The 72,089-nt window shown below is 42.2% G+C and overlaps 1 protein-coding gene across 3 annotated transcripts; it reads left to right on the plus strand.

Moving 5' to 3' along the window:
* The first annotated feature begins 2,493 nt into the window (after positions 1–2,493).
* Positions 2,494–44,491, plus strand: tmem260 (transmembrane protein 260). Of its 3 annotated transcripts, XM_047345959.1 has the most exons (16): positions 2,494–2,873; positions 7,253–7,284; positions 9,383–9,534; positions 24,593–24,770; positions 24,869–24,982; positions 25,094–25,273; positions 25,402–25,442; positions 34,549–34,635; positions 36,377–36,485; positions 36,639–36,811; positions 38,355–38,526; positions 39,593–39,732; positions 40,291–40,467; positions 42,845–42,898; positions 43,151–43,235; positions 43,328–44,491. In XM_047345959.1, the coding sequence occupies exons 1-16, from the start codon at positions 2,765–2,767 to the stop codon at positions 43,586–43,588; spliced, it is 2,064 nt and encodes a 687-aa protein (XP_047201915.1). In that variant the 5' UTR covers positions 2,494–2,764; the 3' UTR covers positions 43,589–44,491. The 3 variants fall into 3 exon arrangements, with proteins under 3 accessions (XP_047201915.1, XP_047201917.1, XP_047201916.1); XM_047345960.1 differs by lacking the exon at positions 7,253–7,284 and having other exon boundaries at positions 2,694–2,873; XM_047345961.1 differs by lacking the exons at positions 7,253–7,284; positions 9,383–9,534.
* The last annotated feature ends 27,598 nt before the right edge of the window (positions 44,492–72,089 follow it).

The following is a 72,089-nucleotide window of genomic DNA, read 5'->3' on the forward strand; positions in this document are numbered from 1 at the left end:
TCAGAAAGCTAGTAATCAGAAAGTCAAAGGTTTGGGATTTACATAATTTTTTTGCACCCACCAAAACATCCAAAAGTCCAGCTTCATCGTATATAAATCTATACTATAGGTGATGACTGTTGTGCTTTTTTACTGTGACCTTCTAATGAGACAAACTGTCCCAAATCTCAGCTGCGTTATTTAGTGTCTGGCTTTTTGCACTCACAAAGAGTGCAGCGTTTTAATCTTTTGGTGTTTAGAGTATGAACATTTTGGCTCGTGGACCAGTGAATGTGTTTAGCAGAGAATGTTTGCGGGGTGATGAATGGGTGTAAAATGGCTCTGAAGCAGATTCAAAAGGGCTTAACTGGATTACACCTCATTTCAAGGATGCTTAAGGTAAGATTAAAACAGATATGGGGTAAGTAGGGGAAAATACAGAACCAAATAGATGGAATTTCACTCGGTTGCCTCGTAAGCACTTGCTCATGCATCCCTCTGCTGTTTCTGTTTGTTATGAAATGTTAGCAGCAAAAAAAGCAAGACGACATGTTGGTTGTTTGTGCAGAAAGGTCTCGACAAAGGAGGCATTTCCACCCTAACAGTTTTGCTCCACTGGACCATCACGATTTACCATTAATGCCCTTTCTTATCTTATGCAATAAATCCCCAGAGCTGGAACATTACAACTCTCTAATCACACACACTGCCATGCAAATACACGCATACGTTATCGCACACCTCGCACACAATCTGAAAAGATAATGAATTTAATACAGCTGCTATTAATGTTAATAGTGTGATGCCATTTGAAACGATAGTTTCAACCGTTTGGGTAATTCCTCTCTTTGGACAAGCTGTCAATAAAAAAGGCCTTGCATTTTGTGGAAGCATATGGGAGGGGTGCTTAATCCAGCAGACTAATGATTCCTGTGTGCCTTGAATTGGAATTAGAGGCCTCAGTAAATGTTTTTTCTCTCCTATCAGAGCTCCACGTTTGTGTCTATATAAGCACTCTATTGAGCTTTAATGCATACAGTGTAGGAAATGAAAATAGAAGCCTTTATGACGTGCTTTATTAACCCCCATCTCTGCCCGACATGCCTCTGCCAGCGCCGTAGCCCAGCAGATAACTGAGCTTGGATTAGCAGTGACATCACACTGAAGAGATGGCTGAGCCACCCCCGAGCCCCCCTGTCTGAGGAAGGGTGAGTGCTTTGGTTTTCGCGTGTCAGAGTGGTGTGAGCGTTGTGTGTGCGTGTGTGTGTTGGAGGCTGATTAGATGGCGAGGGTGGCGGCAAGAGGAAGAGGAGGATTATAGAGCCATCCGAGAGTTGGTTAGGTGCTGACACCACTCCACCTCACCAAGGGCTCAATTTACTGAGGGATCAGACTCATTTATGACGGGCTGGGATTATTATCAGTTCAATAGGCCAATTTCCTACGTACAGTCACCCTTTGACCTGTGAAATATGGGCGTATGTGAGACATTTATGAGATTCAGTATCTCATGTTAATTATAAAAATCTTTAACTGTAATAAAGTGTAGCTTTAATTAAGTAAGAAAGTAAGATTTTTAGAAAAGACTTTACATAAGCTGCAATGCATGTAAATCTTTTGTATTCTATTTCGTTTTATTTATTTGTTCACTGTGTAGGTCAAGAAATACTGTTAAATATTTTAAGCAACCCAAAATGTTTCAGTGATTCTGTGTCAGTTAGATTTTTGCATTATTTATGGTATGTATGCACGTTGTTTTCACTTAGGTCTCATAGTGATACATCTGAATTGTTGGTTTTCAGAGAAGACTGATGATATGACATACAACTTCAATGAATTTTAACTTCCCTAATTCACACAGCATCTAAATTATACATGCAGACTCAAATATATATACAGACCTCCTCTAAAATATGGGCAAATGATGAGAATTTGATTCAGGGGCCAAACTGTTAATTGGCTGAGCTTAAAAGCAATCCTGGATATATGGTTATTATTTGCTGATATCTATTTGTAGTCAACCACAAAGAAAAGATTAAGCTCAGCATCAGATTGTAACCATGTTAACACAACAATCAAAAATACAAATATTATTGTTTTACAAGGTCAGCTTGCCTTTAGGGGTGAAACAATTAATCTGAATAATTGATTACTGAGCTGCAGGGTTGCACAGTTTTAAAAATACCAGATGTGTTTTTTAAAAACAATTAAAATGATGAATACAATTTTATTGCTACAGATGAGCATCCTTCAATAAACTATGCACTGCAATAAACACATGGAGAATTAATTTGCTTCTGGAGTCCCACCTCATACAAAAAAACAAGAAACAAAAATAAACACAGACATGGATTGACCATTTTTCTCGATATGGGTGGAAATAAAAACAATGGGAACTGCTGTATTTGTGGCAAACACCGAGTGGTTTATATCTGCACATTTATTGTGAAATAAAACCACTTTGCCCCTTCATTACTTCCAGATAATTACATCCCGTTCGGTAATATCGCGAGGTTTGCTCGTCGGCGTGGCTCCTGATGCTATTTCCAGGGGAACAAAAACGCCTCAACGTATCCAACTATCATGCTTTTAAAGATAAAACCACAGGTTTAGACTCAATGCAAACTTAGATTTACTTTGTGTGTCTAACAGCGCTGTTAACAACAGGAAATATGTCAGAGTTCAGTCTAGAATCTGTAGCTGTAAATGTGGAGGTATGCTAACTTTAGCTTGCTAGCTAAGCAACACACCGCTGGCAGCTTCCTGGATTTTACGGCACAGCAACATGTTTGTGGAACAGAGGGGGGACTGGATACTGACCGGAACTACGGTCGCCTTCGTAACAGCTGTGTATGTACCCTGTGTGCAGAGGACTGTACCCGGGGGAGACTCAGGTTGGTGCTACCAGGCTAACTCATGCTTCCGAGGTCACATGGCTTTGTTATTGTTTTCTGGCGGCGGCCAATAGAGCGGCACCTCGTTAGATGGTGCTGTCCATGGTTCTGCAGATAAACGTACTTTTATTTAAATACTACAGAAAATTAACAGCTCTAAATTAATCTGGTTAATCTATATTAATAAAGAATAAGGCAAGCAACTTTAAAAAAAATACAGATTATTGAAAGGCTTTTCAATTTCCCAGTCTGCCACTATAAATAAAAACCAGCATAATTGAAGTGTTAAAATCCCTTTATTTCTGTCTGATACATTTTGAACAATTAAAATGCTGTTTTAAAATACAAAATAAATAAAAAATACTTTTAGATCTAGGGTTTTCAATTATTATCTTATAATATTATGGGTATTAGCGAAATTTCAAGAGTTGGTATGTCAAAACTAACCACTTAATCTCAGAAAAGCGTTGGTATAACATAAAGATCATATATGTAAGTTAAAATATAAGGCACCTGCAGCTTTTAAAAAGTTCAACTCTTGGGGTAATTTATGCTCTTCTGTTTACACTGAATGGGAGGTAAGTTTTGCTTTTCTACTGTTGTTCATTTTTGTTTCATACATAAGAGTGTGGGCTGCACGGTGGTGCAGTTGGTAGCACTGTTGCCTTGCAGCAAGAAGGTCCTGGGTTCGATTCCTGGCCTGGGGTCTTTCTGCATGAAGTTTGCATGTTCTCCCCGTGCATGCGTGGGTTCTCACCGGGTACTCCGGCTTCCTCCCACAGTCCAAAGACATGCCTGTTAGGTTAATTGGTAACTCTAAATTGCCCTTATGTGTATGAATGAGTGTGTGCGTGGTTGTTTGTGTGTTGCTCTGCGATGGACTGGAAACCTGTCCAGAGTGTACCCTGCCTCTCGCCCATAGACTGCTGGAGATAGACACCAGCTTCCCCGCGACCCACTATGGAATAAGCGGTAGAAAATGACTGACTGATATAAGAGTGTAGAATCTGCTGAATATTTTAGACACTTGAGGTCGGGTCACTTTTACTATTTCCTGATGTATAAACCCTAACCCTAACATTGAATGCCTCATGCAATTATTTTTTTCAGGAGTGATAGCAAGGCTGCACTTATAAATGTAGACTTGAGGGCATGAAGACTCTACTTGTTAGGTGTGAACTTCTCAGACATGCGAGTTGCAGAAAGGAAAGCGCTTCTTGAGAATGAAAGGATAAGAAAAGCTCGACCAGATGGAAAAGAGTGGAGGAGAGGAGCAAGCAATCAGAGCGCTGAGTAGCCCTGCTGGTTGTGCTGCTGTCTAGCAGGGTCTTTGAAAAAATGGCCAGCCCCTTCTCCACAGCGTTTAGGGACGGTGCAGGATGCCCGCTCTGATAGTGCCAGCTGAACACCCTTCCGAATCCTCCAGGTCTCCGTCTCTGTGTCCTAATCTCTTTAGGTGTGATGTGCCCTGGAGAGGCTTGAGCGCAGCCCTGTGGGTACGCTGTTGTCTAGGAATGTGAAGTGTGGAAATGATGGGGATTATGGGAAGACTGATGTGGGTGCCCATGCTCCACAATCACAAAGACTTTTGGCACCAGTGCTGCATCCCTGTAGAGTCAATATTTTCCCGTTTTAGTACTGGGGCTGCAGAACCACATCTCTGTGGCACTGAAATGAATGTTTGGCTTAGTGCTAGTTTCTGTGCTGAATGGGGCAGAAGTGTGCCACTACCGAGGGAAAATGAGTGAAATTGAGAAACCGATGAAGGATGAGAAAGTGCGATGCGGAATGATGGCTGGTAGCTGGCGGCTGATGCCAGGTGAAACGGAGCCATAAAAACATTTAAGCCGTGCAGGTGGAGGAGTTCTGACTTCATGGTCCATTAGACTGATAAGTGTTTGGGCTCCTCGTGTGGCAGAATTTTAGGCATCATAATTCGCTGTATTGACAAGGTTGCAAAACATGTGAGGCATCCAGTGCCATCTGAAATTCAGCCATTCTGCTCTAAAATGGAAGGTTGTTGTGGACGGTGTTCTTGCTCTGCACATGTTTATTTCTGATGTGTAAACACACCTACAGCTGCTTTCATTTGAAATAACGATTTATGTTTTTTCAGGGCCTTGCCAAAGTATTCCTACCCCTTGAACTTTTTAAACGTTTGTCATTTTACAACCACAAGCTTCAATGTGGTTTAACATAATTGCAAAGTAGAAGGAAAATTCTGTGTTTTTTTAAGACAAATCAGAAAAAGTGGTTTTGTATCCGGAGTCAATAATCAGTAAAATCTACTTACACTGCAGTTACAGGTTAGGTGCCAGCTTTCAACATATAGAGACTAAGATTTTTGCTCATTCTTTGCAAACTAGCTGAAGCTCAGTGCAACAGGATGAACAGCATTTGCCATTTAGAGTTTATATACAACATAACACACTGTTGCACAACTCAGTGTAACTGCTTTAGGGACGCCTTTTTTGATACATTTTTAGAGCATTTTTATTTTATGAGGTTCTAACTGTTTGCAGTGACACAGTTATAACCAAAAAAAAAAAAATCACTTTTATACATTTTATCATATCATCAAAAAAATATTGTGATGAATATTCAAGCCCCAATCCTACCGTGATTTGTGGCTCAGTTGGATTTCCGGTCAGGCCTTTGACTGGGCCATTTTAACACATGAATATGCTTTGCTTGAAACCACTCCACTGTAGATCTGGCTGAATGTATAGGGTCTCACCCAAGTCTCAAGTCTTTTGTAGCCTCTAACAGGTTTTTATTCAGGATTTGGCTTTATTTAGTTCCATCCTTCTTCCCTTTGATTCTTACCAACTTCCCTGTTCCTGCTGGAGAAAAGCCTCCTTACAGCATGACACTACCACCACCATGTTTTACTAAAGGCCCGTTGATTCAGGAAGTGTTGTTTGTTGCACCCCTTTTAAACATTTCATACTAGGTTTTACAACGGATGATTTTAAAGTTATTAACTTTCTATTTGTCCTTCAATGTAAGGAAATGTGTTTATATAAGCTCAGTAAGGAGAGACTGTGGTCCTCTTGGCTTCTTCTGTAATTAATGCTCTCCTTTTTTGCCTTCAGTGTAGATCAACAGTTCTGTCCTGGTAGATTTGCAGCTGTGCCATACTCTTCATGTTCTGTTGATGGATTGATCAGTGCTCAATGAGATACCCTAAAACTGTTTTAAATTTCTTAAACCTGTCTGGGGTTAGCTTTGGTTTTGAATAGGCTGTTTGTTCTCTAATGTTCTTTTAACACATCTCAGGCTCTAACAGTTGTATTTATAAATTACCCACAGGGGAACTTTATTTACTTATTAGGTGATCTCTGAAGGCATCAGGTTGCATTGGATCCATTCACTTCAAAGTGATGCACAACTTTGTCTTGGTCTGTCACATAAAATCCGAATAAAATACATTAAAGTTTGTAGTTTTATTGGACTCTATATTGACGCTGATTTAAAGGTTTGACACGTAAATTTCACCTAAATGCTCTTCAAATGTGATTTATTTTTTTCTTTTAGTATAAAATATTCGACCCATTATTCTGCCAGCACTGATGCTGGTAAAACAAAACAGCGTTCTCACTGGAGAGGACTACCCCTGGAGCACCAGTAGAGGGAGCCGTCCTGATCCCCAAGCATTTATCAATGTCATTTATTCTGAACCAAATTTCAATTTCCATGAGTGGGAGATGCAGACATTGGGTGAGAAATCAGTATAATTTGAAACGCTCTGGGTGTATTCTGGCACAAATGGGTTTGCGCCCAGATACATTAAAGCTGCCTCAAATAGCTTTTAGGGGTTTTCTTTTCACTTTGCGCTGTGCCTCACACAGAGCTTGTCAGAGAACTGTGCAGCCGGCTCTTATTTTTTAAAGCTTACCTCATTCTGTGACTGTCAGCAACGTAGCCTTTTCTGTTTGTGCCCAACGGACTAAAGGAGACATTAAGACACTGGGAGTGTGGGAGCCTCAGAGAGGCACATTGAACGTGAAAGAAAGGAGGAAGGGAAGGGACCCTGATGCACAGGGAGGATGGGAGTCGAAGCATTATTCTCAGATCAGCATATGTGGGTCTTTGTGTGACAGGGCATTGGAGAGGGAGTCTCATGGTTTGTGCGCTTGTTTATATCTATGTGTGTGTGCAGAGGAAGGGAGGGCGGCATCAGGGGAGACGCGGAAGATGAAGAGAATGAGCGTGCCGCTTAGGAAATGTCACACTGGGAAGATTTGCAGGTTTTGATCCTGGCAAATTAATGCAAAACCCCAGTGCAAGTATTTGATTTGGGAAAACTTTGGGAGCAGACTCGTCTCTTAATAATAATTATTGGGTTTACATTAATTTCCTTCCCTACTCTTCCACAGGAGAGCTGATCACCACTGCATGTGAGCTGGGGGTAAGTATTAACCGTATTGTTTAATCAATTCACTCATTAACTCTTATAAGCATTAGGGAAGTTTAATTAAGCATGGGCAGAAAGCAGATTAATTTACTTTCAGTCCACAGGTTTTTTCGCTTCTTTTCTGTACACTTATTTTACTAAGTTGCAAGTAGAGAATGCTATAATTTGCAACCCGTTTTTCAAATCCAATTAAAGTCAATGGTAAGGCGATGGCTTTTGTAGGCTTTGCCTTATGTACGGTATAAGGCTTATTATATCCACCCCTCTTTTTTGTGTGTGTGTGTAAGCCGCAAAGAATGAACTAAATCGGGTTAACAGTTATAATAAGTTTTATTATTTAATAAAGTTTATTAGGCTGCTGTGATCCTTTTAGGGAGGCTGTGTCGGTGTCACTATGCCAGTAATCCTGTGGTTAGTGCTGCAGTCCGTGTGGCCTGCCTGTCTGCCGTTCAGGCCTCCCCAGGGCCACACAGGCCATCTCTTTGCCCCAAGCTGCTGGGCCCCCTCTTCTAGTCTCCAGAGCTGTAGAGTCCTGCTTCCAGTTGCTTCATGTGGCCTTCAGCAGCATGTCTGAATACTTGTATCGGTTGTTTAGTTCTCCCTGAATCCTTCAAACAATCCCTCGTTTGACCTTCTTTTAGTCGTTTAGATACATCTCCAACTCTGTGCCGTCTTTTCATATTCACCCAGATTTATTCTTTTTTGTTGCTGAAACTAACCACCGAGACTTTTCCGTGTTTGAGGTGACTGTGGAATCAGTCACTTTTTCACCTTTCAGTTCTGTTCTCATTTGTGAGGAGCTGTCCCTTCTCCCTGCCTGCACGGCTTGTGTTATCAGTGCCAGGGAATGAGCCTGTGTTTAATGACGGAGCCTTTATCTGGGTGGAGGAGACTTAGCAGCTAATTGCTGTGATTGCCGAGATCCCCCAGGCGAGAGCAACTGCGGCTCTTAGGTGGCTCGGGGGCTGAGGCTGTTGAGCACCACGTGCTTCATCATGGGCCCGGGGGAACAGTGTTGTCCTTGGGAAGAGGCCAAAGAAAGCAGGAGGAAATGAGGGCTGTAGTATCATAGCAAAGTCAACAGCAGTCATATGGAGCTGTGTGACTTTTCTCATTTCTGTAGTATATGATTACCAGCATAACAGTGCCTTTCAAAAGAATTCATACCCTTTAAATTTCTTGACATTTTGTCACGTTACAACCACAATAGATGTGATGGACCAAAACAAATTGGAGCAAAACAGAAGAAAAAATTAGTAGGGAAACTGTTAGATGGTATTCATTTTTTTGCAGATTAAAATCTAATTTTAATTTGCATTTATATTCAGACATTCTTTACTTTGATGCCTCAAAATAAACTCAAATTCAACAAACTGCCTTCAAAAATCACCTAATTAAACTGCAAATCTACCAATACTTGGTGGTCCCTCTAAATTGACAGGCTGGTCAAGCTGAGTATTAATCTGAGAAGCAGGCAAAGAGCTCATAGTAGCTCAGGAGGAGTTGCAGAGATCCAACGCTCAAGTGGATGAATCTGTTGAAAGGACAGCAATTAGTGCACCACACAAATCTGGCATTTTTTGAAAGATTTGCCAGATATTTAACACTAGTAAAGAAACCTTAAGAGGTCCAGTTTAAGGTTTGCCACAAGCCTTGAAGGTCACACAGCAAACATGTGGAAAGTGGTACCCTGGTCAGAAAGACGGAAATTTGAATTTTTTGGCCTACAGTGACATATGGTGGTGGAAGCATCAGGTTCTCAGGATGCTTTTCTTCTGCAAAGATAAGGAAGCTGGTCAGAACTGATGCTAAGGCAGATTGAGCTAAATGAGTTTTTCTTCAATCCCCAAAAAACAAACCTGTGAAGAGTCACCTTCCAGTGGGACGAAGACCTTAAACATGCTGCCAGAGCTGCATTGGTAAATAAAACTGAGAATCTGCTCTCCATCCAGTCTGACTTAGCTTGAGCTTATTTGTAAAATGATCATATTTCACATACTTATTCAGTACTTTGTGTTAATCTGTTTAAGTGTATAAATATTTTGCTCTGTTTCTCCTGGAAGTAGGTCTAATTTTGTCATTTTGTTCTTAGGTGGCTCATCCTCCAGGATATCCAGTCTTCACCCTCTTGGCCCGCTTGTCTATGTATCTGCTGCCCTCCTTGTCTCCAGCTCACAGTGTCAACCTTATGTGCAGCCTTCTGGGAGCTGCAGCTTGTGGTTGCTTAAGTCTAACAGTCTGCAGGTAGGAAGATCCAATCAGCATAGAGAACTTAACAAACATTATTGCTCAAACAGAACCTTGCAAAAGTATTCACACCCCTGTAACTTTTCCATGTTTTGTCACATTTTAACCCAATCAAACAAGCTGTATGTACAGTACAGACCAAAAGTTTGGACACACCTTCTCATTCAAAGAGTTTTCTTTATTTTCTTGACTATGAATATTGTAGCTTCACACTGAAGGCATCAAAACTATGAATTAACACACGTGGAATTATATACTGAACAAAAAAGTGTGAAACAACTGAATATATGTCTTATTTTCTAGGTTCTTCAAAGTAGCCACCTTTTGCTTTGATTACTGCTCCACACACTCTTGGCATTCTGTTGATGAGCTTCAAGAGGTAGTCACCTGAAATGGTTTTCCAACAGTCTTGAAGGAGTTCCCAGAGATGCTTAGCACTTGTTGGCCCTTTTGCCTTCACTCTGCGGTCCAGCTCACCCCAAACCATCTCGATTGGGTTCAGGTCCGGTGACTGTGGAGGCCAGGTCATCTGGCGCAGCACCCCATCACTCTCCTTCTTGGTCAAATAGCCCTTACACAGCCTGGAGGTGTGTTTGGGGTCATTGTCCTGTTGAAAAATAAATGATGGTCCAACTAAACACAAACCGGATGGAATAGCATGCCGCTGCAAGATGCTGTGGTAGCCATGCTGGTTCAGTATGCCTTCAATTTTGAATAAATCCCCAACAGTGTCGCCAGCAAAGCACCATCACACCTCCTCCTCCATGCTTCACGGTGGGAACCAGGCATGTAGAGTCCATCCATCCACCTCTTCTGCGCTGCACAAAGACACGGTGGTTGGAACCAAAGATCTCAAACTTGGACTCATCAGACCAAAGCACAGATTTCCACTGGTCTAATGTCCATTCCTTGTGTTCTTTAGCCCAAACAAGTCTCTTCTGCTTGTTGCCTGTCCTCAGCAGTGGTTTCCTAGCAGCTATTTTACCATGAAGGCCTGATTCACACAGTCTCCTCTTAACAGTTGTTCTAGAGATGTGTCTGCTACTAGAACTCTGTGTGGCATTGACCTGTTCTCTAATCTGAGCTGCTGTTAACCTGCGATTTCTGAGGCTGGTGACTCGGATGAACTTATCGTCCGCAGCAGAGGTGACTCTTGGTCTTCCTTTCCTGGGACGGTCCTCATGTGAGCCAGTTTCTTTGTAGCACTTGATGGTTTTTGCGACTGCACCTGGGGACACTTTCAAAGTTTTCCCAATTGTTCGGACTGACTGACCTTCATTTCTTAAAGTAATGATGGCCACTCGTTTTTCTTTACTTAGCTGCTTTTTTCTTGCCATAATACAAATTCTAACAGTCTATTCAGTAGGACTATCAGCTGTGTACTGTATCCACCTCCTGCACAACACAACTGATGGTCCCAACCCCATTTATAAGGCTTGAAATCCCACTTATTAAACCTGACAGGGCACACCTGTGAAGTGAAAACCATTTCAGGTGACTACCTCTTGAAGCTCATCAACAGAATGCCAAGAGTGTGCGGATCAGTAATCAAAGCAAAAGGTGGCTACTTTGAAGAACCTGGAATATAAGACATATTTTCAGTTGCTTCACACTTTTTTGTTCAGTATATAATTCCACGTGTTAATTCATAGTTTTGATGCCTTCAGTGTGAAGCTACAATATTCATAGTCATGAAAATAAAGAAAACTCTTTGAATGAGAAGGTGTGTCCAAACTTTTGGTCTGTACTGTATTTTATAAGGATTTTATGTGATAGATTAACACAAAGTGGAGCGTAATTCTGCATTGGAAGGAAAAAGAACCAGTTTACTGCAATTACAGCTGCGATGTTAAGTTTTTACCAGCTTTATTATGTAGAAACAAAAAATTGTATTCTATGTCAAATCTAAGTTTAGTAAAATTGTACTCGTACTCGTCGTCTTCCGCTTATCTGGGACCGGGTCGCGGGGGCAGCAGACTCAGCAGAGACGCCCAGACGTCCCTCTCCCCAGACACCTCCTCCAGCTCCTCCGGGGGGAGCCCAAGGCGATCCCAGGCCAGCCGAGAGACACAGTTCCTCCAGCGTGTTCTGGGCCGTCCCCTGGGCCTCCTCCCGGTGGGACGTGCCTGGAACACCTCCCGAGGAAGGCGTCCAGGAGGCATCCGGTATAGATGTCCGAGCCACCTCAACTGGCTCCTCTCGATGTGGAGGAGCAGCGGCTCTACTCCGAGCCCCTCCCGGATGGCCGAGCTCCTCACCCTATCTCTAAGGGAGTGCCCGGCCACCCTACGGAGGAAGCTCATTTCAGCTGCTTGTATCCGGGATCTCGTTCTTTCGGTCATGACCCAAAGTTCATGGCCATAGATGAGGGTAGGAACGTAGGAACGTAGATTGAGAGCTTTTCTTTTCAGCTCAGCTCTCTCTTCACCACAACGGACCGGCACAGTGCCCCCATTACTGCGGCAGCCGCACCGATCCATCTGTTGATCTCCCGCTCCATTCTTCCCTCACTTGTGAACAAGACCCCGAGATACTTAAACTCCTCCACTTGAGCGAGGAACTCCCCTCCAACCTGAAGAGGACAAACCACCCTTTTCCGGTCGAGAACCATGGCCTCGGACTTGGAGGAGCTGATCTTCATCCCAGCCACTTCACACTTGGCTGCAAACCGCCACAGTGCATGTTGTAGGTCTTGACTAGAGGGGGCCAGCAGGACCACGTCATCTGCAAAAAGAAGAGACGAAATCCACTGGTCCCCAAACCAGACCCCCTCCGGCCCTTGGCTGGGTCTAGAAATCCTGTCCATAAAAGTTATGAACAGACCGGTGAAAAAGGGCAGCCCTGCTGGAGTCCAACATGCACCGGGAACAGGTCCGACTTAGTGCCGGCAATGCGGACCAAACTCCTGCTCCACTCGTACAGGGACCGGATGGCCCCTAATAAAGGGCCCCCGATTCCATACTCCTGGAGCACCCCCCACAGGGCATCATTAGGGACACAGTCAAATGCCTTCTCCGTTGAAGAGGCATGTCAACCATGACAGCCCAACAACATCCAGAGACTTGAGGTACTCAGGGCGGATCTCATCCACCCCCGAAGCCTTGCCACCGCAGAGCTTTTTAACCACCTCGGTGACTTCAGCCTGGGTGATGAAAGAGTCCAACCCCGAGTCCCCAGCCTCTGTTTCCACCACGGAATGCGTGATGGCAGGATTGAGGAGATCCTCAAAGTACTCTTTCCACCGCCCAGGAGGGGGAAGCAGTGGAAGAGAGTAGTAAAATTGTGAACAGCCAATTTATGTATTACCACTAGATGTAGGTCTGGAATGTGACCTTTCCAACACATTAATAGGCTTTGATGCAAGCCTTTTCATTGTTGCTCCGACTGTATATTTAGGGTTGTTGTCCTGCTGGAAGGTAGACCTCTGTCCCAGCCGCAAGGCTTTTGCAGCTTCTAACAGGTTTTCCTCCAGGATTGCCCTGCACTTAGCTCCATACCTTTCTGCATCAAATGTGACCAGCCTCCCTGTCCCTGATGCAAAAAAGCATGTTCAAAGCATGATAATGCCACCGCCATGTTTCCTGTTGGGGATGGTGTGTTCAAGGTGATGAGCATTGTTGTTTTTGTGACACATATAGCCTTTTGCATGTAGACCATAAATGTAGCTTAGATCTAATCTGACCAGAGCCCCCTTTCCACATGTTTGGTTTAAATAGGACTTCTCGTGGTTTTATTTGAGCATTGGCATTTGCTCATTATTGTTTTTTGTTCCAATCATTATTTATTTTTACTGTGCGGTTGATTGCGTTCTGGTTTATGATCATTATTTGTTTAATTGTGTTATTGGTCTTGAGAAATAAATGTAATTTGGACTCTTGTTTACTAATTTGTTGACTTTTGAGTGCGACTGGTTGGACTGGGTTTTATTTGGGGGTATCATATTAAGGGGAGATCAAATGTTGGCCATATGTTTAAACATTTTTTGACAAAATATAAAAAAAGGCTCTAGCGGTATGAATACTTTAACAGGGCTCTGTAAATTGCGCTATAACAAAAGGAAGAAGACATTTCTGCTTACTTTTTTGCATCTCGATGCCGTCTGTTACATTGAGCAATATTTTTAGGTCCTGACTGACATGCAGTGGCGTCCCTGATCCTCTGTTCAGTATTCAGCAGCAGAACCCAGCCACCCTCCTTCCTCCCACCGCCTTTCCTTGCCTATTTACCCATCAGCCTCCCATTGTGATGGTGCGTGTGTGTGTATGTATATCACAATTATCGTGCCCTGCAGCTCCTCCTACTCTGACGTCCCATGTTCTCCTGCCCCAGCGCTGCCCAGCATGCTCCCAATCCTGACATGGCACGATTTCTAATCTTCCCCCCCTTGCCTACAGTGTCTGAGGTGAACAGGATCACTAACTGTGCTCCTGCCTCTCGCCTCTGCTCAGCCACCTTTCCCCTCACTCAGCCGTGAACATAGGTTACAGTCTCTGCATTGTCATCTACCCACCATGCAGTTTCACCTGCATGCTGACTCCATCATGTAAGAAATATTTGATGCAGTCCTTCTTTGTGCGTCTTTTTATCTCAGGTGGTTAGCAGGAGTCTTGCATCACCCATATGCTGATCACAGTAATTTTCCACATTGCATTGTTGGTGATGGCTTAGTGGGACCATTTCACTTTTTTTCCCTGTTCATGCATACCAAAACATTTTCAGTCTTGCACATCTAATTTGCTTCTTTCATAATGAGATTTGTTAAGCATGATGTAATTTCTGTGAGCGAACAGCAGGAGAGCAAATGAAGATTGTTGCCAGATGTGCGGTGCTTGGCCCGTATGTGTGTTTGTCAGCAAAAATGTTATGACATGAATTAGGGACCACAGGCAAAAAGCCTTTAGTTCAGACTGCACTAGCAGTCTCCTACACACTTTTAAGGAACTGAGGCTGCAGTTTCGACTACTGTCACTGAAGTTTTATTGCATATACTCATCATCTAGCCAGTTGGAGAATTAGTTTCTTTTTTTGTTCCATTGCCAGAAAAAATGGCAGGGTGATTTTTAGCTTTAAGTGTGCTTGTTAACCGTAGCCTCATTGTAATCTCTGAGGATTTAGATTCACTTGTGGATTATACTCCAATAAATGGTCATTATGAGCAGCTAAAACCATACCCTCCACCCAACAGGGTTCAATGGGATAGAGCAGACTTGAGCCAGAGCAGTGTCTCATTGCATAAGCTGCAGTGTGAATGTATAATCTGTGCTTTCAGTTCGGAAAAATAAGCATAAAAAGCTTTAGTTTTTATCTGTTCTGGGCCTACTTTAGAGTGAGCTCTGAGTCTGTGGGACATTTTGTGTAGAGAGAGGTTTCTGATGAGGGCCTGTTGATGGGCAAATGTATACTTCTGGGAGAAAACCGGAGTTCCTATGCTGTCTTGAAAACTATGGACTTTGCTTTAAGTTTTTACCAGAGTTTGATAGGTAGGGAAGGAAAGTAGTCTGTCCATCCATCCCTCCGTCTGTCCGCCGGTCCCTCTGTCCATCCGTCCGTCTGTCCGCCGGTCACTCCGTCTGTCCATCCCTCCGTCTGTCCGCCGGTCACTCCGTCCATCCCTCTGTCTGTCCACCCGTCCGTCCCTCCGTCTGTCCGCCCGTCCATCCGCCCGCCTGCCTGTACATCCGTCTGTTCACTAAGGTTTGATTCAAGACCTTGAGACCTATTCTGCATGCCTTCCCCCCTTCTCTTTCTTGCCGTTTCCTCTTTGATTCCTGTCAATAAAGGCCACAAGTACCACCGAATCTAAAAAAAGAAAGTACCCCTGGGCTTGAATGTTTTATCTGTCCTTTTAAAACCTAGTTGGTCATGGCTAATGGCTGCTTATACTGAGTCTGGTTTTGCTGGAAGTATCCTTAGGTTAAAAGAGAGTTGTTTTTCACGTTTGCTTAGGATGACCAGCCATCTGTCCGTCCATCTATTCCTTTGGTGATCCTTCCATTTGTGTGTCCATATATCCATCTGTACATCCCTTACCTTACTTTCTGTGTGGAGTCCCTGGCACAGCTGGAGTCATATCTGCTGTAAATTGCTGTATTTATATTTAAAAAATGGGCCAATGAGACTGGAAATCTGAGTATGGAAAACTATGTCATTTTGACCTGATCACTCTGTAGCCCTGTACTCTGGATGAGTCCAGAATATCAACACCGATTTATTCCCTGTGGGTAAATTCTGCTCTGACCTTTTCTTCATTAGAAAAACGACCAGCTGATTCTTCTTCATATCTGCTCCCTCCTCTGAAGTGACACAACTTTGCTGAGTATTTTCCCTCAGTAATTAGGTTCAGAAACACTATTTTTGTCTCTTTGTACTACTTTTGTGTGCAGAATGCTTCAGCTCAGAAATATACCCAACCCCAATCAAACGTTTGCGTCATGTGATTATGTTCAGATGGGAAAAAATATTGAAATTAATGCGGGTACTTGTTGGCAGTTTCCCCCAAATGATAAATTTGTAAGACCTTGAAATTTGTCTGGAATACACCCAACATGGCAAGCCTTTGATGTATCAGTTTAAATTAGTCGGCCAGATTGCCGTGGTTAATGTGGAGGGAATGTAAGTTGATAGGCTCAGAAGCCAATTCTCTCTCTTGCATAAGTTTAAATGCAGCATTTTAGCCTTCCTTTGATTTGTCAATTACAGCCCTCTTGGCTCGATCATGCGGTTTGATGGCCAAATTGCATGTCTTTTTATGTTTCCACACCGTGGCCTGACAAACCTTTGAGGATGCTGGACGCAATGATAATCACCAGTGATTGTGCTCCGAGGTTTCACGGAGGAAACGTTTGGTGAAGTGCCACAGGTCTCAGCCATGAGTTTGTGGAGGAATGCACCATTCGTAGCGGGATAATCCAGACAGCTCGATATTCTGTGCTCTCTCTCGTTTCACAGTTTATCTGCTAAAGCTGTTCTGAATCTCTGCTACCTGAGAGGAATCTCTCCCCGTTTCTGAGCTTATCCTGAGAAACCAGGAGCGGGCGCGTTAAGAGCGCTGACAGCCATCACATCGGGAATAAAAACACTCAGCCGTCAGCAGTTTTGGTTTGATCACATGATTACATAACAGACCTGCGGAAGCAAACACGTCTGGCCTCCCTTTCCCTCGGGAGAAAACGCACACCTGTGAGAAGCTCCTCTGCCAAGAGTCAGCCCATGTGGCACAGCTGATGCCTCAGTGGACAAGAGGATGGGCTTGCTGCCATCTCCTGCTCCTTATAAGGACCTTCACCATATGGTCAGGATGGCACTGTGTCTCCTCGCTCAGGTGGGCTGTTTTTCCACAGGAGTAAGGTGTATTATGTTGGTGCGAACAGCTGAATAGGTTTGTTTTGTTAGGTGGCTTTCTCACTTCTCCCTGCAGGTGACCAGGCTGCCCTCCTTCTCACATCTGCTGCGCTCAGATGAAATCTTTATCCCCAGTACACACAAGAAAAAGTGTTTCTCCAGAGATGCACCGGCGATTTCCCATCACCGATTTTGTAAAGATCTGAACTTCCGGTACCGATTTTAGCAAATTCAAGTTTTAAAAACTCTTAATACCATGAAAATACTTTATTTCCATTTGGTTGACCCATTTTAAGTTTATTACAATCTTTAAAGCTGATCTTTGTATTTTTTCCTGATCTTTACATTAATTCATCACACTATGTTTCCTACATACTGTAACCTCAATAACATTTATTTTGATCCACTTTTTTAATTTTATGGATAAATTGAATTGTCAGAAATATAATTTTTGGTTTATAGTAAAATAAAACGATTTCTCAGAAAAAGCCAAAAGTTACTAAAAATCTAAAATACAGAAAAATCCTCCAGGTTTTATAGTTTCCTGTTCTGAAGCTGACACTCATAACAGCTAAATGGGATTTCTTCCCCTAATAACAACTTCCACACAGAAGACTGTTGAGGTTATCAAAACCTATTTGTATAATACATTCACTGACTGAAAAAAGGTGGTATTTTTAGCTTTCAGCCAGGCTCAAGCATAAACCCAGCTGATTCAGGTCACCGTCCGATTTCCCGGTGCTTCTCCAGAACACCACAATCCACAGAGTGTTTTGTTCCCTTTCTGCTGTATCTCTTGTCATATTGTAGTCCACTAGACCTCCTCTGCTCTTCCCATCCTCAGCATGACCAATGGTTCCCCCAGGACCTATCCACTAATACAGTTAAACAGATGTCTAATGAAGATGTTATTTCCTCATTACTGGCTACGGGATGTGGATAGAGCTGAGGGGTGGCAAAGAGGCGGATAGACAGCAGAATACAGTAGCAGTTTAATATTCCTTTTGCCCGTGGGCCTGAGATTGTGTCTGTCTCGGACGTCAATATTACATTCCTCGCCCACCACAGGCAGCCTTAATAAGGCACCAGGCACAGAGACAGATCAGACTCGGCAATTACAATTCACCCAGAATTAGTTAATGGAATCTATACAGCAACATTTATGTATCGCTGGTGTGTGCCTAATGACTTCGTTGGAAAAAGCCGCAATAGAAATGGTATTCAGGGAATTGCGTACACAGAAGGTTTTTGTAAATTGTTTTTTTTTTTTTCTTGTAATTTTTGTGTGTGGGGTGGAGATTAAGATGGCATTCTGGGAGAAATTGTCATGTCAGTGGCTGTATTGTTTGTGGAGAATTGTGGTGATTAATTTTACACGCACTTGTAGCTCAGGAGCGTTCTCCTGGAAGGAGGGACGTCTGATCGGCAGGACCCGGGACCTTCATTTATCCTTCTCCAGCAGCCTCACGTCTGAACACAGGATGGGACAAGGAACGCAATGAAGGTTCCTAGATTTGTGATTGGCTGAAAAATTGTACAAATATGTAGGTTTCAGAAGAAAAGGTCTGAGTGGACGAAATAATTTCTCATATTTTTCCCTCTTTGATGTTTGTAACAGTTTGTAGTGATATTTAAATTTTTAAACGTATTCATATTAAATACTGTAATATTTTTCCCTTCAGCAGAATCATAAAAAGAAAAAAAATTTGTTTTGTCGGTTTAGTAATTTATCTATGATTTGTGAGTTAATCAATATTTTAAATCAAGATCAAAGGTCAGGAGTTATGTTTTTTTAACAACACATTTACAAGCAACTCCTTGCTGCCGCAAAGGAACACACAGGAAGTTTAGATGAAAGCAACACACAAACTTAAGTGAAATAAGACAAAGAAAATAAGGAAATAAGGATAAAGGGTCAAATGAAAATAAGTGCATATGCCTACAATACATAAATATGTAAGTAAAATGTCAAGAACAACTACTATCAAAAGCTAAGGCAAAGATTGAAAGTTTTCTAAGACTTAGCAACCCTAATATGGAGATGGAGAGCATTCTCCAATACATATATATAATAAGAGCAGTGATCCAAAAAGCTTTGTTATCTCCATGATGCAACAAATTAGTTAAAGATTTGGATGCTTTTTCTTTCAGGTGTTTTTCTTCTAATTAAAATTTTAAACTTTATTTAGAAATAAACATGAAGCCATTGTAGAGAAGCCAGTACTGGACTGAAATGTGCACGTTATCTCTGTTGAAAAGTTAAGTGGCAGTATTTTTGCTGGCAATGAGTGAACTCCATCATGCAGTGGGACTGCTGTAGAAGAGACAGTCGTCTAGATATGATCGGAACCATTTAAGTGCAGTACCTTTAATAAATTCACTAAGTTCAGGTGCTGGAGCGGGATCTGATGGTCGACTGTCAAAATCTTCTCAGCGCTAAGACAGCGATTACCCAGAATCAGCAATTAAAAGCAAGTTTATAAAAAACTCAGCTGCTGCTTCCTGATAAATGTTTTGCTCACGTAAAGGTATGTCATGAGTTTTTGGCGTTCTTTCAGGTTAAATAGGAAAAAATATTATAAACATTTGAGTTTTACATTGAAATAACTATAAAGAAAACGTTACTAAATGAAACATTTCTTTAATGTCCAGACATGATCCCAGTTAATAATTTAACTAAATGATGCAGTTAAGAAATGTTCAATAAAATCTAAAAGAAATAAAAGATTTCTTCTATTTCTTATGCATTCTGTAGCTTTTAAGAGACACAGCTGTTACTACTCATCGTTAATAAGACTGCGCACAATACAAAGTTCAGTATAATGGCATAATATTCATGTAGCAGTTTATCATTTAATAATGAAAAACTCACACTTTGCAGTATTCGATTTAGCTCAGCCTTTGATTTCCTGACATACATTATCATTTAAATGTTTGCCTATCTTGCTTGGCTTTGAAACTTCAAAGCAATACATCAGACAGTTGCCCTTCATATAATAGCTGCTAAGTACCCTGGCTGGGGTCCTGTCCAGGGGGGAGCCCCCGGGGTGTGTGAGCCAGGGCCAGCTGGAAACCTCGGCCTCAGCCTGAGCTGGCCACCTCCTCTCCGGGGGCTTTCTACCCTCTTCAGGAATGTGTGATTCCTTTCCAGCGCTGCCACCACTCAGTTAGTGAGCAGCGCAGCTCTGATCCACAGTAGCACAGCTGTGGTATTGTCTGCTCCCCTGGGTGGTGTGACAGCGGCTTCCTTGGCCAACTCTATTGTAAATCCTCATTCAGTACAGAGTGCTGGTGTAGGCTTTTGTGTGTTGTTATTTAGCAGACGACTGATGCTGGCGTTGGTCCGGCCGACGTTGTAGAACAGAGTGGGTGAACATGAAGGTTTCATTTGGTTCTTCAAGTTGATTATTCTGAGATATTCTTGTATTCTTCAAGGGTACAAAGAGTAATTTATTTTGCAGTTCTGAATTTTAAGTTTAATTTATAACTATTTAAAACATTTTTGTTTCATAAATTAAATGCCATCATTCAGGCTTTTTAAATTGCAACAAATTGAATTTAATACATTAATTTTGTTATTTATTATTACAGTGTATCATTGAAAAGTTTACTTATTTCAATAATTTAGTTCAGTAAGTCAAAGTATTATATTGATTTATTACACACAGTGATACGAGTTGTTTATTTATGGAAATGTAGATGATTGTGACTTACAGCTTATAAAAAACCAGAATTCAGTATCTCAGAAAATTAGAATATCACATAAGACCAATATGTTAATCCAGAAATATTATGTGCTGCCCTCGACAATCAAGGAATATACTGCTGCAAGCTGCAAAACGTCATTGCTGTTCATAGAGTTCTGGATCCAAGCATGTTCATGGGAAGTTAGGTGGAAGAGAAAGTTGCACCAGCAACAGGGATAACTGCAGCCTTGAGAAGATTGTGAAGCAAAGAGTTTGGGACAGATTCACAGAACTTCATGCCTTCCTCTGCTGACGAGGTTTATGGAGCTGATGGAGTTTTCCAGCAGGACTTGGCACCTGCCCACACTGCCACAGGTACCCACCCCTGGTTTATTAACCATAGTATCATGGAGCTTGGTTGACTTGACCTAAATCCCATGAAGAATCTGTTGAGTTTTGTCAGGGGGAAGATGAGAGAAACCAGATCCAACAATGCAGATGAGATGAAGGCTTTTTATCAAAGCAACCTGGGCTTCCATGACACCTCAGCAGAGCCAGAAGCTGATTGCCTCCATGCCACGCTGCAATGATCAGGCAAAAGGAGCCCTGACTATGTTGAATGCATATACTCATAAAATTCTGAATTGGGCTTTTATTTGCGAAAAGGGCATAATTATCAAAATAACAGAACTAAGCACTTGAAATATATCTTTTAGTTTGCTATTAATTTATGTAATATGAGTTTGTCTTTTTAATTGAATTACTGACATAAAATAATGTTTTAATGACATTTTATGTATCTACCATTCAGTTAATTACCCAAATGATGATGAAGACATTTTTTGGCAGGGTGTTGCAGTTGGGGGTAGAATGTTGACATTATTCTGCTAAGTCTCAACTAGCCAATTGTCACAGAGCAGCATCCTGCTCTGTGCTGAGTGGACATACCAGGGAACACGGCCATCCCTGTGCCAGGATGTGTCTTGTTTATATCCAGACGCACTAAGAACATCCAGCCTGCAGGAGTGAGTTGTGGAAATGCCTAGGAGGCAGACTGGGACGCAGGTGGTCCCGCTCAGGCAGACAGGTCATTTACAAGCTGCACTGTACTCACATCATTGCACTCCTAATGACTGACAAGCTCTACCAGAGAGATTTGGCAGGCACTTGGAGAGTATAAAGAAGCCGGAAAACAGGAGTGTGTGCGATGTAAAATGTGGCCATCAGACGAACTTCAGTAGCAGGGGTGGACTTTGTGCAATAACCACATTGGTGGACCCCCCATGACTACCCTTCACCCTGTGCAACCCCCAAACCAGCCCCCCTGCTAAGTGCATGAGCTGTGGGTTAATTGTCATGCAGTGAGGTAAAATTATGGGTGCGGGAGGTCTCTGCACCTCAACAAAAGTCCCCATCTGCTCCCCTCCCTCACACTACCACCCTTCTTCATCCTTCCTGCAAGTTACAACTAATTCCTGGAGCGGTGCAATGGGAAAGACGCTGCTATCTCTTATTAAGACCCACGACTCGATGCCCCACCCCCCATTTTAAGTGCACACACTCTCACATATACTGTACAGTCTCATTCAGGGAACACAGGGAAAATGGAGGGTGAGAGAGAAAATGGGGAGTAGTCAGCAAGCTGGAGTTTTTTTTTTCTACCCTTCTCTCGCTCTCCCTTTCCTTTTTTCCCTGATTTGCCGTGCTTTCCTCAGAAAGCTCCATTGTTCCCCTAGCCTAAGTCTCATCAGGCCTTTTGTGGCTGACTATCACAGCGGCAGGCAGAGAGCTGGAAATGTATAAATGGTATCATGCCTTGTGATTAATGGCGGTGCTTATGAGTCAGGTCTGATAACAGGCCTGCTCTCTACTCAATTTCAGATACCGTTAATGGAATCTGTCTTCTGCGATTGTAATGTGAGAGCGCCTAATTTGCTATGGAGCTTGAAGCTGTCACCGGCAAGGGATTGTGGGGTCATAAGGGACCTGGCAGCCGTTTGGCCTGCAGCTTGTATCTGCGGTGCTGAATAGAGCAGCTCTCTGCCTGTCAGTTAGCTGATAGGCTGATGAGGACTCTAAGCCACTCCACACAATAGTGGAAAGGGCCATACTGCCTGACTTCCCTAATTGTCGAGCCTGCTCATATTTCAGAGCCAGCATGCTGGGGACTGGGTTGCTTTTTTTCTTTCTTTTCTTTCCCTTCTCTCTTCATGAACTTTTTCTTTCCTTTTCGTGTATTTCATCCTACGCTGTCTCACCCCTTTAATGCACACTTTTCTGCACTATTTTCCCTTTTCTCCCCCTAATTTCCCCCTCTCTGTCTCTCATATTAGTAAGTGGTGGGTCTTAGCGTATGACAGATTATCCCAAGTTTGCTTCAATTACCGCAGAGGAGATGGGAACGGCACAGGAGAGGAGGAAAGGGAAAACTTTTGTGCGCACGTTATATTTAAGAAGCTGAGGATAAAGTGCTATCTCCACCACGGTGGTTTCTGTGACCGTCTGCTCGAGATCAACCGGCTGCTGGGAACACAGTTCTCATGAATTACCTCAAATCACAGAGTGGGTTTGAGGTCTGGTCCGAGAAGTGAAATTGGGCAGAAGAAAGATTATTGCTGGTCCCTAAATTAGTCTGAAAGAAGTAGAAGCTTATTTGACTGAAAAATGTGCATGCTGTGTGAAGTTGCTGACTTTGTTGATTTTCTATGCCTTTTTTCGCAGTGTCTCAGTAAAACTTTCATCTTTTAAAAAATACTTCAAAATTAAACTAAAGTAGAGCTACACCGGTCAGTTGGCCAGAGATCAAAATCAGCCAGTTTTCCCTTGATTGACTCTAATCGGTCAAATACTCTTAAATCTGATTTAATAAATGCATCAAAACTAAGAACTCCCACCTTTTCAGCCTATGAACGCATCAGCCAACAGCATGTTCTTCAATGCACTTATTTTGACTTCATTAAAAATCAGATTTAAGATTAGAGACAAATGCTTTAATGCATAAATCTAGATTATCTGGTAATTAGCTAATTTTCTGTTGTATTTAAAACAAATTTAACAAATCTGCAGCACATTCATTTCTTCTATTATTAATAGATATTTAAATTTGTATTAAGAGAAAATACTTTTTTCTGTGAAAGAATGAAACTTAAATATTTCCTTGAAAATGTCGCAAAAACACATTTATTTATTTAATTATTTTGTCTTTAGTTTTTTCTATCTTTTTTTTTGAGTTTTGTCATAAACAATATCTCAGATTCTTACTACTCGGTACCTACAAATAATCTGTTACTTTTTTGCTGCGGTATCAGTAGCAAGAGTGTCCTAAGTGTTCACAGAGATCTGACAACACACAAAAAGTGTTTTCATACATTGAGGATAAAATATATGACTTTAAATTGTTTATCAGAGCAGGATGGTGATGAGCCTCATCATTGGTTTGGGCTTGGAGAACAAAGCTGCAGTGGAAAAATATTTTTTTCTTTGTAATTTTCCACTTAAATGTTTGATTTAGAAGATCCAGTCTGTTTTCCTAGAGTCAATATAATATATTATTATACTAGTGTTCTAACAACCCTTAAAAGTACATAATGTTTTAAAGTTAAAAATGCACTGAGAAATCAGTTGGTGACCAGATTTGGTCAATTATTAGCATGATTGACCCTCACTGGTGACCAGTGAGTCAGAAACTTCACAAATCAGACCTTTTTCCGCTCCGTCAACGCACCATACCTACGTTTGAGCTTATGGCGACTTTCTTCAACGTAGTAATTGTTACAGAGGGAAAAAAACTCAAACTGAGTTGTTCTCATTTTAAGGTGTTTATAATAAAGTCAGGGAACACAGTAAGTTGTGAGAACCTCTTTATAGATGTAGATGATTAATGACTGTTTACTGCATAAAGGTATGAAAAAAATATTTTGAATCTGGCTAAAAATTGTTATTGGTCTTAAAAAACAGAGATTGGAAATCAGTCAAGAAACAATCATCTGTGCGTCTCTGAAACATTAATACATCTTCTTAATTGTCAGGCTGACAGGTCCTGGACCTGGTGCGGTCCTGGCTGGAGGCCTGTTTGCTGTGTCCAGGCTCAGCTGGCAGTGGTCGATGGTGGCAGAAGTCTTCACCCTCAACAACCTTTTCGTTGGCCTTCTGTTCTTCTTGACGGCCAGCTTCCACTGTGCTGAAAACTCCAGACAGAGAAGGAAGGTGGTTCCCTCAAACGCATCCTTACTAACCCTTCATCTTCCCTTTCATTATGTCTCAGTAAACCAACAGTGTTGTAATGTTGTGATTGTTTCTTTAAGATTATGCATTGGGGTGCATTTTGCTGCGGCCTGGGGCTGTGCAACCAACACACTCTGGTCTTGTATGTGCTGGTCATCGTTCCTTGGGTCCTTTCCCAACTCTATGCTCTAAAGGTTAGTCTTGGATACGTTGAAACAGAGTCTAAACTGAACTTACTTACATACCGTAAACAAACAATATGTGTGGATACTTTGAAAAGAAACATTTATTTTCTAATGAAACAGGAGCTGTCTTTTTTGGGCCTTGTATCTCTGGGATTTTGTTTCATCGCTGGCTTTCTCCCGTACATCTACCTCCCCATCTCCTCCTACCTCAACACAGCCCGCTGGAGCTGGGGGGATCAAACCAGCCTGTCGGGTCTGCTGACCCACCTGCTGAGGGCAGAGTATGGCACATTCAGCCTTGTATGTCCTGGTTTCATCTCTGTATACCAATTTTTGCACAATATGTTTTACAAAAAAATCGTGTTCTTGTAGTATTTGGATGATTTTTCTCTTTGTATTTTTGATCTGGACTGCTCTGTATTTTGTAGGCGAAGGCAGAGACCTCGATGAGTCTGAACCGAATGCTGCAGTGAGTTTATCAATCTTACCCTAAATATTAAATCCCTTTGTACATATTTCTGGTGATTTTTTAAAAGTATTTGCAGGTTTTTAAAATCCACCTAAAAAGCACTTTCTTCTGCTTGAGATTTCAGTGTTCAAATTACTTAACATAATTTTACCTTATTTATTTTATTGAGAAACCCTTCATCTTTACAATTCTGGGCGGGGTTCATTCATCATGAGTATGAAAGTTATATTAAATTTGCTCCTGCTCTAAAGCTGGTACTTTAGAACTGGAAGGACATTTGCAGCTGCCCACATGGACAAGCCAGATGCCTTCTGGAGGAACATTTTATGGTGGGATGAGATAAAGGTGGTGCTGTTTGTTACAGTGACAACATGAATGTGTTTATAGGAGTTAAAGTAAGGCATTCAAACCTAAGAAGACTGTATTAACTGTCAAACACATTGGTGGCAGCATCATGCTGCGGGGTTGTTTTGCTGCCAGTGGTAGTAGTGGTGGAGTAATGAAGTAGGACTACTTCCAAATACTTCAACTTCACCTCAAATTAACAACTAGATGGTTGAAACTTGGACACAAATTGAGTGTTGCAACAGAACAATCATCCTAAACACATCCACCCTTGTTTTGGAACAAATAAAGCCCGCTCAGATTAATAATTTGGAAAGGTCCCCCATTTCAAACCTATTGAAAGTTTGTACACTACGTTTAAAAGTCGGGTCTATACCAACGAACCAACCAATTTAAATGAGATCTACTGATTTAAAGGTCATCAGTTTTTCAGACATAAAACTTTCAAGACACATTTTTTTCTTTCTAAGGAGGAACTGAGCCAGCTGTAAGCATATTTCAGACTTGCTTCACTGCTGCCACTGGTACTGTAAGCTGTGAAAGCACCAATTCCTGCAGGTTTGAAAGAGCTTTAAGTTATTGAAATGCTAAAAGAATCAGAATGCACCTACAGTCACAGTCAAGAAGTGTTTTGGTCAGTACAAAAAACATTTAAAGTCCAAATATTAAGGAACCATCAACTGGGTATGAGGCAGGTTTGGGTAAATATTTTTATTTAAAGAGAAGTCGATGGACACAATATGTACTTGCCATTTTTATGTTAATAACGTCTACGTTACTAATAAAATTAAAAGCGTGGCATGCATTTGTATTCAGGAACTTTACTCTAAATTACAAAATAAAATCCAGTACAACCAGCTTCCTTCTCATTCACATGAGTAGTGAATAGATTCTGCCTGTGAAGGCCTTGGTGGTTATATAGAGAACAAACATCATCATGAAGACCAGGGAACCCAGCAGACGGGTTAAGGATAAAGTTGTAGAGATGTTTAAAGCAAGGTTATGTTAGAAAACAATATCCCAGGCTTTGAACATCTCACAGGGCACCTTTAAATTCAGAGACAGCCAAAAAGCCCATAGTAACTCTGGAGGAGATGCAGAGATCCACAGCTCAGGTGGAATATTTTAGTTGTGCCCACTACAAATCTGGCCTTTATGAAACTGTGGCAGTCATCAACCTCAACTCGCCGTCCACATAATGAAAAATGGTGATGGCAGCATCAAGCTGTGGGAGTGATGTTCTTTTGCAGGAACAGTGAAGCTGGTCATAGTTTGTACCATCCCCCTTCCAGTCAGAGCTGGAGGAGGGATGGTACAAACTACAGGGAAACCTGGGATGTTTGCAGCAGCAACATATTTGAGACTGAAGCAGAGATTCACCTACCAGCAGAACAGCAACCCTTAACATACAGTCAGAGCTGCAATCAAATAGTTTAGTTCAAAGCATTTTCATGTGTTCGAATGGCCCGGTCAAAGCACAGTAGGGAATTGTTGCAAAACATCTGTTCAGAGGCTCTTCATCTAATCTGACCGAGCATGAGCTATTTTCTGAGGAATAATGAGTAAAAACTTTCAGTTAATGTGCAAAACTGGTAGAGCAATACCCCAAAGAGCTTGCATCTGTAATTACAATAAAAGGTGGCTCTACAAAATATTGACTCAGTGGACCTGAATATAAATGCAAGCCACACTACTGCTTGTAACAAAACAATTTTTAATTTTCCGCCTTTGTGTTTGTCAATCACATAAAATCCCAATAATATACACTGGTGCGTTTGATTGTAATTGGACAAAAAGTGAAAAAGTTCAACGCCTTTCCTTTGAATATTTTTACAAGCTGCTTCCCTGTTTATATCGGTTGGAATAAATGACTTGAAGTCCATTTTTACAGACAATTTATTATCAGAAATTGTAGCAAATTCTTATAATTGACATTTTGCATCTCTGCATAAATATATATACATATATATATAAATATATATATATATATATATATATATATATATATATACACACTGTGCAAAAGTTTTAGGCAGGTTTGAAAAAATGTTGCTATCGATCGATTGATCAATATACAGGGGTTGGACAATGAAACTGAAACACCTGTCATTTTAGTGTGGGAGGTTTCATGGCTAACTTGGACCAGCCTGGTAGCCAGTCTTCATTGATTGCACATTGCACCAGTAAGAGCAGAGTGTGAAGGTTCAATTAGCAGGGTAAGAGCACAGTTTTGCTCAAAATATTGAAATGCACACAACATTATGGGTGACATACCAGAGTTCAAAAGAGGACAAATTGTTGGTGCACGTCTTGCTGGCGCATCTGTGACCAAGACAGCAAGTCTTTGTGATGTATCAAGAGCCACGGTATCCAGGGTAATGTCAGCATACCACCAAGAAGGACGAACCACATCCAACAGGATTAACTGTGGACGCAAGAGGAAGCTGTCTGAAAGGGATGTTCGGGTGCTAACCTGGATTGTATCCAAAAAACATAAAACCACGGCTGCCCAAATCACGGCAGAATTAAATGTGCACCTCAACTCTCCTGTTTCCACCAGAACTGTCCGTCAGGAGCTCCACAGGATCAATATACACGGCCGGGCTGCTATAGCCAAACCTTTGGTCACTCATGCCAATGCCAAATGTTGGTTTCAATGGTGCAAGGAGCACAAATCTTGGGCTGTGGACAATGTGAAACATGTATTGTTCTCTGATGAGTCCACCTTTACTTTTTTCCCCACATCCGGGAGAGTTACGGTGTGGAGACGCCCCAAAGAAGCGTACCACCCAGACTGTTGCATGCCCAGAGTGAAGGATGGGGGTGGATCAGTGATGGTTTGGGCTGCCATATCATGGCATTCCCTTGGCCCAATACTTGTGCTAGATGGGCACGTCACTGCCAAGGACTACCGAACCATTCTTGAGGACCATTTTCCTGCTCTCGGTGGAGGAGGACGCTTTTTCTCTGTCTCCCGCACCCCTCCCATATCTGCCCTGCTTCAGCTCTGTGTCTTGTCTTTTTTGGAGCCTCTTTTTGCATATCTTCCAAATTCTTCCCAAATATGGATTTGGTCAGCTGGTCTCTCAATGCAATTCATCAAATTTTCTCGACGAGAAGACAGGGGTCGGGAGAGCCCACTGGCCCGGACGGGACGTTTTTCTCTGGATACACGATGGACTCCTGGCAGAAGTGGAGGATTGTGTGTTTGTCGATAATGTCAGTCGAGGATGTGGAAGATGTGTATATAATTGGATGTTTGATCAGGATTTCTGCTTTTTGGAGTCAGCGGTTACCTGGCATATCGAGAAATTCGGAGAATGTCAGCAGCTGTTCTGGCCATTGTAAGGCTGCCTGGTATGTATGATGGGATCTTCAGAGCGATCAGCACTCAGACTGAGATGTTACGTGAGCTGAATCACAGACTGGATGTGATCCTTATACAGGATCGCAGGCAGGTTGCGGTTCCTGGACTCAGGGGTGAAATGGGATAAATCTTGGAGAAAGTTGTTCGCTCGGATCTGGCAGAAAGACCAGGAATTTGGCTGTTTGGATTCGCCTTTGAGAAGCACCAGCGAGACTCTCAAGGCTGACGGACAATTAAGAGTCAGCCTAACCTAAATAATTAGTGTTTTTCTGAATCTGGCTCCCCTGCACGGCCTTGATGGCTGGCTATCTTCAACATCTCCTGGAAGTTATGTAAACATGACGCTCTGCTCCCTCTGCCCTCTCCCTTCCCTGAGGACATCTGTGGACCTGCTCAGAACTTTGTGGCTGGTTGATGTACATTCCAACGTATCATCAAGGACAATGGCCTCTGGAACAGTGCTTCATGGACTTACTTGCACGCACTCACTTGCACACACACACATGCTCAAGATAAACATATGCACCCCTCATACCACCTTCACCGTTCCCGGCATGATGTTGTTTTGTAAACTTGTTGATTCTTTGTGCTGAGGTTTTTTGCAATCTCAAACTGTATCCTGCTAAGGATAAAGTGTGAAATATTATTTTTTCCCTCTACTTACCTAATGTGGCCTCTTTTCTCATCTAGCAAGAGCAGCGCCTGTGAGTGGGCAGCAAAGCCTCGGTGACCCGTCCCCCCCTTTGTCTTGTGTCATGATGTCTGTTTGGATGGGTTGTACTGGAATTCTAATTTCCCCTCGGGGATCAATAAAGTATCTTTGAATTGAATTGAATGTGCATCCAATGGTTCAAAGATTGTATCCTAAAGGTGGTGCCGTGTATCAGGATGACAATGCACCAATACACACAGCAAGACTGGTAAAAGATTGGTTTGATGAACATGAAAGTGAAGTTGAACATCTCCCATGGCCTGCACAGTCACCAGATCTGAATATTATTGAACCACTTTGGGGTGTTTTGGAGGAGCGAGTCTGGAAACGTTTTCCTCCACCAGTATCACGTAGTGACCTGGCCACCATCCTGCAAGAAGAATGGCTTAAAATCCCTCTGACCACTGTGCAGGACTTGTATATGTCATTCCCAAGACGAATTGACGCTGTATTGGCCGCAAAAGGAGGCCCTACACCATACTAATAAATTATTGTGGTCTAAAACCAGGTGTTTCAGTTTCATTGTCCAACCCCTGTATATATATATATATATATATATATATATATATATATATATATATATATATATATATATATACAGTACAGACCAAACGTTTGGACACACCTCATTCAAAGAGTTGTCTTTATTTTCATGACTATGAATATTGTAGCTTCACACTGAAGGCATCAAAACTATGAATTAACACATGTGGAATTATATACTGAACAAAAAAGTGTGAAACAACTGAAAATATGTCTTATATTCTAGGTTCTTCAAAGTAGCCACCTTTTGCTTTGATTACTGCTCTGCACACTCTTGGCTTCTTGTTGATGAGCTTCAAGAGGTAGTCACCTGAAATGGTTTTCCAACAGTCTTGAAGGAGTTCCCAGAGATGCTTAGCACTTGTTGGCCCTTTTGCCTTCACTCTGCGGTCCAGCTCACCCCAAACCATCTCGATTGGGTTCAGGTCCGGTGACTGTGGAGGCCAGGTCATCTGGCGCAGCACCCCATCACTCTCCTTCTTGGTCAAATAGCCCTTACACAGCCTGGTGGTGTGTTTGGGGTCATTGTCCTGTTGAAAAATAAATGATGGTCCAACTAAACACAAACCGGATGGAATAGCATGCCGCTACAAGATGCTGTGGTAGCCATGCTGGTTCAGTATCCCTTTAATTTTGAATAAATCCCCAACAGTGTCACCAGCAAAGCACTCCCACACCATCACACCTCCTCCTCCATGCTTCACGGTGGGAACCAGGCATGTAGAGTCCATCCGTTCACTGCTCATTGATGTGCTCATCCAGGATGGCACATCAATGTGAGCTGTGGCAAGAAGGTTTGCTGTGTCTGTCAGCGTAGTGTCCAAAACCTGGAGGCGCTACCAGGAGACAGGCCAGTACACCAGGAGATGTGGAGGAGGCCGTAGGACGGCAACAACCCAGCAGCAGGACCGCTACCTCCGCCTTTGTGCAAGGAGGAACAGGAGGAGCACTGCCAGAGCCCCGCAAAATGACCTCCAGCAGGCTACAAATGTGCATGTGTCTGCACAAACGGTTAGAAACCGACTCCATGAGGATGGTACGAGGGCCCAACGTCCACAAATGGGGGTTGTGCTCACAGCCCAACACCATGCAGGACGCTTGGCATTTGCCAGAGAACACCAGGATTGGCAAATTCGCCACTGGTGCCCTGTGTTCTTCACACATGAAAGCAGGTTCACACTGAGCACATGTGACAGAGTCTGGAGACACCGTGAAGAGTGATCTGCTGCCTGCAACATCCTTCAGCATGACCGGTTTGGCAGTGGGTAAGTAATGGTGTGGGGTGGCATTTCTTTGGAGGGCCGCATGATCCTCCATGTGCTCGCCAGAGGTAGCCTGACTGCCATTAGGTACTGAGATGAGATCCTCAGACCCCTTGTGAGACCATATGCTGGTGCGGTTGGCCCTGGGTTCCTCCTAATGCAGGACAATGCTAGACCTCTTGTGGCTGGAGTGTGTCAGCAGTTCCTGTAAGATGAAGACGTTGAAGCTATGGACTGGCCCGTCCGTTCCCCAGACCTGAATCTGATTGAGCACATCTGGGACATAATGTCTCGCTCCATCCACCAACGTCACGTTGCATCACAGACTGTCCAGGAGTTGGTGGATGCTTTAGTCCAGGTCTGGGAGGAGATCCCTCAGGAGACCATCCACCATCTCACCAGGAGCATGCCCAGGTATTGTAGGGAGGTCATACAGACACGTGGAGGCCACACACAATACTGAGCCTCATTTTGACTTGTTTTAAGGACGTTACATCAAAGTTGGATCAGCCTGTAGTTGTTTTTTTCCACTTAAATTTTGTGTGTGACTCCAAATCCAGACCTCCAGTGGTTGATAAATTTGATTTCCATTGATGATTTTTGTCTGATTTTGTTGTCAGCACATTCAACTTTGTACAGAACAAAGTATTCAATGAGAATATTTCATTCATTCAGATCTAGGTTATTTGAGTGTTCCCTTTATTTTTTTGAGCAGTGTATATATACACAATGCTGAGTGTGTTGACAACAAAATCACACAAAAATCATCAATGGAAATCCAATTTGGTGGGTGGAGCGAGACACGATGTCCCAGATGTGCTCTGGGACATCATGCCATGCGGCCCTCCAAAGAAATGCCACCCCACACCATTACTGACCCACTGCCAAACCGGTCATGCTGAAGGATGTTGCAGGCAGCAGATCTCTCTCCACGGTGTCTCCAGACTCTGTCACGTCTGTCACATGTGCTCAGTGTGAACCTGCTTTCATCTGTGAAGAGCACAGGGCACCAGTGGCGAATTTGCCAATCCTGGTGTTCTCTGGCAAATGCCAAGCGTCCTGCACGGTGTTGGGCTGTGAGCACAACCCCCATTTTTGGACGTTGGGCCCTCATACCATCCTCATAGAACCGGTTTCTAACCGTTTGTGCAGACACATGCACATTTGTGGCCTGCTGGAGGTCATTTTGCAGGGCTCTGGCAGTGCACCTCCTGTTCCTCCTTGCACAAAGGCGGAGGTAGCGGTCCTGCTGCTGGGTTGTTGCCCTCCTATGTCCTCCTCCATGTCTCCTGGTGTACTGGTCTGTCTCCTGGTAGCGCCTCCAGGCTCTGGACACTACGCTGACAGACACAGCAAACCTTCTTGCCACAGCTCGCATTGATGTGCCATCCTGGATGAGCTGCACTACCTGAGCCACTTGTGTGGGTTGTAGAGTCCGTCTCATGCTACCACGAGTGTGAAAACATCACCAACATTCAAAAGTGACCAAAACATTAGCCAGAAAGCATAGGTACTGAGACGTGGTCTGTGGTCCCCACCTGCAGAACCACTCCTTTATTGAGTGTGTCTTGCTAATCGCCAAAGATTTCCCCCTGTTGTCTATTCGATTTGCACAACAGCTGTGAAATTGATTGTCAATCAGTGTTGCTTCCTAAGTGGACAGTTTGATTTCACAGAAGTTTGATTTACTTGGAGTTATATTGTGTTGAGTGTTCCCTTGTGTGTGTGTATGTATACATATATAGTGCCATTATTTGATTCTAAGTGGCTAAATGTTTAATGAACATTTTCCTGCCTCATCTGCATAGTTTAACTCTGTGAATTTTACTTGTAAACCTAAGATGGAGCAAAAGAGAAGCTGCAATGTAAAGTGAGGGCTTTGATCTCAGACACACTGAGAGCACATTTAGGTCTGAAGATGGAGGATGCAGCCACTCAATGCTTAATGGTTATGGTGGTTTACTCAGGTTTAACTGCAGACATGCCAATCTTCTGAGAGCCAAGAGTTGCTGCGTCCCTCCTTCCTCCCCTGCTCAGTCTGGCAGCTTTTGTTCTTCCTGTTCCACTCTCTCCCATCAAAGAACTGAACCTGCTTACAGGGCCAAAAACGCTGTGGTCTGTTTCTCTTGCAGTTTGAACTGATCACTCAGCTCTGGTGGTGAACCGTGACGAGCTGTGATGACAAACACTGCTGCAGAGCTGGAGAAATTGTATTATTTTCCCACCAATAAATATCCTCCTTTTGCTCTCTGCCACCACCGCTGTCATCCCACTGCTGCTATCCTTCTCCAACTGATGGGACATGGGAGGGTGGGGGGCGCGGGTTGGGGTGCATGTTCATCTTAGGACCCCCCACCATCAGACCCCCTTCTGTCAGCCAGCCACCCCTTCCCATCGCCCCTGCTGCTTGACGGACACGCACACCTTCAATATGGGTAAAAGAGACGAACATGACAGGCATGTCGCTCCGGAGACGTAAACCCGCCGGAGAAGTTGACACACTCTCACACAAACACAGGCTCATGAGCACATCACACACAGTGTTCATTGGGAGATATAGAGACTCAATAAGCTGTCAAATAGAGATGGGTATTAAGGAAGAGGCAGGGAACTATCTCTCTGCACTGAGCAAGCGCTTTGTGAATGACAGGCGCTGTGAGGAGAGGACAGGGTTGCCGGGGACGGATGACACAGTCATTCGTATCTGTCAATCCGATTGAAAGAAGAAGCACACAGTCCAGGGAGTTTGTTTTCATATGGGAAGGAGGGCATTTGATAATTGCTGTCATTGACTTCAGCATCACGAAGGGTAATTAAGCTTGTCTTTGGTGTCTATCACATGCTATATATCCGTACATGTGTGGTTCATGTGTGCAGGGCCCAGCTGGACCACTGCCTGGCGGATCTCTCTCCTCCTGTTTTGGTTCTGGCAGGAATAGGTCTTCTCTTGTCCTCGTGGGACAGGTAGGATGACAGCAGCATGCAACACACAACACTCAACAGCCACTTCTACCCCTCTCCCAAAAAAACTCTAATCCTCTGGAGTGAAAGAAGGCTAACAAGACCACTGACAAAACACTGATCCTGAAAAAGAGACACAAAACGGGGCTGAGGCTCCTCACTGTCAAGCTGTCTGACGCTCCACATTCAGATCCAGAGAGGTTGATGTATATTTTAGATGTTCAAATAAAAACATATTCGCTTGTGCCAGTAAGTCATTGTGTATATGTGACGGTGGGATCCAGTAATTTATCACAGTGGTGGCTTCGCTGGGGTTTGTGGGGTGGTGCTGATAAAGGCTGGTTGCTGCCCTGGAGCTCAAGACCAAGGTCAGCCCTCAGAGTGCCGAAGGGCAGAAATTCATATTACAACTCGTACTGTGTTACAACACCAAAAGACTGTTTTGCTTTTTGCAAATTATTTTCTTAACTTAAAAGAAAATCTTTAATCTTTGCAGATATGAGAAAATCTGGATGAATAAAAATAAACTCACATATAAAACAGCAGCTGATGGAGAAACATCCGTTTGCTGGGGAACTTATTCGGACTGGGAAGCATCATTTAGGTTCAGATGATGACTTGTTTTTGCCATGAGAGCAACATGTTTTTTTTAGTAGCCTGTAAGCATATTTTACAGCTATAGTGTAATGAGTTTGTGATTCAGAGGTTGGCAGCAGCTCTTTATGACTCAGTCTGCATTAGAAAATCAATCATGTACCTCTTAGCTTGCTAACATATTCAAGTGCCCTGTTAGTATTAATAATAATTTAACTGTTTTTCAAACAATTATGTTTTTAACAAGGAGAATGATGCAATGCATATATAAAGATTACATTAAATAATACAGACAGTAGTTCAGTGTATGTCTTTATCATTATAGACCATCAGAAAGTAGTGTGTAATTTTTAAGTGGAAGTAAAAGGGATGCGTGATTTTCACACTTTTATTTACAAACAAAAATTTGAAAAGTGTGGCATACATGCCATTGTACCTCTACCTTTATGTTTAGGGTTGTAGTCCTTCTGGAAGGTGAACCTCTGCCCCAATCTCAACTTTTTTGCAGCCTGGAACAAGTTTTTGTTTCTTTGATTGTTCCTGACTGCCCTTTCTCTAGCTCCAGTCATCTTCCCTGCTAAGGAAAAGCATTCCCACAGAATGATGGTGCTACCACCGTGTTTTACCATAGGGAATAGTTTGTTAAGGGTGATGAGCAGTTTTAGGTTTCCTCCACACATTTTACACATAATCCAAAAAGTCTGTCCATTTAAAGATGATGAATTGAACAGTGAGATGTTCAAAGATCAGGATATTGCTTTATATCTTGCTTCAGACTTCTCCACAACTTTCCCCCTGATCTGTCTTGTCTGCTGTGTTCCCTGGTCTTTATGATGCTGTTTGGTCACTAATAATCTCTTAACAAGCCTCTGAAGGCAACTATATTTACTAATGAAAGCAATTAGATTTTGTTTAAAAAATTTAAAATAAAAAAAATCAGATTTTGTTTGTAAATATAAAAAAAAAAGTTAAATTCTTATTCCAAGTCAAAATGATGCAATTCCAATAAAGCACATTGTAGTTTGTAGATGTACTGTGACACAATGAGAAAAACCTTTACTTTTGCACTGTATCTAAGTATTGATTACTTTAATACTTGAATTACTGAAATATCTGATTCTTGTAATAATCAGTATTCTTTCCCTTTAAGGACCTGCCGCTCAGTGTCCTGGCTGTTGACTTCAATGCTGCTTGTCTATTCTCTGTTTTTTGCTTGGAGAGCTAACCTGGACATTAGCAGACCTTTACTGCTTGGAGTGGTATGCAGCAACGGTCACATTTCTCCTCAAAATTCAATCTAATAGCTCTCAGCTGCCTAAAATGCTGCAATGAATTAGAATATATAAATTTAATCGTACTGTTATGAGTAAATATAGTATATTTTACATGTATATGTGTTTAATTTCCTGTAGGTGGAGCGTTTTTGGCTCCAGAGCGATGCTGCAGTTTGTGTGCTGGCTGGCCTCGGTTTGAGCCATGCTCACAGTAAGCTGGAGAGGTGGCATGGACATGGAGGGCTGTGGAAAACCACCGGCTGGGTCTTCACTTTAGCTCTGCTGGGACAAATGGGTCACACCAACCATAGGTAAACATTTTGCAAAGTTACAATAAATAAACCAGTTGCCATTGACTGCAAAAAAAAGCATGTGCTGGTGATGTCTTCTAATAATAAAGCAGCATTTTATTGGATGTAAAACAACAGACAAACAGTATGTGAAGATTTAAAGACTGCCTCGATGTTTTAAGATGGCATTTTTTGCCTTGTAGTTAAATAAGGACAGAGTCCAAGTAAAGCAAAGTCAGCATTTGTTCAGCAATATTTCTACTCTGTAGATTTGTAGTTAAATGCTCCTATTTTGTTAGGGCTCAAACTCTAATTTAACTTTGTAACATTTAAGTGTGCAGACAATTACAGAACCAATTTTACAACAGCAAAGATTTTGATCACTGTAGACATAATTATTATTGCTTCATTGTGTTGCACTTCCACCGGCTATTAGTAATTCCAGGCTCTAATTGTGTTTTTGCAGCAAGCTTTTTTATTCTGCACAATCTCTGAGCATTTATCTGTTAGTTAAACTTTACTCCTGCTGCAGAAATTACACTGGAAGCAAATAAAATGCCTTTAAGACGTTTTTATTCCCCTACAACTTTTTCACATTTTGTCAAGCTACAATGTCAGATTTTTTAAATAAAAGCATTTTACTGGGATTCTTCGTGATAGACCAACACAGAGTAGCGCATCATTGAGAAGTGGAAGTATAATGATACATGGTTTTCCACATTTTTACAAGTAAAAATCTGAAAGGTGGAGGATGCATATTTATTCAGTCCCCTTTATTTCAATACCTCCATCCAATCTAATTCAGCTTGAGCTGTTTTTATAAAGAACAATGGGCAACAGATTCTATAACTTGATGTGCAAAGCTGATAGAGACATGCCAGAGAAGACTTCCAGCTCTAATTGCAGCAGAGGTGATTGTAGAAAGTGTTGACTCTGAGGGGCTCAATACAAATGTGCAAAATGTGAGAAACGTCTAGCGGTATAAATACTTTTGCAAGACACTGTATAAAAAGCAAAGTCCAATACTTCTGCTTTTTAAAGTTTAGGTGAAATAAAACCCTTTTACTTCTGTCTAAAATCCCTACCCAAGTCGATGTTTTTCCTGAGTCAACCTGATTTGTTTCTCCTACATTTACCACAGGTCTGAACTCCACATGTCAGGTTTTTCCTCTGCTCGCCTGTTGGTAAAGGCTAAAGAGAGGCACGGTTAGCATGCAGATTCCAGTCGCAGGGCTCAGTCTGAGATGTTAGCTGTCCGAGAAGGCAGATTACACCAGCGCAGCTCCGCAGAGTGCCAGACAGCCATCACTGAGTGGCTTTGATCAAGGAGGAGAGCATGGCCTGTGCTGTCAGACCAATCACACCTGCCTCTTTACAGTTAGATAGGCAGCCAGGGAGCTGTTTGAAGGAAAGGGGCGGGGAGCACACCAGCGACTTACCCTCAGAGCACCCTGAGAGCAAAAATGCACATGTTCACAGCTGTATATATAACACACATCTGAGCAAAGGTAAGGGCGCCCTTATTTCTGAATTATGATGATTGAATACATGATTATCATTTCAGGGAGTGTGACCAGAGCGGTAACAATGTGGTGGAGCGGTTCGGCAGGGAGCTTCTGGCCTCCTTCCCAAAAGACTCACTCATCCTGACCAGAGGAGATCTGCCAGGAAACTCTCTGCGTTACCTACACTACTGCCAAGACATCCGGCCCGATATCCGCCTGGTCGACCAGGAGGTCAGAACCTCAGTTCTGCTGCCTCTATTCACTATCCAACTGTTCTACGTGGGGTTCTACTAACAATACCAACCAAAGAATCAATGCGAATCATTACATTAATTTTAGTAACACAAACCAAATAAATTAAAAATTTTCTCTAAAGTATGTAAATAAAGATGTTTTTAGGGAAAAATGAACTAATACAAATTTTATAAATCCTTCATGAACAAAAAAACAAAAGTTGTGATGGAAAAACGATGGTTTACTGGCAGAGAAAAAGGATTAAATACTTTAGAGTTTTAACTCCAGAATATTTTTTTATGGGAGTTGTTCAAATACCTTCCTAGACACACGTTTGGCTGTAAATGTGTCTATATTCGTTGGAATTTTAAAAGCTTTAAACTTCAATCTATACAAAAAAAAGTATCAGAATGAGGCGATTTTCTTTGCTTAATCTGGTGGTCAGTTACCAAACATCCGATGTTTGTTCTGATCAGTAAACCCACCTCTTGTAAGAGTTACCAGGTCGCAGTGTAGTTACTGAGAAAAGAAGACTCACACACATTTTCAGTATCAGCGAGGTGTTAGAAAGGAAGTCAGAGGAAGCACAAAAGGTCTAAGAAGCTTCTAAAAGGAAACTGTATTTTCTACGTAGGTATGGCAACTGTTCATTCAGGCACCTACAGCGAGTTAGACGTCAGCAGATAACAGGAAGCTGAACATATAACCGCAAAGTTTTATCCCTTTGGAGAATCAAAGTCTTTCTGTTGTGAAACAGGTTGGATAAGGAAATGCTTACTGTTTTGATACATAGGTGAAACCCTGTTTAACTGCAGAGCTGTGTGACAAAGGCAGGGTCTTTATCAGAAAGGACTGTCAAATTATTGAGTTGTATTCATAGTTTTTAAAGACAGTTGAACCAGCTTGTATCAAGCTTTATCAAACTCCGTAATCAAAATCAGCCATAAATTTCTAATCGGCGCATCTCTATAAATGAAGAATTTTTTGCATTATTTTTCTGTAGCTACTTAATCATAGGGCGTTACGTTTTCACACAGATTTGTTGGTTCTTTCTTGTTGCCAGATGATGACATATTCTTGGTATGTGGCCAAACTGGGGGAGCATCTTCCTGGAGTCCATTTTCCTGGCCGCTGGTGGGACCCAGTGCACCACGAAGAGAAGGACACCTTCAGTCTCAAGCAGTTTCTGTCCCACAACACACAGTGAGTCTCTGAGACACACTGAGAGAACAGAGAAGAGATGAAGGGATAGTCTGAACAGCTAAATAGGAAGATGTTAAATTAAGCGAATGAACTGGGAGGGTAACAATGGTCCAAACAACGAGTGGGTGATCTAACAAGGGAGAGATCAGTGGGGTTGGTCCACACAGCGGTGAGTGAAGGGAGAACATAAGCCTACAGAACTGTTAAAGCTGGAAAAGATTTTGAAAAACTACAAAAGTCAAATAATCAACTGGAGTTGGTTAAACTATCTCTGGTAGACTCAATGCTGCTCCCTGTTGTCATGTCTACTCCCCCAGAAAGATATGAGACCCTAAAATTGCTTTGTGCCTGGTTAATACCAAGCCCACCAGGGGGCAGTGTTTGCCAGGCCAAAATTAATCTCTCACTGTGGGGTAAAACTGACCTCTGGGATTAACCACCGGGGTCGGTGAGCAGCACAGAGATAAAGTAAGTCTAAAAGGTGTTTTGATGTGAGGAATTGCTTGTATGTAGATTGTTTCACAACATGAATCACCATGGCACCCCCCCCCTCTACAGCAGGGACGTGTTTGCCTGCATTGGGCTGACTGATGGTGATCCAAGCTGGGAAGGCAGCTTCTCTCGCTGGCCTTTGGGTGTGTGTGACTACCTGGTGCCGGCCCAGAGGCAGTTTTCACCAGAACAATGGGCCGAGCGCACCCGCAGCATCTATAACTGGAGCGAGCCACACAACAGGTGACCACGCATCAACAGAAAACCATGTGTATGACAACCTGTAAAACATCACAGTTTCACAATGTTACTGTATTTACACAAAACTGTTAAACATACTTGTATAACTTGATGTAATTGATTTTATTTGTGACAAAAAAACAACTATCCCTACTGCTGCTAAATTAATATAACATTATGAACATTATAGATATAAACAATGCTATCTGAAACATTTATTTTATTTTTTACAGGTTTTTATACACAGACTTAAACAAAAATGCCAGCTTAATATAATTTCAATAAATTTGACTATCAATAAAATGTTAATTTCAATAAATCATTTTTAAAAAGTGACACTCATGGATAGATACTTTACACACAGTCATATATCTGCTAATTTTGATAAATCTTTCTTCCAGCTAATGAAAATCCCAAATGCGCAGAGAACCCAATTTCACTGAAACGTAGAATATTACAGAAACCAATAAAAGAAAATTATAATACATGAATATTATATCACAGCCTAAACAATCATAGGGAAGACTGCCGACCATTGTCAAGCAGGCAGTCACTGACACCCTCCAAATATAAGGTTAGCCATAAAAAGTAATTGCTAAAGAAGCTGTCCGTTCACAAGGTGCTGCATCCGAGCATATTGATGGAAAGCAAAGTGGAAGGAAAAGGTCTGCTTTAAAAAGATAACTGCACCCATCGAGAGAATTCATGTGGTCTGGACAGCAGCTGGAGTCAGTTCTTCAAAATCCAGCACACACAGACGTATCCAAGACATGAGCTGCAATATTCCTTGTGTTAAGCCATTCCAGAACATCCAAATTGTCTTAACTGGGCTAAGGGGAAGGACAGGACTGCTGTTCGTTTTTACAAAGTCCTTTTCTCAGATAAAGAAAAGAGCTTTGGACCAGATGAAGGCACAGAATATAGGTTGCCTGAAGTTGAGGTTTACACAGTCGGTGATGATTTGGGGAGCAATGTCATCTGTTGCTGTTGGTCCACTGTGTTTTATCAAGTTCAAAGTCAGCTGGCCATCTACTACTAAAGAGCACTTTATGCTTCCCTCTGCTCACAAGGCTTATGGACATGTTGATTTCATTTCCCAGCAGGACTTGGTACCTGCCCACACTGCCAAAAGTACCGACACCTCCTTTAAGGACCGTGTTATCACTCTGCTTTATGGGTCAGTAAATTGACCTGACCTATACCCCGCAGAGAACCTATGAATTATTGTCATCATGAAGATGAGAGACACCAGAGCCAACAATAGAGAGGGGCTGAAGGTCATAGGTTTTTTTTAGCAGAACCACAGGCAGATTGCCTTGCATGCTGCACTGCATACATGCAGTAACTCATGTAAAAGAAGCGTTGACCAAGTACTGAACCTGTATACTGTACAGTACATGGACACAGTCCTCACATATTTCTGTTTAAATTTTTTTATTGGTTATATTCAAGTTTTCTGATAAATTTAATTTTGGGTTTTCATTAGTTATATGACTTAATCACCTAAATTAATAGAAATAAATGCTTGAAATATATTAATATTTATATAAGGAATCCATATAATATTTTTCCAGACAATCAAATTTGTCTTTCTTTTGTGTGAGGTAAAATTAATGGTGTCTTCTTTCAGCCAGCTGACCTGTAGTGCACAGTAATAGGTGGGGGAGGGGGGCAATACCTTTTGTATACCATAATACTAGTCCTGTGTCAGAGATTCTTAGGGGCTTAAAAATTAGCAAGGTGTAGTTTTTGCAGCACTGCTGCTGACAAAAAATGATGAATCTTTTGAAATAAATCCACTTGCTACTTTCTCTCTGAGGTCTCCTTTCCTCAGACTCCAACAGAGTTTCCTCGCATTGAGTTCATACGCTGTGATCCTCCTCTTTGTGAATTCAACCAGAGCAAGACATTAGGCCCTCAGCCATTTGAAATAAGACGGAAGATGAAAAATAATGAGTTTCTTATTGCATTTTGTCAATAACTGTGTCAAAACTGGAATTAGTCAAAGCTCCATATTCTGTTGCTGTTGCCAGCAGCCCTTCTTTCACTAAGATATCCACGGCTGAATACTGTGACATTATTTCCCGCGCCCTCACGACAAGCGTGTCCACAGATGCCCACGAGCCAAATATTAGCCGAGAGACCTTGCTGCTAAAATATTCTTTTGAAGAAGAGGTCAAGTGGTTGCACTCGGGAAAGCGAAGAAAGGCAGGTGTGGTTTAACTGCATGTCTAATGTGTTAGCTTGTATTGTTGCTCAGTCATTTCGTGTTGATGCATGATTAAAACCTGCAATGTTATCATTTATAGTTACAGGACTGGTGCATAAACGTGTGCCTGAAGCTGCTTTAAATCAACTATTTTTGCTTTATTTTGAACAGTTTTAATCCTGCATCTTGGGAGCGTGTTGCTAACGAGGAGATGTGGCAAGCGAGGTATGTTTAAACATTTTACAGAATATATCGATGTCCCTGTATAGTGCAAATAAAAAGCTGCGTCACCATGCATGCTGGGCTCCCGAGAACATCTCCATAAACCAGTCTTGTGTGGTAGAGCATCTACATGTACATACTGTTTGGAGGTTGCATCTACATAAATCACTCCATCGTAGTGGTGCGTTTGAAAGTGTGGATCTGCATTACTCATCCATCCAGCACTTAGCCCTGAGCCTGTGTGCTTTGTTTCAGGATGAAGACGGCTTTCTTTCTGTTTGACCTGGCAGAGAGGACGCATGGCGAGGGGAAAGCGCGTCTCTTTGAGCTGTCTTACACTGTGAGTCTGACCTTAATAAACGTGCATCAGACAGAAGACCCATGCGGAAATTAAGTTTGCATTAGTTTTACACACTTCTCTGTTCAATACAGCTGTATACAGAAATTATTGGGGCCCACTCAGTCTACCCTCCAAACTGGGACAAGAACCTTGCTCTGGCGTGCGAGAGGCTGCTCCGCTCAGGTCACCGGGGCTACAGTCCAGACCACCTGCTGACCTGCAGCATTCAGCACTTTACTCTCTACTTGGAGAAAGACCCCACGGATCCCCAGGCAGCAGCCATACGCTCAGCCGTTTCCCACCTGCTCAAGGAGAGGGACAGACTACGCCAGAGCTGGAAGCAAACTCCATGATTGAGTCCTGGAAAAAGCATGGGGAGCTTCTCCAAAACCAACCAAAGTGCTCGGTTGAGGGATTTATAGCACTGTTGAAAAGTCTGAAACCGCTGCTCACTTCTTAAATTTTGCTAAATTTTTTACATTAAATGTTTAATGTTCATTTTGTCATGTAAGTTTTTTTTAGAGTTTTCAAAATGTGTTCTTCAGCAAAATGAACTATTTTATCTACAAAAATAACAAAAGATGATGCAGTTCACTGGAGGTAAAATACTGTCCTAAAGACCCTTTCAAAAATATTCAACATTCATGCACTTTTTCTCATTACAACCACAAACTTTATAGATGTTGTTGGGATATTATGGTGACGGATAAACAAAAAGTAGTACATTATTATGAATTAGAAGGAACATGAACATGGTTTTCAAAACTCTCACAAATAACAATCTGAAAAGCATTTTGTGCATTTGTACGTAATTAATACCATCTTGTCTTATCATCAACTCTAACCAGCTTCCCTGAAGAAAAGCATCCCCATAGCATGACACTACCATGTTTCGCCACGAGGATGGCGGGTTCAGGGTCATGTGCAGTGTTAGTTTTTGATGTAAATGGATTGAACTTAGGGAGTGGGTGAACTGGTGTTAGAAGAAGAGCATCTTCTTCTGGGTTTGTTCTGTCCCCTACATGGCTCATGTCAAATTTTAACTTCTTATGGAGATTCTCCCAGCAGAGCTGTGGTTCTCTGCAGCTCCTCCAGAGTTACCATGGGGTTCTTGGCTGCTTCCCTTAGAAATGCTCAGGTGTCTGTCTAATGTTCCATGGAGCTGTTTGTTCACTAATGTTCTCTAACAAACGTCTGAGGCCTTCATGGCACAGATGTCTTTGTACTGAAATAAAATTTCCCAGAGGTGGAGTTTATTTACTAATTAATTACTTTCTGAAGACAAGCAGCGTCACTTAATTTTATTCAGGGGTATCAGAGTAAAGGCAGCTGAAAAACATAAAAGGAGGATAAGCTGCATTTTCTTTTTTTCTACATGAATCACAAAATAGGAACAGATTCAGTTTAAAGGAGTGAAAATGTGGCAGATTTTAAAATTCTCAAGAAATTCTGGAAAACTGTCAAAAACGGTTGATCTCTAAAAGTTAATTGTGAAGAAGTGCAGGGTGGGTCAAGACTTTTGTAAGGTGTGGGAAACCTGAGCCAATGTGCTGCAAGAGTGATGCACGCTAAGTGGCTAAATCTGTATTTCACATCACCTTCTGAGTCAGAAATGGACTCGAGAAATTCTGATGAATAAAAACTTGAGTCCAATTCCAGCTCACAGCTCACATTTCTTACAATAAATGTTTACAGCTGACCAAAAGATGACAAGAGATGCACTTATAGAAGCTTTTCTGACCTCAGTCAAAGCCTGTACCTATTCTGTTGTTTATCTTTACGTCTCTGCCTTTCTCCTCTGCTGTCCTGCTGTCAGAGCTTTTAACGTGCAGATTATTATGCCTCGGCTTCTGCTCTAGTTTTCTTTTTCGCACATTAGAATGCCAAGGCCGGGGTTGAGGGAAACCCAATTTATGGGGCAGAAATGGGGGATTAAAACGGCTATTTAATCTAGGGCAGATTTACACCGTGCCATGCCATGCTGTCTTCAGTACACATTACAAGCCATACACACAGCCCTGTCTATCCCTCCAACAGTTTGTCTTCGATGGTCCTTTAAATGTTTAAAACTAATGGATTCAATAAGTGTTTTTTCCCCCTCTTTTCCTTCCTAACAGGGGGGCTATAATCCCTCCTGGATTTAAATGAAATATGAAATGTCACAATGCCAGAGACCCTTTTAGAGGTGTGTTTCTGTGTTCATGCGTGTTGATTTTTGTGTGTACACATGCTTAAATCTGCACTCAAGCTTTTTCAGCTGCCAGAAAAGCACGTAAACAAATTTGATAAACAGATTGGTACAATGAAAAGCGGTATGTGTTTCCATCATTAGAGAGTGGCACTCATGTTAACTCCAAGGACACGCATCGACAGTGAGTTAGTCAGCTCCCAACTTTTACTTAAGCGGCCATAGAGAGAAAGGATGGAAAAACAAACCGAATTCAGGTTTTTCAAGACCCTGAATGTGTTTTTAGAGCTGTGTTGAATTTTGTGTCCTTTTCCAAACTCTAGTTTTTGTAAAGCTTTCAGCCGACTCTGATCTTTGCATAAGAGCAGTAATTTAAGAAGACGTAAGGGCAACATAATTTTTTTTTCTAGCCGTCCTGCCTTGATTTTATCAGGAACCGAATCAAACGTTGTGCCACTTTGTAATAGAACAGTTGCTGTAAAACGGTTTTGCCATTATTATCATAAATAAAGACATGATTACAGGCTTGACATTTTAAAACATACACAAATAAAAGTATATGCTGCAGAAGAAACGCCAATATGTCTGCCATATTGTGAGTGGCAAGTTCACCTTGAAAATTAGTACAAGTATGACTGGAGTAATTTTTTTTGATATAAAAAAACTAAAATTAACATTCAGTGAATTTTGATGACTGCCTTTCATAAACATCTTAGTCTTGTTTTTCAGGGTCTGCTGTCCTTCATGTTTTAGTGTCTCTGCTCCAGCACACCTGATTAAAAAGGTAGTGTATGCCATCAACTGCTGCAGAAACTTGTTAGTCACCCATTCATTCAAGTCAGTGCAGGTTAGAGTGCTATTTAACCAAACATGCATGTTTTTGGACTATGGGAGGAGGCCGGAGAACTCAGAGAGAAAGTACATAAAGGCTCCTGGCTGGGATTTGAACCCAGGACCTTCTTGCTGCAAGGCAGTAGCTACTGCACCATGCAATCCAACTGTATTTAATTAATCTTTTTTCATCCAAAACAATAAAGTGTGGCCACACAGAGGAGCATGGAAGCATCTCTGTATGATGTCTGACTATAACTGAGGAACCTCAGTCACACGCTAATTATTTCTAATGTTTGTTGTCATAATGGCTGCGTGCTAATAAAATGTGTCATGTAGGGGTCAGCGTTGCATTTTTACATAAGGTTTGTGTGACGTGTTGCTGAAGAAGCCTGATGGAATGTGAAGAACTGCGAGCAGGAAAGGTTTTCTCAGGAGGTAATCTGCCTTTTCTCCTTGCTGGTCTGTTTAGTGACTGTCAGTCGGTTGGATGCTGAGATTTGACCTGCTGTTCCACAAATGGTTTGGTTCCCCAAAAAGCTGTCTAAATATTAAAGTATTTTAATAAAGATTACGTTTTTGTATATTCATGTTCTCTTTTATTGTTTGTTTTTACAAAATAACTCATTTGGCACTAGAAGAAAATAAAAGTGTAAAATTACAATTTTATACTTTATTTTGTTCCTGTCCACCTTCCCTGCCTCTCTTCTCTCATCCGTCTGTTCTCCCCTTCTCCCCTGTTTCTGAGTCAGTTGCCCACCCTAGATCAGCAAGCTGCCGAGGATTGTGGGAACCCGTGGAATCGCCGTGACCAGGGATGCAGGCAGGGAGCCACGGGAATGCTGGAATGTGGGGCGTCTGAAGAGATAAGAGCTGCGAGCCCGAGCCAAGCAGTGAACAGGAATGCAGCGAGGTGGTGGTGGGGGGCTGGCATGGCAGAGTGAGGAGGGTGACACGAACAAACAGGGACGGCTGCATGTCTGTGAATGGGGAGACAGAAACACAACACCGTAAACAGCCAGAGTGCAAGATGGAGGGAAAGGAAGAAAGAGGGGAGGGGGACTTAGGGTGGGGGGCACACTGGAGATGGGAAGCCAGCCTTATTCCTCTTTGCATTTCATTTACATCCTTGGCCGTATCGACCAATCGGATTGGGAGAAAAGCCCAGGGCTTAGGAGGGGAATAAAAAGACAAAATGCCTTTGCTGCTCTCATCCCTCCCTGATAATACCCCTTCTGTTTTTCTTTTCTCCTTTTCTCTCGTCTATAAGTAGATACTGTCCGAAATGCCAGCAGAAAAGCGACACCTCTGCTTGCTGTGTATCTCAGATAGACCGAGCGGGAGCAGGGGCTGAAAAGACAGCTTTAGCAACTGGGCCTATCTCCACTCCTCTCTCTGGCTGGGCTGGATGGAAGCTCGGAGTGGAGAGAGGCGGAGGGGTATGTTGGTTAGTGTTTGGGAAAAGAACAGAGGGTGTGAGAGGCATGATATACTAAGCTGGCAACAGATTTCACAGAATCTTACACTCTGAAAAACTTTGCCTCAAGATCCCTTTTCTAAGCATGGGAAACCTGTTTCAAGGATGTTTACCAGGTACCACCCATCTTTGTGAAGGTTGCAAATTACTTCTGCTGAACTTTACATATTTTTAGCTAAAGGTTGCCTGCTGGTATTCTACTCTTTTGCATAAAATTGTAGGATTTTCTAAAACCTCGGTGACATATTGGTTCTTTTTCTGAATGGAGAGTTTTCTTTCTCAACTTATCAACGTGTATTGGGTAGAATTAGGCTTATTAACATGAGCCTATTCTGTTCTGATTAACTTGTCTCAAGTTTCAGTTTGCTGTCACTCTCCAGTTGCATGTTGTTTGTGCTGTGGAGGGTCTTTGTATACCAGGCCGGTATGTGTTCAGGTTTATTTGTACAGGTGTTTGCTGGGCTCTTCATGGTGTGTCTGTTTGGGTTACTTTGGGCCTGTCAAGTGTTTCTCTTGCATTTAAAGGACTACAGGTCCTTCTCAAAATATTAGCATATTGTGATAAAGTTCATTATTTTCCATAATGTCATGATGAAAATTTAACATTCATATATTTTAGATTCATTGCACACTAACTGAAATATTTCAGGTATTTTATTGTCTTAATACGGATGATTTTGGCATACAGCTCATGAAAACCCAAAATTCCTATCTCACAAAATTAGCATATTTCATCCGACCAATAAAAGAAAAGTGTTTTTAATACAAAAAACGTCAACCTTCAAATAATCATGTACAGTTATGCACTCAATACTTGGTCGGGAATCCTTTGGCAGAAATGACTGCTTCAGTGCGGCGTGGCATGGAGGCAATCAGCCTGTGGCACTGCTGAGGTCTTATGGAGGCCCAGGATGCTTCGATAGCGGCCTTTAGCTCATCCAGAGTGTTGGGTCTTGAGTCTCTCAACGTTCTCTTCACAATATCCCACAGATTCTCTATGGGGTTCAGGTCAGGAGAGTTGGCAGGCCAATTGAGCACAGTGATACCATGGTCAGTAAACCATTTACCAGTGGTTTTGGCACTGTGAGCAGGTGCCAGGTCGTGCTGAAAAATGAAATCTTCATCTCCATAAAGCTTTTCAGCAGATGGAAGCATGAAGTGCTCCACAATCTCCTGATAGCTAGCTGCATTGACCCTGCCCTTGATAAAACACAGTGGACCAACACCAGCAGCTGACACGGCACCCCAGACCATCACTGACTGTGGGTACTTGACACTGGACTTCTGGCATTTTGGCATTTTCTTCTCCCCAGTCTTCCTCCAGACACCTTGATTTCCGAATGACATGCAGAATTTGCTTTCATCCGAAAAAAGTACTTTGGACCACTGAGCAACATTCCAGTGCTGCTTCTCTGTAGCCCAGGTCAGGCGCTTCTGCCGCTGTTTCTGGTTCAAAAGTGGCTTGACCTGGGAAATGCGGCACCTGTAGCCAATTTCCTGCACACGCCTGTGCACGGTGGCTCTGGATGTTTCTACTCCAGACTCAGTCCACTGCTTCCGCAGGTCCCCCAAGGTCTGGAATCGGCCCTTCTCCACAATCTTCCTCAGGGTCCGGTCACCTCTTCTCGTTGTGCAGCGTTTTCTGCCACACTTTTTCCTTCCCATAGACTTCCCACTGAGGTGCCTTGATACAGCACTCTGGGAACAGCCTATTCGTTCAGAAATTTATTTCTTTGTCTTACCCTCTTGCTTGAGGGTGTCAATAGTGGCCTTCTGGACAGCAGTCAGGTCGGCAGTCTTACCCATGATTGGGGTTTTGAGTGATGAACCAGGCTGGGAGTTTTAAAGGCCTCTTTTGGCCTTAGGAATCTTTTGCAGGTGTTTAGAGTTAACTCGTTGATTCAGATGATTAGGTTCATAGCTCGTTTAGAGACCCTTTTAATGATATGCTAATTTTGTGAGATAGGAATTTTGGGTTTTCATGAGCTGTATGCCAAAATCATCCGTATTAAGACAATAAAATACCTGAAATATTTCAGTTAGTGTGCAATGAATCTAAAATATATGAATGTTAAATTTTCATCATGACATTATGGAAAATAATTAACTTTATCACAATATGCTAATATTTTGAGAAGGACCTGTATGCCAATGCCTAACTACTCAGATCTGTGTGCAGTTCATTGTAGAAGTAATTAAGTTGTGCATTGTTGTGAAGTGGAATGAAAACGATTCATGGTATTCGTAGATAAAAATCTGAAAGTGTGCACTTGTGTTCAGTCTTCCTGAGTCAATATGTAGAATGTTTTGCTCCAGTTGCAGCTACAAGTCTTTTAGAGTATGTGTCTTCATGAGAGCTACTGTCCTGCAACTTTCAGATGCATATCCTTCTCCAACACACCTGGATAACATGGATGCCATTTAGCTCTGCAGAGGCCTTATTACAAGCCATTTATGTAGCTGACTCAGGTGTATTGGATGCATCTAAAACCGCGGCTCTTGGGGACCGGAGTTGCACACTCCTGGTCAACATGCTTTGCACCTGCTTTTTCATAATAGGTCAAGCTCAGTCAGATTGGGTGCGGAGCCTCTGTTAACACAAGTTTTTTTTTGTGCCACAAATGCTCAATTGGATTTCAGTCTGGACTTTGACTAGGCCATTCTAACACACCAGTATGCTTTGATATAAAACTCTTTATTGTAGCTCTGGATGCCTGTTTTTGATTGTTCTGTTGAATTGTTTTGCAGCGTTTAGCAGGTTTTCTATCTTGCCACACACCATGATGTTACCACCACCATTTTGTTACAGTGGGGATGTTGAGTTATCCTGAGATTTACTCACAAATTGGTCAACTGGTTGCACAAAATTGTCTTAGAGTAAAAGGGACTGAATCCAAGTGCACATCACGCCTTACAGTTTTTATTTATTTATTATTACAATAATGTGCTGCTTTATGTTGTTTTATTATATAAAAGTCCTTAAAAAACATTGAAGAGGGGAATAAAAGTTTTTGTAAGCCCACTTGGTGTGTCTAGGCTATCTTCCTTTGGAGGATATGCCTTATCCAAGTTCTGCTCTGTGGCAAACCTTTCAGATTTCAAGGGAATCTGCTACCTACCTGCACCAGACACTTGTAAATGATAAGGTCACCTTAGGACCCCTTCCGCCTTCATGGCTTTCTCATCCTTCTAAGCCAACACAACCTCTCCCCTACAGTAAATCAAACCAAACAACAGAGGCTGATGTCTGAAGGATTAGAGGTCAGGGGGTTGGGGAATGCCACATTCAGTTTTTTTCCTGGATCAATCGTCAACTGCTTGGTAATCTCTGGCCCCCAGCTTCGCATACCTCCAGTGGTCTCCCTCACTGGGACATGGCATTGCCAGGTGGGTCCTCCTGCTGGGTGAGAGGAGCTTATATAAGCTAAAGGTGTGAGGGGATAATAGAGGAGTACAATATGTCCTTTATCCTCACTCAAATGTGTGCAAATGGTTGTCATCCACAACCTTTTAGGATTGAATTCCTCTCAACTTGTGTACTGTGTTGTGTACTTTCATCCATAAAGTTTGTTTATTCAGCAAATTTTTTAATGTGGAATAACTATGACTTCTTCATGGCAAACCGAATATTATCCACAAGTCCCTGCTGTTATCTTGTGTACACACATTTGTTTATTTGATACAGCCCCTCTCCGCTACAGCACTTTTATATATCAAAGACAGCAGTGCGGAGCGTAATTGAAAATGGCTACCGTGGAAAAAGGTCTCTCTCTGCTTTGACTGAGAAGAGGAAGAAAAAAACTCATTCTCCGCTCCCTTCTTAGATCTATTTGAATAAATGAGGAGTAAACTGACAAATTAGACACCTTTATGGAAACCCTTGGGGTCTAACCGGGGTCTTCCACTTTTCCCAGTATAAGAGAGCGCCACTAGGCAGGGGATAATATCTTGTGTGCTTTGAGAAGGGAGGGGTGATGTACTGCAGTGGGCCAGGAGGGGTTTCGCCAATCAAGCGGGCCATACTTCCTCCCCCAGGTTCTAATTTTGTGCCACATTAAAGAGCTCGGCCTCCATTTAGGACACAGAGAGACATTTTCATAATTTGCCGGGTGTTTCGGCTAGCTCGAGGTGCCTCTGCCCTCCTTTTCTCACTCCATATCTGAATGGAGGGCCTGAGGAGGAAGAGGGGGAAATTCATTCGTCTCCTTTCAACCAACCAGCATCAGTTCTGCATAATGTTGCTGCTAGGTGTGTGCACAAGCTAATATTTATCTCTTTATTAGCTCCCCATTAGACCTGAATATTATATGCTATATAAAGCCAACAATGCTTATTGTCATCTCTATACAGGACCACTATAAGTCATGTTTTGTTGAATCAGCAGGGTTAATTTGATTATCCATAATTAACAGCAACTTTTTTCTCAGTAAAAATATATTTTTAAGGCTATTGACAAGAAACCCACAACAAATATGGATAACAACCAAAGTGATCCACACAAATAAAGAAATCTAAACAAATAAGTCCATATATTAAGTTTTGAAATATAGTACATTGGTATTGGAAATAAGTATTTAACATGCCTAATGAAATTTATTAAACCCTTCGGAGAAAAGTGTTTTTTATAATGACAACTACAATACATCTTCTGTTTGGAGAAGAGGTATTGTAGTAGCATGTTTTGCTGAGGTGTGATTTTGACCCATTCGTCCACATAAACTGTCTTTACGTCTTCAAGGTTCTTGGAGGGTCTTCATCGTATTCTGATTCTGTTTTGTTCTTTCCATAGATTTACAATTAGGTCTAAGATGACGGGGGCATTCTTGCTTCTTTATTTTCATATGTGTACTTGCAATTATTGTGTTGGTTGAACACCCATCCTTATTTGATCTGGAGATGGTTATCAAAAATGTCTCAGTTAATTTCTCTGTTCATGCTTCAATAATGTCTGCCAGTACCATAAGATGAAAAACAGCCCCACGCCATGATGTGCTTACCTCCAAACTTCACTGTTCATCTGGCTTTCTGTAATACAGATTTCAGGTTTAGGTAGAATCTGTTCATTTGAATATAACACAACATAAAATACATTTATTTATTTAGGTACAATGCAAATTGGCATGATAGTGAGAACAAACAAATCCAGTATGTGTCATGGAGAATATTTTCCTGGTGCTGCCATTGCTCTGAAATGGAACACAACATATTGTTTCTGTACAATTCATGCTAGTCCATCATCATCACCATATGTGAAATACAGCTTATTACTGTAAAATCACAACCGCAACACCTACAGACTGTAACCTCAAGATGGTGGCAAAGCGATTCTTGTGTTGCCCTTTATATGTGTAGAATATGCATCAAGAGGCACATTAGCTGATGTAAGACTGAAAGCAGTTTGAGGCAATTTCACACCTAAAAGGCTTTTTCTTCAGCAGTGGAGTCTTGCACGGTGAGTGTGTATGGACATAAATGAGTGCATAACTAAGGACAAATTGTGCCTTCTACTGCAGGTGCAACATCTGGAACATTAAGAAGTTAGCAAAAAAGGCAGTAACCAAAACCACCTGGATGTTTTGCAGCTAGAAGGCACTGAGAGAGGTTTTTGCTTTTTTGCATCATGACATGCTTTTGGTTTAATACTTTGGTAATGAGAAACTTGTTTATAGATCATCATGGCAAACCAGCTCATGTTCACTTGCACTAACAGGGGGCAGGTTTGCTTTCCGAATAGTGTCAGGTTTCAGCTATTTTCTTGGCTTTCTATGCCATTTTCCTTCTAATTTTCTTTGTGTTCAAATTCTTGTTTCCTATGTCATTCTACTTTATCCAACTTAACTTTATTTATGGACTGATTTGCTTTAATTTCATTGGATATGTGGATTACTTTCAAATCCATTCCAATAGCCCCATTAGAAATATCTTTACTTAGAAAATCTTTCACATATTTGATGCTCATGTTCCCTGCTGTAACATTGTCCCACATGATAAAGATCAGTTTTTTAGGTTATGTGCAATACTTATGTCTGGATAAAGTTGCTGCATCCCGTTACGCTGACACCATCCATTCATGACTTGCTTGTTTCTGCATCGATTCAAATGTGATTGGTCACATAATTCAGTCTCAGGGGGCATTCCTTCGCAGACAGACAAGCTAATCTAAAATCCCCCCAATTTACAAATGAAAATCCCACCATCCAATTGAGCTAATAGAGGGACTTGAATGGGATAATAAGATGTGGTGTAATACTGTGTAAAAAGCCTGTAATATTGTGTTGGTGTAAGAGCCTGTGTGACTGGATGTTTGACTGTTTGCAGCGATTATGGAGGCCTGCGGGCCTGGCGGCGGTTCCGTGGCTGGGGAAGGGAGCTTTCTCCCTGGGCATGAAGATATGCCTGCCTGCCCCTTCTGCTGCTGGAGCTACAGGGGAGCAGGATGTTAGGAGGGAGAGCGCTCCCTGCGAGCTCCCGTTGTCGTCGTGGTTGGGTCTTTGCTACTGCAGTGCTTGCAGATGTGCACAAACAAGGGAGGATTAAAGCAAAACAAATCTAAACAGACAAATGGAATTAGAGTGATGGGTGTCGGTGGGCTGGTTCACAGTGATAAACATAATGATTCTCTGTGAGTGTGAGTGTGTGTGTCTGGGGGATTATCAGTGATTAGGTGTGTGTGTGTGTATGGCTGGGTGACTGCTTCTGGGTGTCTTTGTGTGTTTACCTATCTGTCTATGTTTTTGTAATTATGTGTGTATATATTTACTCTATTTCTAGTTTATGTGTGTGATAAATGAGTTAGTCCATATGGCTTTGCATGTGTGTATATGTGTTTTTATTTTAATTTCAGGGTCATGGCAATCTCCTGGCTTTCTCAGTGGTTTTGTTTCTCCAGTTTGGACACTCACATTTTGAACCTAAACTCTTCACTTAATATTGCGTTAGCATGAGGGTAAAAACTCATCCTGAAGAGTGCTTTGCCATTTATTTGCAGATGTTTTGTTTTCTTGTGCCAGAGGCCCATGAGGAGGTCAGGCATGTGGAGAAACCAGCAGGGGGGCCAGCGATCAACAGTCTGGGCTTCCCTGCAGAGGAGTCTGGGATTAGGACTAAACCCTCCGCTGCCAGATGGGCACAACACATCCACAGCATCAGCACCTTTAGGACACCTCTCAGTTTGCCTCCTTCATGTGTGAAACACTCAGCCAGAAACCAGAAACCAGAGGTGAACTGAAGCATGCTGACATCAATCAATCAATCAATCAATCAATCAGTTTTTATTTATAGTTCTTTTCATCATGTTAAAATCCCTGATTCCAAAAAGTATGAATGAATGATTAAATAAATTAATGAAAACAATCTGTTTTATTTACAGATCACTTTTTATTTGTGCTGCTAAAATTAAAAAATAGGTAAAATAAAACAAAGAAATAAATAGAAAAACTCTATTGTGCATTTGTGTTAAACCAACATCGCAAAAAAAAGAAAAATACGCAAAATAATTTATATATAAAGCTATGTTAAGTAAAAGCAAAAAACCAATCCATATATCTGCTTTTCTTGCTGAGTAACAGGGTGTGGGTGGTGGGGGTAGGGGTTGCAGTGGTAGGGCATTTTAAATTTGTTTTTTCATTATTTAACCTAAACTATCACAGCAGTAAAAGAAAATAGCACTAGTAAGTAAAACATTTTAAAATGAAAACGTCAAAATAAAAGTCCAATAGAAATACAAATCTAACTTATTTAGATTTAAACAAGAAATAAGCGATCTTAATTACTGAAAGTTAAATAAAATCCAAACCAAAATGATGAGTTTGGTTTTTCCAAACATCTGTGGTCTCAGCTGCTCTCAGCTCTTCAGAAAGGCTGTTCCACAGACGAGGGCTATAATAAAAAAATTACGGCTTACTGTGGCTTTTCCTCCTTACTTTTGGTTTATCAAAAAATCTGTGCTCAAACATTCAGGCAACCAATTCAGAAAGAAGAGTAACGTGAGCTCTCCCTCTGGCCTTCGTCAGCATTTGTACAGCTGATGATGATGATTCAGTATTCTAAAATATACACATTTTACCCTTCAGACCTGTCCATTCATCCATGAGTTAACAGTTTAGAGTTGACTACATAAAAGTTAGATTGAATATGATTAGTTAAGTATTAATTCAGGCGTTTCATGGGTGCATCCATCATGTTTTCAGAGGAGCTCACAGAAAAGTGGTAACCTCTTCAAAGTGTGGGGTTGTGGACAGTTGTGGACAGTCAGCACCTTCAGCAGGGAGATCAGAAATGAAACTCACAGGCTGTTTTGATGTGCTGTAGCTCAGAGCCACAGGCAACACTGAAATGATAAAGTGCATGTGTGCAGGAGCGGCTGTAGATTGGTAGCTCAGGCATCAGCAGTGGGTAGATTGCCTCCTGCTTGACTTTTATCACACATAATTTGCACTAAATAGTATTTTTGGTATTAATGTAACTTATATCTTTTGTTCATTTATTGTATTGATCCCTTTTTAACACCTTTTTAAGTAGGTTAAAGACATACATGCATGGCTTAAATCAGTATTTCTGTGGTTATAGTCTAGAAGTCAGGTAAGCAGGCCTAAATAAACGTATGAAAACGGTAAATGTTGAAATCCAGTGCAGCATCGACCTAACCCACAGGGATACCAGCCCACCTGGCTCCATCATCCACTGGTTCACCATCAAGACCCAGAAAATCATCTCTGTGTTACTAGAAAGCAGATTACATGAGACAAGTGTACAGACAAATAAAAGATTACAGGCTGTGAACATGTTTCAGTCTAATGCCCTTTCAACATGCAGTGCTCAGCACAATGCTTCTCTCCCCCCAAGCTAAATTTGGATTCCCCTCTTACTTTTTAATGGCCTGCTGGTCCGCTGTGTCTTCACCAGAGCCAGAACCTCTGTAATGATGGTGTTCCACGCGAACGGCCTGTCTCTTCAGCTGTATTAGTTAGGCTTTGGAGTTCAAGTGACTACAGGGTTTAAACACTGATTTAAAAAAAAAAAACATTTTTAAGAAGGAAGGGAAGAAAGACTTGCTGTTGTTCTTGAAAAGCTGTGTTTATCCTGGATTAGAGACACCAACATGTTAATAATTGTTTCTCACAGAACTGCAAAGAAGCACTTTCCTGTAATCCCCTAATCAGGCATTACACCTCTGAGCGAAGCCACAACGCAGGCGCGTGGTGTCTGTGACGCAGCACGCCCACAGTGTGTAAGACACGCACATCTCCAGCACCACACCCACCATGTGCAAAAAAAAAACAACAGCTCTATTCTGACTCTTCATCATCATCCATTCGCCCTTTTCTGCCAATAAGATTATCTCTGTCTTCTTCTCGTAATTTACACTTTATCTATGAAATAGTCCTTTCTACAGTTGTAGTGTATATTGTTATATGCAACTCCATACATTTACTCCAGCTTTGTTTGTTTTTAAGGGATATGTACAATGTAAGATGCTGCTTAATGCTTCCAAATTGATACATTTTCTATTCGGATATTTTCACTCTGTTCAAACATCTAACCACAGGGTCAAATTATACATACAGGGTCAAATATATGCATACAACCCTACTGATATTTTGAAATGTGGTCCCTAGCGTCTGTCTCTGACATGATTTTGGCTAGATGTTTGACCTCTCGTAGTTTAATTGTTTTTTTTCCTGGTACGGGCTCGACTCCTGAACATAGTTAATTAAAAATTAATAGGTTTGATGTCAGGGTCAATCCAGAAGCTTATTTTTATCCTTCTTAATTTATTCCAAACCCGGATTTGATGTGTGTTTGGGATCATTGAGCTGTTGGAAAACAAAAACTTGTCCAAGTTGCAACCATCCAGCTGCTGATTTGAGATGGAAGATGATAGAAATTGGTGATAGTCCTTCATCTTCATTATCATTATTAGCACCACTGGTATTGAAACAGTCCAACAGCATGATGCTGCCACCACTGTGTTTCACAGATGGTAAAATTTTCTTAGATTTAAATTTTTAATTTTGACAACTTTTTGCACCTTTTGGACAGTGATTTTCTTGTATGATTTAACAATCCACTTGTTGGTGTTTATATTAATCTTTTGAACTAAAATGAACTTTGAAGTTATTGATAATAACACAAAGCTGCTTTACTTTATTCTTAATATTTGTTTCATGACAATACGATAAACAAAGGTCAACCACTAAAATGGCAGCACTGATCTTCCCCTACATGAGGAACATCTTGCTATAAACTAAAAGAGGAATATACAGTACAGACCAAAGGTTTGGACACACCTTCTCATTCAAAGAGTTTTCTTTATTTTCATGACTATGAATATTGTAGCTTCACACTGAAGGCATCAAAACTATGAATGTGGAATTATATACTGAACAAAAAAGTGTGAAACAACTGAAAATATGTCTTATATTCTAGGTTCTTCAAAGTAGCCACCTTTTTCTTTGATTACTGCTCCGCACACTCTTGGCATTCTGTTGATGAGCTTCAACAGGTAGTCACCTGGAATGGTTTTCACTTCACAGGTGTGCCCTGTCAGGTTTAAAAAGTGTGATTTTAAGCCTTATAAATGGGGTTGGGACCATCAGTTGTGTTGTGCAGGAGGTGGATACAGTACACAGCTTATAGTCCTACTGAATAGACTCTTAGAATTTGTATTATGGCAAGAAAAAAGCAGCTAAGTAAAGAAAAACGAGTGGCCATCATTACTTTAAGAAATGAAGGTCAGTCAGTCCGAACAATTGGGAAAACTTTGAAAGTGTCCCCAAGTGCAGTCGCAAAAACCATCAAGCGCTACAAAGAAACTGGCTCACATGAGGACCGCCCCAGGAAAGGAAGACCAAGAGTCACCTCTGCTGCGGACGATAAGTTCATCCGAGTCACCAGCCTCAGAAATTGCAGGTTTAACAGCAGCTCAGATTAGAGAACAGGTCAATGCCACACAGAGTTCTAGCAGCAGACACATCTCTAGAACAACTGTTAAGAGGAGACTGTGTGAATCAGGCCTTCATGGTAAAATAGCTGTTAGGAAACCTCTGCTGAGGACAGGCAACAAGCAGAAGAGACTTGCTTGGGCTAAAGAACACAAGGAATGAACATTAGACCAGTGGAAATCTGTGCTTTGGTCTGATGAGTCCAAGTTTGAGATCTTTGGTTCCAACCACCGTGTCTTTGTGCAGCGCAGAAGAGGTGGATGGATGGACTCTACATGCCTGGTTCCCACCGTGAATCATGGAGGAGGAGGTGTGATGGTGTGGGGGTGCTTTGCTGGTGACACTGTTGGGGATTTATTCAAAATTGAAGGCATACTGAACCAGCATGGCTACCACAGCATCTTGCAGTGGCATGCTATTCCATCCAGTTTGTGTTTAGTTGGACCAACATTTATTTTTCAACAGGACAATGACCCCAAACACACCTTCAGGCTGTGTAAGGGCTATTTGACCAAGAAGGAGAGTGATGGGGTGCTGCGCCAGATGACCTGGCCTCCACAGTCACCGGACCTGAACCCAAACATCTAACCACAGGGTCAAATTATACATACAGGGTCAAATATATGCATACAGCCCTACTGATATTTTGAAATGTGGCCCCTAGCGTCTGTCTCTGACATGATTTTGGCTAGATGTTTGACCTCTCGTAATTTAATTGTTTTTTTTCCTGGTACGGGCTCGACTCCTGAACATAGTTAATTAAAAATTAATAGGTTTGATGTCAGGGTCAATCCAGAAGCTTATTTTTATCCTTCTTAATTTATTCCAAACCCGGATTTGATGTGTGTTTGGGATCATCGAGAATATGTCTTATATTCTAGGTTCTTCAAAGTAGCCACCTTTTGCTTTGATTACTGCTCCACACACTCTTGGCATTCTGTTGATGAGCTTCAAGAGGTAGTCACCTGAAATGGTTTTCCAACAGTCTTGAAGGAGTTCCCAGAGATACTTAGCACTTGTTGGCCCTTTTGCCTTCACTCTGCGGTCCAGCTCACCCCAAACCATCTCGATTGGGTTCAGGGTCCGGTGACTGTGGAGACCAGGTCATCTGGCGCAGCACCCCATCACTCTCCTTCTTGGTCAAATAGCCCTTACACAGCCTGGAGGTGTGTTTGGGGTCATTGTCCTGTTGAAAAATAAATGATGGTCCAACTAAACGCAAACCGGTTGGAATAGCATGCCGCTGCAAGATGCTGTGGTAGCCATGCTGGTTCAGTATGCCTTTAATTTTGAATAAATCCCCAACAGTGTCACCAGCAAAGCACCCCCACACCATCACACCTCCTCCTCCATGCTTCATGGTGGGAACCAGGCATGTAGAGTCCATCCATCCACCTCTTCTGCGCTGCACAAAGACACAGTGGTTGGAACCAAAGATCTCAAACTTGGACTCATCAGACCAAAGCACAGATTTCCACTGGTCTAATGTTCATTCCTTGTGTTCTTTAGCCCAAGCAAGTCTCTTCTGCTTGTTGCCTGTCCTCAGCAGAGGTTTCCTAACAGCTATTTTACCATGAAGGCCTGATTCACACAGTCTCCTCTTAACAGTTGTTCTAGAGATGTGTCTGCTGCTAGAACTCTGTGTGGCATTGACCTGTTCTCTAATCTGAGCTGCTGTTAACCTGTGATTTCTGAGGCTGGTGACTCGGATGAACTTATCGTCCACAGCAGAGGTGACTCTTGGTCTTCCTTTCCTGTGGCGGTCCTCATGTGAGCCAGTTTCTTTGTAGCACTTGATGGGTTTTGCGACTGCACTTGGGGATACTTTCAAAGTTTTCCCAATTGTTCGGACTGACTGACCTTCATTTCTTAAAGTAATGATGGCCACTCGTTTTTCTTTACTTAGCTGCTTTTTTCTTGCCATAATACAAATTCTAAGAGTCTATTCAGTAGGACTATAAGCTGTGTACTGTATGCACCTCCTGCACAACACAACTGATGGTCCCAACCCCATTTATAAGGCTTAAAATCACACTTTTTAAACCTGACAGGGCACACCTGTGAAGTGAAAACCATTCCAGGTGACTACCTCTTGAAGCTCATCAACAGAATGCCAAGAGTGTGCAGAGCAGAAGAACCTAGAATATAAGACATATTTTCAGTTGTTTCATACTTTTTTGTTCAGTATATAATTCCACGTGTGTTAATTCATAGTTTTGATGCCTTCAGTGTGAAGCTACAATATTCATAGTCATGAAAATAAAGAAAACTCTTTGAATGAGAAGGTGTGTCCAAACCTTTGGTCTGTACTGTATGTATGAAAGCAACAATTGGGTGCAAAACTTTGAATTTATTGTGGATTTTCTCTAATCTCTAAAGGGTCAAACAATCCATCAATATTTGGATAAATGTTTCTATGTTTCACAAACGCCCACCGGTTTTCATATGTGTTTTGGATTCATATTCTGATGGAACATCTAGTTATGACCAAGTTTCAACCATCTTGGTGTTGATTTACTCTAAAGTTGAAGAATTTGGAGGGTATAAAAAGTGCACACGATTCTGGTAAAATGACAGGTTGAATCATTTCAAAACTTTTTCCACCTTTATGGTGACATTTATCCTGTAAAGCTCAAACAAAACCAGTTTTGTTAGAAGGAAAAAAAGCAATAACCTTGTTGTGTAATGGTTCACACCATTATTTTTTTTAACCCCATTTCAGCATTCAGTCTTCTAGGAGTTTATCAGGATTTCACATTTTGACTTAACTATATTTGGGCTCAAATCTATCAGCCTGTAAGACATTGTCCACCATGTTTCACAGTAGATGGTGGTGTTTTAGAAGAATTTTGCTCAGCCTGGATTTTTTTCTTTGGAACAAAAGGCTTCTGTCTTGCAGCCCTTCTCTTTACTTCAGCATATGAAGAATATTGTAGTTTTGTATTGTCACATGAAGAACACTACCAATTCTAACCAAAAACCAGCTCCTCAGTGTTACTGTTGGCCTCTTGGCAGCCTCTCTGACCAGTTTTAGTTTCATCTTTCATCAATTTTGGAGGAACTGCCCAGTTTTTGTAATTTCTTTGGTTCCTCATATTTTGTCCAATTGTTGGTGACTGTCTTTGGTGAAAGGCCCATGGCATGATGCTACCACCGCCATATATGACAATTCTTAGATTTTAAAGCTTTAACTTGCATCCTCCAAACATACTTATTGTCATTTGACCAGGTAGCTCAATCTTTGTGTCCTTGACATACGAGTTCAGACAGTATTAGACTTGTGGGTTATTACAAATTTTGGAGTCCTGACCTCAACCATGTTGAAAATCCATGGATTATTTAAAAAGTTGAATCCAAGTCAGGAACCCAAGCAAAATAAATGGACTTTACCAATTTTAATAAGAAGAGTGCTCAAATATAAAGCCTAAATTATGCCGCAAGCTTATTGGTTATTAAGCATGTGACTTCTTTGCAACTAGCTGAGTAGACTGCTTTGAAGAATGAATATTTGAATGTTATAGAATAACAAAGTGTTCCACGGCTGGGACGAAAACCACACTGTTCCTCCTGAAGCCGAGGTTCGACTATCGGTCGGACTCTCCTCTCCAATACCCTGGCGTAGGCCTTACCAGGGAGGCTGAGGAGTGTGATCCCCCTGTAGTTGGAACACACCCTCCGGTCCCCCTTCTTATAAAGGGGGACCACCACCCCAGTCTGCCAGTCCAGAGGCACTGTCCCCGACCGCCACGCAATGTTGAAGAGGCGTGTCAACCATGACAGCCCTACAACATCCAGACACTTGAGGTACTCAGGGCGGATCTCATCCACCCCCGAAGCCTTGCCACCGCGGAGCTTTTTAACCACCTCGGTGACTTCAGCCTGGGTGATGAAAGAATCCAACCCCGAGTCCCCAGCCTCTGTTTCCACCACGGAATGCGTGATGGCAGGATTGAGGAGATCCTCGAAGTACTCCTTCCACCGCCCGATAATGTCCTCAGTCGAGGTCAGCAGTCTCCCGCCCCCACTATAAACAGTGTTGGCAAAGCACTGCTTCCCCCTCCTGAGGCGCCGGATGGTTTGCCAGAATCGCTTCGAGGCCAACCGGTAGTCCTTCTCCATGGCCTCACCGAACTCTTCCCAGGCCCGGGTTTTTGCCTCTGCCACAGCCCGGGCCGCAGCACGCTTGGCCTCACGGTACCCGTCAGCCACTTCAGGAGTCCCACAAGCCAACCACAGCCGATAGGACTCCTTCTTCAGCTTAACAGCATCCCTTACTGCCGGTGTCCACCACCGGGTTCTGGGATTGCCGCCACGACAGGCACCGCAGACCTTACGGCCGCAGCTATGGGCAGCAGCATCGACAATAGATGCAGAGAACATGGTCCACTCGGACTCTATGTCTCCAACATCCCCCGGGATCTGGTCGAAGCTCTCCCGGAGGTGGGAGTTGAATACATCCCTGGCCGAGGGCTCCGCCAGGCGTTCCCAGCAGACCCTCACTATGCGCTTGGGCCTGCCGAGTCTGTCCGGCTTTCTCCTCCTCCAGCGGATCCAACTCACCACCAGGTGATGATCAGTGGACAGCTCAGTCCCTCTCTTCACCCGAGTGTCCAAAACATGCGGCCGAAGGTCTGATGATACGACAACAAAGTCGATCATCGACCTCCTGCCGTGGAACACTGGACCAGCTCTATACCCTCTACAGGGTGCTCGAGGGTTCATGGGAGTTTGCCCAACCGGTTCACATGTGTTTTGTGGACCTGGAGAAGGCATTCGACTGTGTCCCTCGTGATGCCCTGTGGGGGGTGCTCCAGGAGTATGGAATCGGGGGCCCTTTATTAGGGGCCATCCGGTCCCTGTACGAGCGGAGCAGGAGTTTGGTCCGCATTGCCGGCACTAAGTCGGACCTGTTCCCAGTGCATGTTGGACTCCGGCAGGGCTGCCCTTTGTCGCCGGTCCTGTTCATAACTTTTATGGACAGGATTTCTAGACGCAGCCAAGGGCCGGAGGGGGTCTGGTTTGGGGACCAGTGGATTTCGTCTCTTCTTTTTGCGGATGACGTGGTCCTGCTGGCCCCCTCTAGCCAAGACCTACAGCATGCGCTGTGGCGGTTCGCAGCCGAGTGTGAAGCGGCTGGGATGAGGATCAGCTCCTCCAAGTCCGAGGCCATGGTACTCGACCGGAAAAGGGTGGCTTGTCCTCTTCAGGTTGGAGGGGAGTTCCTGCCTCAAGTGGAGGAGTTTAAGTATCTCGGGGTCTTGTTCACGAGTGAGGGAAGAATGGAGCGGGAGATCGACAGACGGATCGGTGCAGCTGCCACAGTAATGGGGGCGCTGTGCCGGTCCATTGTGGTGAAGAGAGAGCTGAGCCGAAAAGCAAAGCTCTGAATTTACTGGTCGGTCTACGTTCCTACCCTCACCTATGGCCATGAACTTTGGGTCATGACCGAAAGAACGAGATCACGGATACAAGCGGCTGAAATGAGCTTCCTCCGTAGGGTGGCCAGGTACTCCCTTAGAGATAAGGTGAGGAGCTCGGCCATCCGGGAGGAGCTCGGAGTAGAGCCGCTGCTCCTCCACATTGAGAGGAGCCAGTTGAGGTGGCTCAGGCATCTATACCGAATGCCTCCTGGACGCCTTTTCAGGAGGTGTTCCAGGCACGTCCCACCGGGAGGAGGCCCAGGGGACGGCCCAGGACACGCTGTAGGGACTATGTCTCTCGGCTGGCCTGGGAACGCCTTGGGCTCCCCCTGGCGGAGCTGGAGGAGGTGTCTGGAGAGAGGGACGTCTGGGCGTCTCTGCTGAGTCTGCTGCCCCCGCGACCCAGTTCTGGATAAGCGGAAGACGACGAACGAACGAACGAACGAGAATAACAAAGTCAAAGCTCAGACTGTGATCCTGTAGAAAATAATTAAAGCTGTTTATAGCTGAAAACAATTACTAAAGTTACTCCAAGCTTCATGCATGTTTTCCCAAACATCTTGCTGAAACCTGTTCCACCCAACACTTTGTTAGTTTTCCCATTCAGCCTGACTGTTTTGTTGTTTTTTTTTTAGAAATATTTTTCCATCTGTTTACTTTTTGTGATCACGTTTAGCCCTGATTGTTTGCTTGTTGCTTTTGCAGCCTGTCTCCTTGGAGGACCCAGCTGGAGAGTGCGGTGTGGCGATCTGCGGGGATTAACCTGGGGAATTTAATTAGAGAAGCTGTTGTCTCTAACATTTCAATCTCCTCGAGCTGGTCTGCTAGTTGGTGGTGCTGGAGCTGGAGGAAGAAGTGGGTGGAAGTAAAGTTCAGAGGCAAGACGCAGTCTGTTTTGTCCATCCTGGTGGATACAGTAGGTGATGGAGAAGAAAGGTGGAGTGAAGCCTAGTTGGAAAAAAAATTGGCCTCTTTTTATCCATATTTTCTTTACCTTTATACAGGTCAGAACACTACACAATTTTTTGTTATTTTTGCATCAATGAAAAGTTAATCTCTTTCAGTCATTTAGTGCAAAATGTGAAATTCAAGCATTATAGATTCATTACACAAAGTGATATATTTCAAGCATTTATTTTTAAGTTAATTTTGATGATTATGGCTTAAAGCTGATAAAACCACAAAGTTTTTTCTCACTAAAAATCTGAATATTAAATAAAACCAATAAAGAAGGATTTTAAAAACAGAAATGTATCCAATGTACTGTATATGCACTCAGTACTTTGATGGGGGTTACTTTTGCATGAATTATATAAATAAACTGAATTGAAATAAACTGAAATACGACATAAACTGTGTGGCATGATGGGTATCAGCCTGTGGATCTGCTGAGGTGTTTAAGAAGCCCAGGGTGCTTTCATAGCGGCCTTCAGCTTCTCACATTGTTGGTTCTGATGTCTCTCATCTTCATCTTCACAATACTACATACAGGGGTTGGACAATGAAACTGAAACACCTGGTTTTATACCACAATAATTTATTAGTATGGTGTAGGGCCTCCTTTTGCGGCCAATACAGCGTCAATTCGTCTTGGGAATGACATATACAAGTCCTGCACAGTGGTCAGAGGGATTTTAAGCCATTCTTCTTGCAGGATAGTGGCCAGGTCACTACGTGATACTGGTGGAGGAAAACGTTTCCTGACTCGCTCCTCCAAAACACCCCAAAGTGGCTCAATAATATTTAGATCTGGTGACTGTGCAGGCCATGGGAGATGTTCAACTTCACTTTCATGTTCATCAAACCAATCTTTCACCAGTCTTGCTGTGTGTATTGGTGCATTGTCATCCCGATACACGGCACTGCCTTCAGGATACAATGTTTGAACCATTGGATGCACATGGTCCTCAAGAATGGTTCGGTAGTCCTTGGCAGTGACGCGCCCATCTAGCACAAGTATTGGGCCAAGGGAATGCCATGATATGGCAGCCCAAACCATCACTGATCCACCCTCATGTTTCACTCTGGGCATGCAACAGTCTTGGTGGTACGCTTCTTTGGGGCTTCTCCACACCGTAACTCTCCCGGATGTGGGGAAAACAGTAAAGGTGGACTCATCAGAGAACAATACATGTTTCACATTGTCCACAGCCCAAGATTTGCGCTCCTTGCACCATTGAAACCGACGTTAGGCATTGGCATGAGTGACCAAAGGTTTGGCTATAGCAGCCCGGCCGTGTATATTGACCCTGTGGATCTCCCGACGGACAGTTCTGGTGGAAACAGGAGAGTTGAGGTGCACATTTAATTCTGCCGTGATTTGGGCAGCCGTGGTTTTATGTTTTTTGGATACAATCCAGGTTAGCACCCGAACATCCCTTTTAGACAGCTTCCTCTTGCATCCACAGTTAATCCTGTTGGATGTGGTTTGTCCTTCTTGGTGGTATGCTGACATTACCCTGGATACCGTGGCTCTTGATACATCACAAAGACTTGCTGTCTTGGTCACAGATGCGCCAGAAAGATGTGCACCAACAATTTGTCCTCTTTTGAACTCTGGTATGTCACCCATAATGTTGTGTGCATTCCAATATTTTGAGCAAAACTGTGCTCTTACCCTGCTAATTGAACCTTCACACTCTGCTCTTACTGGTGCAATGTGCAATCAATGAAGACTGGCTACCAGGCTGGTCCAATTTAGCCATGAAACCTCCCACACTAAAATGACAGGTGTTTCAGTTTCATTGTCCAACCCCTGTAGATGTTCTGTGTCAGGTTGGTTTGCTGGCCAATCAAACACAGAGATACCATTGTCATTAAAGCAGGTCAGGTGCCAAATCCTGCTGGAAAAATGAAATCAGAATCTCCGTAAAGCTTGTCAGCAAAGGCAACTGTGAAGTGCTCAGAAATATCTTGGTCGACTGACTTTGGACTTGATAAAACATGGGACCAACACCAGCAGATGACATGGATCCCTATTCATCACTGACTGTGGAAACTTCCCATTGGACCTGTCTATAACATAACATTTCTGTATTTTCTTTTTATTAGTAGTATGTAATATTTAAACTTTCTGAAAATTTGAATTTTGTATTTTCCTTAGCTGTAATCAATAATAATTAAAATTAAAATATTTTTAAAAACTGAATTACTTAAATAAATTAATTTTAGAATAATTTATTGAGATGCACTTGTTGATTTGCCAAAATTTTACAAGAAAAGTGCAGAATAAAGATGTAGACTTTTTTTATTCCCTCATTGATGATGGTGAGGGAAAACATTGTTAGGTAACCAGAAATAGCGTGGGGTAATCACTATTCTGTCCACAGCTACACTATTGCTTTGTAATCCTGATGCTAAACTCCCCATTACTCCATCTGGGACCAAATAACAGCCCACCCCCCTCCACCTTCCCCCCAACTCACACACACACACACACACACACACACACACACACACTTGTTTTGCTATATGTAGTGTTGACTCCCATTGACTTCCATTGATTTTCAGTCATTTTCAACCCTTTCTATGCCCTAACCCTGACAATAACCCTAAACCTAACCATTACCAGTGCTTACCTAACCCTAACCTTAACCTAAAGTCAATTCACACCATAGTCCTAAACCTAACCGTTAGCAAAATAAGTCGTGAGGACCAGCAGAATGTCCTCACTTTGGTACAAACGGTCCTCAATTTGATGGTGAAATCGGGAAAATGGGTCTCACTGTGATGCCAAGACAGGAACACACACACACACACACTGTCAAAGCAACTGTGGCTGCAAGGCTTTCCAGTCCTGTTTGCGCTTCCTTGGAGGAAGGGAGGGAGGAATCATGTCTTGCAAATTAAAAACGCTGCTCTAGGAATGTCCCAAAGTCCCACAGGAGCAACCAGCACCCGTGCCTCTTCCAACGCTGACCCACTGGTCAGTGGTGAATCCCCCTGTTTATATTCTGCACGCAAACCGGGCCCCGGGGAGCGCTTCTGCACGCTTCCCGTGGGACTGCTGGTAATTTAAGTCAAACACGATGTCCCTGCTTGTTTGACACTCGTTTAAAGCGTTTCAATCACACGTGTGTTTGCTACAGGCTGTCCTTGTCACACTTGTTCAAAGACCCAATCAATTTTATTTGATTGAGTTCCTCGTGTCTAGACAATTATTTCTTTTTCCTTTGGATGAAGTGGTTAAACTGATAATTCGTGACAGGTTAAAGGTCCTGATAGATATAGTAAAGATAGATTTTTGCAAAGTAGGACTTGCACCCATCCCCCATCGTGACTCCCCCTTTCTCCCAGCAGGCCACTTCAAGTTGTGAGTGAGCTAGTGTCATGTGCCACTAATTAAGGACTCTTAAAGGGCTATGGAGCATACTCATTAATGAACTGTAGCATCCTTACTGTCCATTGAGTGATTAAAAAGGGGAGGGCCCAGTTTGGGGGTCTGCCAGTTCAGTTAAAGGTCTGCAAAAGAGAAAAATAACAATTGCACATTAATTGTCTTTTCATTGAAAAAGCCTAAGAGGACATGTATATCTAATTAAATTACTTAAAAAATAAGTTAATTGATATTTTTAACAGGATTAATTTGCAACTTTGGTGGATTACTTTTACTCATTTTGCATTTTTACATTGTTTAATCAAAAATTCTCTGCACCTCATATATTTTCAGTGTTCATTTTTTCATTAATTTCCATATACAATTAACGAAAAAACAACGGGAGCAAAGATCTGCCAGCTGCACCCGCCCTGCCATTTGTTTATTCCATTTTCATGGAAATGCAAAAACAAAACAAAGCAAATGGTCGTATTTGTCTTTATGAAAGTAGGCCAAACAACCGCTGATAAACAAGAGGGGGAGTTGTAGGTCAGGGCACCACAAGCCATGTGTAACTGTGCCTGTTGAGAGAGCATGTCACGCTGTAGTAAGCTACAATACACACAATAACATGCAGACACTCCTGCCAGAATGATGTGACGCCGTCCAAACAAAAACAGGCATAAACATTTCTAAAAGTTAAAAAGATTTAATCAAAGACCCTAAAATAACTTCGCCTGGAAAATGAAGTAGGTCGGATACAGTACTTTGGAAATGTGTTCAAAACCCTTACACTTTTCCACAATTTGTTATCTTACAACTACAACTATTTAAAGTTTGTTTGAATTTAATGTGATAAACCAACAAAATGCAATGGATAATTGTGAAGCGCAAGGAAAAGGGTGAATGGCTTGCAAATGTTTTTTAAAATCTGTGGAGTCTAATTTTATTCAGCCCCCTTTCTCTGATACCCATAAATAAGATCCAGTGCAGCCAAATGCCTTCAGAAGTCACCTTGTTTCCAAATCTAAAGCACCGGTGTACAAGGTCATTTCAGTATATATACAGCTTTTCTCTGAAGGCCTCAGACGTTAGAGAACAGTGAGCAAACAGCATCATGGAGACAAGCAACACAGCAGGTATTAGATTTTGACACAAAGCAGAAATAGGTAATTAAACAATTTGCCATGCTTTGAGTTTCTCACAGAGCACTGTTTCATCCATCATTTGAAAATGTAAAAACTATGGCACAACCTGCAAAACCTACCACTACCATAACACATCCATCCACCTGAACTGGCAGGCTGACCAAGGAGAATATTGATCATAGAGGCAGCCAAGGTAATTCTGGAGGAGCTGCAGTGATTCACAACTTAGGTGGGCGTATGTGTCGAGTTTTCATTTAAAGTTTGTCACAAACAATGTGGGGGCCTCATCAAACATGTGGAAGCCGGTGGTCTGTTCAGATGAGACCAACACTGAACTTGTTTGCCTACATGCAAAAACTCTATGTGCTGAAGAAAACTAATACTGCACATCACTCAGAACACACCATCTCCACTGTGAAGCTCGAAGTTAGCAGCATGCAGGGGTTTACCTTCTACCAGGACGGGGATGGAATAGTTTAGATCAAAGCATATGTATGTGTTCAAATTAGAGACAGTGTTGCATGAACTAAAACTAAAATCGTAATAACAAAAACAAAGAACAGAGGGTGAGATGTGAGAAGGGAAGTAATTTTTAATATTTGTTTATTATTATTGATAGGACTGGGACCATGCACTGGCAGTTACAGGCTTTTCATTATTTTCAACTGAAGGCGAAGATGACAAGGTTGGAAAGGGTCATCTTTGTCCCACCACATTTAAAATAATTTTATGTTGCTTTATTTTTGTCTGTTGACCTGGAGGTCATGATCCTCAGGAGCTGGACAGGCTTGACTTGACCCCCCTGACCTGAACCCTGTATCCCTGCGGTGTCAGTGTGTTTTTTTTCACCTGAGTTCATTGAATCACTGCAGCCCAGTCAAGGCGGAGTTTCTGGCCTGTTGATAACAGTAAGCCATTTGTTTGTGAAATGCCTGTTTTACTGGCACATGAGGCCAAGTAAAAGGGAAAAGCTTACCTATATTTATTTACAATTTGATAATTAAGCAGGTGCAGTTACATCTCCTCTTGAAGTAGATGAAATATTTTTACATTACACTGTGAATCTTTTTTTTTTCTTATTCTTGCTTGTTTGTCAGCAAGTGTAAACCAAATCTGTTGGTTCATTTTCATAGTATGGAGCCAACAACTGGTTTTGGATCTGACTTATGTGGAAAAGTGTGCAGACTTCTATGTGTGATTTGCTTAGGAAATAAAAGTAAAATAATTGACCTTGATACAGGTCAGCACTATATACATCCTTGCAAAGGCATACGTAACCTCTGAACTTTTTACTAGCTTTGCATATGTACAGACTGAAATTTGACCATTCTTTTTGAGCAATATAGTGTGACCAGAGTAAAGTTTCAAATCTTGCCACACATCCTCCAATGTCTATAGGTGTGAACTTTTACTGGGCCCTTGTGATGATTGCAACAGTTCCACAAAGGCCAGATTTGTAGAGTACAACTCATGGTTATCCTGTTAACCAATTATCCCAAATGAGCTACAGATCTGTGCAGCTCCTCCAGTGTTATCATTGGCCTATTGGCTGCATCTAGCACTAATGCTCTTCTTGCGCTGTCTTTCTGTTGAGGTGGATGGCCATGTCTTGCTAGGTTTGCTGTTGAGTTTTACTTTTTCAAGCTGTACAGTAAGAGTTTAAATTATGCACCAGAGGACTTTTTGGTTTTTGGTTTGCACTCGATTTGCACTCGATTTTATTTAGTGTATCAGAGGAGAAGGGACCTGAATACAAATACAAACCACACTTTTAAAAATTAGATTTTTAAAAACTTAAAAAAACCCTGTTTAGTTCTCATTGTTATTCACATTTATGCACTACTTTCTGTTGGCCTATCACGTCAAATCGTTTGTGGTCATAACGTGACACAAAATAAAGTAAATTCAAGGGTTTTAAATACTTTCATAAGGCACTGTTTATGCTCAAAATTTACTACAATTTGTAGTCCTGAATAAGTAAAGAATGGCATAGCATAAGATTGTTTGGGACCATTTTATTTTTTACATTTAGCGGAAATTCAACATTTACATGTGAAATAAAAATATAGGGCTTACAATAATATGCGGGCTGCACAGTGGCGCAGTTGGTAGCACTGTTGCCTTGCAGCAAGGAGGTCTTGGGTTTGATTCCCAGCCTGTAGTCTTTCTGCATGGAGTTTGCATGTTCTCCCCTTGCATGCGTGGGTTTTCACCAGGTACTCTGGCTTCCTCCCACAGTCCAAAGACATGCCTGTTAGATTAATTGGTAACTCTAAATTGCCCTTAGGTGTATGAATGAGTGTGTGTGTGGTTGTTTGTGTGTTGCCCTGCGATGGACTGGTGACCTGTCCAGGGTGTACCCTGCCTCTCGCCCAGAGACTGCTGGAGATAGGCACCAGCTCCCCCACAACCCACTATGGAATAAGCGGTAGAAAATGACTGACTGACAATTTGGTTCATTAACTTGCTTTTTTTAACCAATAAATAATCAGCAAAGAGACATTGGTTGAAGGTTAAAATTTGTATAGGGGA

Source organism: Girardinichthys multiradiatus, chromosome 19 (assembly GCF_021462225.1).
Source record: "Girardinichthys multiradiatus isolate DD_20200921_A chromosome 19, DD_fGirMul_XY1, whole genome shotgun sequence".
Classification (NCBI taxonomy): Eukaryota; Metazoa; Chordata; class Actinopteri; order Cyprinodontiformes; family Goodeidae; genus Girardinichthys; species Girardinichthys multiradiatus.

What these genes read in the sequence shown, in the direction of transcription:
- tmem260 (XM_047345959.1), top strand. Translation starts at nt 2,765, where the DNA reads ATGTTTGTGGAACAGAGGGGGGACTGGATACTGACCGGAACTACGGTC. An exon ending in ATGGGTCACACCAACCATAG is followed by an intron (nt 36,812 to 38,354) that starts GTAAACATTTTG and finishes TTATCATTTCAG; the next exon opens with GGAGTGTGACCAGAGCGGTA. An exon ending in TTTCTGTCCCACAACACACA is followed by an intron (nt 39,733 to 40,290) that starts GTGAGTCTCTGA and finishes CCCCCTCTACAG; the next exon opens with CAGGGACGTGTTTGCCTGCA.